Below are 72,089 nucleotides of genomic sequence, written 5' to 3' on the forward strand. Positions count from 1 at the left end.
TTCCTGTAGGAGATTTACAAAAAAGAATACTTGTGACTCTTTACAAAAAAACAAAAAAAGGAAGAAAGAAAGAAAAGGAAACAGCCTATTAAAGAGCCCCAGTGATTCTCAGTAACATGTCTGTATCAGTCAGGGTCCTTACAGTAAAGGGATAGCACACCCAGCTGGGATTTTTAAAAATGATGTGTTTATTAAAAGGATTATTTATAGAGTTGCAGGTGGATTAAGGGATTAAGAGACCCAACAAGGGATGTTGAGGCATCCAGGGATTAGTAACAGTGGGAAGCCATTAGTTTACACATCTAAAGGGCAGGAGAGGAAATGGTATTATCCAAGCCAGTGAGAGTGGTGACTTTGGAAGAGGCCTCCAACAAAAGCTGTGGCTGTCAGACGACCTAGCTACTGTCAGAACAGTCAGCTGGAGGAAGCCTCAGTGGGAGAAACAATGCTCCAACCAGAAGCCCAAGGGCAGTGTGAGTGAGGAGACTCCCACTCCAAGGGTCACCCCTACTAAGAGGCAGAGCAGGGTGGAGAATGGATCTGGGGGCAAACTGAGAAAAATAACCTATTATCTAGCAAGGTCAAATGTAAGGGTGATAATTTAAGAGCCAAGTAAGTCTCCATTACTTAATAGGAACAAAACTACATCTAATAAACAGCAATACCTTAGGAAACAACTGACATAAATATAGTACATTATGTTAGTTTTGAACTAAAACTAATGAAAGGCATTTTAATGTACGTCACTGATTTATAGCTCTCATTCTCTCCTTTTCTATAAAAAAGAGTTAAGAATTTGCTTTTTGTTGCTTCTTTTTCTTTTTTTTTTTTTTTTTAAGTTTTTTAATTTAAAAAACAATAGAGACATGGTCTCACTATGTTGCCCAGGCTGGTCTTGAATTCCTGGCCTCAAGTGATCCTCCTGCATGAGCCTCCCAAAGTGCTAGGATTACAGGTGTGAGCCACCACACTCAGTCTCTTTGATGATTCTTTTTAAACTTTTTGTTTAGAAATGATTTTAGACTTATTGAAAAGTTGCAAATCTAAAATAGAGAGTTCCTGCATACTGTTTACCTGGCTTCTCCTTATGTTAATAACTTCTATAAGCATAATACAATGATCAAAACCAGCAAGCTACCATTGCAACAACACTATTAACTAAACTTATCCATTTCCCAGTTTTCTCCCTAAAGTCATTTTTTTGTGTGTTTTCTGGCTCCAATATCCCACGCTGAATTTAGTTGTGTCTCGTTAGTCTTCTCCAACCTGTGACAGTTCCTCATTCTTTCCTTGTCTTCAATGAACTTGACACCTCTGATGAATCAGTTATTTTGTAGAAGGCCTCTCAATTTGGATTTGTCTGATGTTTTCTCAAGATTAGACAGAACTGCATTTTTAGCAAGAATATGCTGGAGTAATGTATCTTTCTCTGTATAAAATTTCAGGGGACCCATGATGGTAAGGTATCTTAGAAACAGAGTCTTACTCGGTTTCCCAGATTGGAGTGCAGTTGCACCATCGTAGCTCATTGTAGCGTCGAACTCCTGGGCTCAAGCGTTCCTCCTACCTCAGCCTCCCAACTAGCTAGGACTATAGGCGTGTACCACCATGCTCTGCTAATTTTCATTTTTATTTATTTATTTATTTTTTGGTAGAGGCAGGGGACTTGCAATGCTGTACGGGCTGGTCTTGAACTTCTGCACTCAAGCAATACTACTGCCTTGGCCTCCCAAAGTGCTGGTATTATAGGCATGAGCCACTGTGCCTGGCCTGTTATTCCTATTTTAAAGATAGCAAAACTACATTCCCCCTCCCCCCTTTTTTTTAAATTTGAAGAACTATTGGATTTTCAGAATACTTACAAATATAGTCATATGATTTTTGATAAAGGAATCAAAAATTTAAATTTGTTTAATACTAGAACATTAGATTGATTGTGTCTTTCATTAGTCTTCAAGTGCTGGCAATGTGCTGGAACAGTCTTTCAAAGCACTGTTAGCTTTTAAATGATAGCTCACTCTGAAGTACTAATTTAAGAGCATGGCACGTCTCCAAAACTCATTTAAGAAACCAAGTGGTTAATTAAACCTTCAATCAGATTATTTGAGTGTTTTTTAATAAGTGTGCTGTGGTGCAGGCAAAAATGATGGTGGAATATACTTTGAAAATATGTCATTATTTTGGGGACCAATCCAAAGATCATTTACTACAGATAAATAATGATAACATGAATAACTATAATGATGACAACAATTTTGAGCTAGTTAGGACAAGAATTTGTCAATTAAATTTGTTCTGAATACCTTCTGAATAGATGTTAAATTTGAGTGAACATGGAAAATGGCACATTATCTAAATTACATTTTTATTGGCATAGGTAATAGTGTAACATGGCCCCAAATGACTAAGGATCAGAAGGCTAAACAGACCCAAGCGTTAGATATGTGAATACTTAATAATTGCCTCCAATAAAAAGAGGGTTTAAAATAAGTTGTCTTTGAATTGTGACTTTTTATAATAAAAATAAGAATAAAAAAACTAAAGCTAAAGATTTAATAAGTGACAATCTTTTAAAAATAGATTTTAATTCTGTACCCTCTCCATATCTGATTCCAATTTTCCAGAGGCAAACATCTTCAGCTCTTTTTAGCTCTTATAATATTTACTTCCATATATCCAAATACCCTTACACTGTGATATGGTTTAGCTGTGTCCCCACCCAAATCTCATCTTGGATTGTAACTTCCACAATTCCCATGTGTCCTGGGAGGAACCCAGTGGGAGGTAATTGAATCATGGGGGCAGGTCTTTCCTGTGCTGTTCTCATGATAGTGAATAAGTCTCATGAGATCTGATGGTTTTAAAAATGGGAGTTTCCAAGCACAAGCTTTCTCTCTTTGCCTGCTGCCATCCACATAAGATATGACTTGCTCCTCCTTGTCTTCTGCCATGATTGTGAGGCCTCCCCAGCCATGTGGAACTGTAAGTCCAATTAAACCTCTTTCTTTTGTAAATTGCACAGTCTCATGTATCTCTTTATTAACAGCGTGAAAATGGACTAATCCAATAAATTGGTACCAGGAGAGTGGGGTGCTGCTGAAAAGATACCTGAAAATGTGGAAGTGACTTTGGAACTGGTTAACAGGCATAGATTGGAACAGTTTGGGGGACTCAGAAGAAGACAGGAAAATGTGGGAAAGTTTGGAACTTCCTAGAGTCTTGTTGAATGATTTTGAACACAATGCTGATAGTGATATGAAAAATGAAATTCAGGCTGAGTTGGTTTCAGATGGAGATGAGAAACTTGTTGGGAACTGGAGCAAAGGTGACTCTTGCTATGTTTTAGCAAAGAGACTGGTGGCATTTTGCCCCTGCCCTAGAGATTTGTGGAACTTTGAACTTCAGAGAGATGATTTAGGGTATCTGGCAGAAGAAATTTATAAGCAGCAAAGCTTTCAAGAGGTGACTTGGGTGCTGTTAAAAACATTCAGTTTTAAAAGGGAAACAGAGCATAAAAGTTCAGAAAATTTGCAGCCTGACGATGGGATAGAAAAGAAAAACCCATTTTCTGAGGAAAAATTCAATTTGGCTGCAGAAATTTGCATAAATAACAAGGAGCCAAATGTTCATCCCCAAGACAATGGGGAAAATATCTCCAGGGCATGTCAGAGAACTTTGTAGTGGCCCATCCCATTACAGACCCAGAGGCTGAGGAGGAAAAAGTGGTTTCATGGACTGGGCCCAGGGTCCCTCTGCTGTATGCAGTCTAGGGATTTGTTGCCCTGTTTCCCAGCTGCTCCAGTTGTGACTAAAAAAGTCCGACATACAGCTTGGGCCATGGCTTCACAGGGTGCAAGCCCCAAGCCATGGCTGCTTCCAGATGGTGTTGAGGCTGTGGGTGCACAGAAGTCAAAAACTGAGGTTTGGGAATCTCTGCCTAGATTTCAGAAGATGTGTGGAAACACCTGGATGTCCAGGCAGAAGCTTGCTGTAGGGGCAGGGCCCTCATGGAGAACCTCTGCTAGGGCAGTGCAGAAGGGAAATGTGGGGTTGGAGCCCCCACACAGAGTCACTACTGGGGCACTACCTAGTGCAGCTGTGAGAAGATGGCCACCATCCTTCACATCCCAGAATGGTAGATCCACTGATAGTTTGCACCATGCTCCTGGAAAAGCTGCAGACACTCAACGCCAGCCCATGAAAGCAGCTGGGAGGGAGGCTGTACCCTGCAAAGCCACAGGGGTGGAGCGGTCCAAGACCAGGGGAACCCACCTCTTGCATCAGCATGACCTGGATGTGAGACATGGAGTCCAAGGAGATCATTTTGGAACTTTAAGATTTGACCGCCCTGCTTGATTTCAGACTTGCATGGGGCCTGTAGACCCTTTGTTTTGGCCAGTTTCTCCCATTTGGAATGGCTGTATTTACCCAATGTCTGTACCCCCCATTGTGTCTGGGAAGTATCTACTTGCTTTTGATTTTACAGGCTCATAGGCATAAAGGGCTTGCCTTGTCTCAGATGAGATTTTGGACTGTGGACTTTTGAGTTAATGCTGAAATGAGTTAAGACTTTGGGGGACTATTGAGAAGGCATGATTGGTTTTGAAATGTAAAAAGCACATGAGATTTGTGGGGGGGCCTGGGGCAGAATAGTATGTTTGGTTGTGTACCCACCCAAGTCTCATCTTGAATTGTAACTCCCATAATTTCCACGTGTTGTGGGAGAAACCTGGTGGGAGGTAATTGAGTTATGGGGGTGGGTCTTTCCCATGCTGTTCTCCTGATAGTCAGTGGGTCTCACGAGATCTGATGGTTTTAAAAATGGGAGTTTCCCTGCACAAGCTCTCTCTTTGCCTGCCACCATCCACGTAAGATGTGACTTGCTCCTCCTTGCCTTCCTCCATGATTGTGAGGCCTCCCCAGCCATGTGGAACTGTATAAGTCCAATAAACCTCTTTCTTTTATAAATTCCCCCAGGTATTATATTTACATGAAAAATCTCATGTAAAGGTATTATATTTACATGAAAAATCTCAGACAACAGGAGGCAAAGATTCTTGTTCAGATTGTTTCATGCAACTGAAAATGTTTCTTATAGTCTCTCATAATCCACATTTAAAATATTACACATAAGCTTTGCACAGTGGCAGTATCATAGCCAATGAGGTTTATCCGAGGCACAATTATTGCTGATTGAAAACATTTCCCAATACCCTGCCATGAAGACTTGCAATATAGTTGGCATTAGCCATTTTTGACAGTCTCTACAGAGACTGAATATAATATTGTGATATATATATAAAAACATATAGCCTTGTAATAATTAAAGACATTTTTACATTTAAAGACATTATTAAAGATATAGTTTCTTTAAACCTGTATTCTCTCTTCTCTCTAAATCATACTCAAATAACAGTAAAGAGTTCAAAAAGTAAAATATTTCAAGGAAAAAATGGCTAACATGGTAAAACCCTGTCTCTACTAAAAATACAAAAAATTAGCCGGGCGTGGTGGCCGGCGCCTATAGTCCCAGCTACTTGGGAGGCTGAAGCAGGAGAATGGCATGAACCCGGGAGGTGGAGCTTGCAGTGAGCCGAGTTTCAGGTATGTCTTTATTAGCAGTGTGAAAAAGGACTAATATACACTGTTATTTCTTGATTTTTAAACAAAGGTGTTTAATATTAGCTCTTGACTTTTTACTATGGGAGGTGAGGATTTAGCTTACCTATCGTTACATACCATTTCCCCTTTTCTAACACATTATTATGATTTTACCATAATTCTTGGTAAGATAATATTCAGTGTTTATAATACTAGGAGTATGTGAAAATTACTTGTAATTAAGCCATGTAAAGTGATTATGATTCCATTTCCTGCTTTGAGCAACTTTTGGTTTTCTTTGGAATTCATAATTATCTCTGTTGTTTGCTTAGTTTTATATCATTACTCCTAAACCTCTCTGCTAGAAGTGTCACACCATAAAGTGATATAACAATTGCTATCTTTCCTTCTCTTTTCTCTCCTCCTTCCCTCTTTCCTTTTCTCCCTTTCTTTCTTTTCTCCCTTCCCTTCCCTTCCTTCTTTCTTCTCTCTTTTCTTCTTTTTTTCCTTCTCTTTCTCTCTCTGTCAGCACTCCTGGTGCTCTCTCTTACTTCAATCTGGACTGGTTGCTCTCTCAACCAGCCTGCTGTACAGTTCTTTTTCTTTTTACGAGACAGAGTCTTGCTCTGTCACCCAGGCTGGAGTGCAGTTGCACAATCTTGGCTCACTACAACCTCTGTCTCCTGGGTTCAAGCAAATCTCTTGCCTCCTCCTCCCGACTAGCTGGCATTACAGGTGTCCGCCACCACACCCGGTAAGTTTTGTATTTTTAGTAGAGATGGGCTTTCATCATGTTGGCCAGGCTGGTCTTGAACTCCTGACCTTGTGATCTGCTTGCCTCGGCTCCCCAAAGTGTTGAGATTACAGGTATGAGCTATTGCGCCCAGCCTTCCTGCTGTACAGTTCTTATCCTGGGATCTTCCTTCACTTTCATATTGAGTATTCTATTTGCTTTTCCTTACAATTTATTGGCTTGCTTGTATTGGCGGGACCACTTCCTCTATTATCTTCTTGGAAAAAGTAAATGAGAATTAAATCTTTTGAGACCTCACAAGTTTGAGAATTTCTTATTCTATCATTGCATTTACTTGATAATTTGGCGAAGTATAGAATGCTGGGTTTGAAATAATTTTTCCTTAGTACTGTGAAAGCTGCTATTATTATTATTTTATTTTATTTTATTTTTTGAGATGGAGTCTTGCTCTGTCGCCCAGGCTGGAGTGCAGTGGTGTGAACTCGGCTCACTGCAAGCTCCGCCTCCCGGGTTCATGCCATTCTCCTGCCTCAGCCTCCCAAGTAGCTGGGACTACAGGCGCCGGCCACCACGCCTGGCTAATTTTTTGTATTTTTAGTAGAGACAGGGTTTTACCATGTTAGCCATTTTTTCCTTGAAATATTTTACTTTTTGAACTCTTTACTATTATTTGAGTATGGTTTAGAGAGAAGAGAGAATACAGGTTTAAAGAAACTATATCTTTAATAATGTCTTTAAATGTAAAAATGTCTTTAATTATTACAAGGCTATATGTTTTTATATATATATCACAATATTATATTCAGTCTCTGTAGAGACTGTCAAAAATGGCTAATGCCAACTATATTGCAAGTCTTCATGGCAGGGTATTGGGAAATGTTTTCAATCAGCAATAATTGTGCCTCGGATAAACCTCATTGGCTATGATACTGCCACTGTGCAAAGCTTATGTGTAATATTTTAAATGTGGATTATGAGAGACTATAAGAAACATTTTCAGTTGCATGAAACAATCTGAACAAGAATCTTTGCCTCCTGCTCTCTGAGATTTTTCATGTAAATATGCATTTTATAGCTGGAAGACTGCATAGCTTTACCACGTAGATTCATTGTTTAGCATATTTGGCAGTAAAAAACACAAAAGGAAAACGTTAAAAGTTACCATTCACACTCCCACCATTTAAAAAGAATAATTTATTATACAAAGTAAAAAGTAAAATTACAATTCCCACTTCCAGGAAGATGGAGTAGATACACTTTTCCCCGTTCTTCCCACTAAGAACAACTAAAAACCCTGAACACTGTATACAAAACAAACGTAAGAGAAGACTCTGCCGGGCGCGGTGGCTCACGCCTGTAATCCCAGCACTTTGGGAGGCCGAGGCGGGCGGATCACGAGGTCAGGAGATTGAGACCACGGTGAAACCCCGTCTCTACTAAAAATACAAAAAATTAGCCGGGCGAGGTGGCGGGCGCCTGTAGTCCCAGCTACTCGGGAGGCTGAGCCAGGAGAATGGCGTAAACCCGGGAGGCGGAGCTTGCAGTGAACCGAGATCGCGCCACTGCACTCCAGCCTGGGGGACAGAGCGAGACTCCGTCTCAAAAAAAAAAAAAAAAAAAAAAAAAAAAAAAAAAGACTCTGAAGCTGGCAGAGAGGAAAGCAGACTGGCTAGTGACCTAGGAACCTGAGGATCAACATGCTGGTGAGTTTCCCAGGCTTTTCTTTTTGGCTTATATATTCCAGTCATGGAGCTTAAAAACCTGACTACCCGGAAACACTAACTGGCGTCGACAAAACAAACAACAACCCCAACAAAAGCCTGCTCTCTCCAGCCAAAGAAGTAGGAAAGAGGCAACCTACAAAACCAGAAATCTTTTAGACAATATGTACCCTACTATAGCCAAACACCACAGAAAACCTGTGGCCCCACCTTCACCTATGCCAGCGAAGGCCACGTGGCAGAGCCCAGCCTTCCCACCTCAAGAGGCTGTCACATTTATTCCTGCGGTAGGTAACAAGGCAGGCCCCCTGCCGTGTCACTGAAGACCACGTGAAGAGTCTGGACATCAACCTCCACCAGGCAGCAAAGGGGCTACCTACCCCTTCGCACTGGGTTGGTGTCAAAGCAGGCCTGTTGGAGTCAGGACTTCCACCGTCACCCGGTAGTAATGAGACCACCCCACCATGGAGAGCTGGAACTCCCACTGCTGCCACACTCTTGAAAGTACAACTTATCAAAATGTGTAGGACACAGCTAAAGAAGTGTTGGGGGAGAAATGTATAGCACGAAATGCTTACATTAGAAAAGATAAAAAGTTTCAAATTAGTGACCTACGTTCCCACTTCAAGAGCCTGGGGGGAAAAAAAAGAGCAAAATAAACCCAAAGCAAGCAGAAGGAAGGAAATAATAAAGAGCAGAAATCTGTGAAATTGAAAACAGAAAGCAATAGAGAAAATCAATGAAAGAAATAGCTTTTTTTTTTTTGTAAAGGTCAATAAATTCGACAAACCTAGCAAAACTAACAAAAAGAGAAGACACAAATTACCAATATCAGGAATAAAATGCGGGATATCACTATGGATTCTGCACCTGTCGAAAGGATGAGGAAATACCATAAACAGTTTTCACATGTATGTTTGAAAACTTAAGAAAAATAGAACAATTCCTCCAAAAACACAAATTACCATAACTCACCCCAAATAAAATAGATAATTTGAATATCTCTGACATTTTCAAGAAAATCAGACTCATAATTTTAAAACTACCAACAAAGAAATGTCCAGGCCCTGACTGCACTCCTGTCTCTAAAATGAAATAAAGAGAAAAATTGAGTTCTGAATAAATTAGGCAAATCCATAGATCTAGTCATGACTAGTTCACTTCTTCTTGGTTATATAAATATATTTCCTTATTTTAAAAACATTAGTGTGAAAAGAATTTCTGTCATTTGCAACCAAACGTCCAGATCAGTGCTGGGGATAAGAATAGATGCAGGGGGAACCGTTTGGTAGGTTATTAGAATGGCACAGGTGAGAGATGATGGCTTGAACTTGTGTGGTTATGATGGAAATGGAGAGAAGCCAACACATTTGAAGTCTATTTAGGAGATACAAAATAAGATGATTAGGGTGGGCCCTAATCCAATATGACTAATGAGCTGTAAGGACACAGAGGCAGACACGCACACAGGGAAGACTATGAAGACAAGGGATTGGAGTGATGCATCTACAAGCCAAGGAACACAAAGATTGATTGCTGGCAACCACAGAAGCTAGGAAGAGGCAATGAAGGATTCTCCTTCAGTTTTCAGAGGAAACATGGCCCTGTAGACACCTTGATTTTGGACATCTAGCTTCCAGAACTCTGAGACCATACATTTCTGGGGCTTAAAGTCACCCAATTTGTGGTACTTTGTTACAGAAGCATCTCCAGGAATTGAATACAATGATGTTTTTACTCTTATTAACTGCTGCAATGAAAAATTCTTACACACATAGCTTTACATGCTCATATTATTTCTGTAGGATGGGTGCAATTTTTATAAATCATACTGTATGTATATGATACATGTTAGTATACATATGATACATGATATACTCCCGAATTACCCTGTGAGCATTATTTTAATGTATGAGACCCAGAGAAATTTTATCTGTTATGGGGATTAGGGCTGGAGTTGCAGGTTCCATTGAAAGCCACTTCCCCATATGGTAGTTATTGTACTGCCTAGCTAGACATTGTAATCTCAGTTATGTGTAAATAGGTATTATTGCTTACTAGTTAACACTGACTTAATCTTAGAGAATAGTCATATTTTTGTACTAACCATGTTTGGATTCAATAGCAGTGACCAAAAAGGATTTAACAAATACTTCAGAACCAGCCTTAGGTCTAATTTCAGTCAAAAGTTGGGTTGGTCTTCTCCGCTCTTAGCCTGACTTTTCTAGGCTCTTTCTCTAGACGCTTCATCAATCTCCCTTCACTCCTTTTTCCTCTTTCCTCATAAATTTGCCAAACTTATATTCTGAAAAAAAAAAACTATAGGGACAATCATTTATAGAACTTTACGTATTTAGCCAAATATGCATTTTCTTTTACAAAATTGGCTTTATAAGCCTGGAATTTTATGCATTAATGAGCGGACTAGGGGAGTGTATAGAAAAATGAAGGACCAATCCTAATGCACTAAAAAATCAGATTGCAGGCTGGCATGGTGGCACAGATTGTAATCCCAGCACTTTGGGAGTCTGAGGCAGGCAGATCACTTGAGGCCAGGAGTTCAAGTCCAGCGTGGCCAACATGGCAAAACCCTGTCTCTACCAAAATACAAAAATTAGCCAGGCATTGTGGTGCACGCCTGTAATCCCAGCTACTTGTATGGCTGAGACATAGAGAATAGCATGAATCCAGGAGGCAGGGGTTGCAGTGAGCCAAGATTGCTCCACTGCATTCCAACCTGGGTGACAGAGTGAGACTCTGTCTCAAGAAGAAAAAAGAAAAAGAAAAAGAAAAAACAAATCATCAGACTGGATAGTCATTGTGGCTCATGCTTGTAATCCTAGCACTTTGGGAGGCCAAGACAGGCAGATCACGAGGTCAGGAGTTCGAGACTAGCCTGGCCAAAATAGTGAAACCCTGTCTCTACTAAAAATACAAAAAATTAGCCGGGTGTGGTGGTGGGTGCCTGTAATCCCAGCTACTTGGGAGGCTGAGGCAGGAGAATGGTTTGAACCCGGGAGGCGGAGGTTGCAGTGAGCCAAGATCACGCCACTGCACTCCAGCCTGGGCAACAGAGTGAGACTCCGTCAAAAAAAAAAAAAAAAATCATCTGACTGCAGAGAATCCCTTGACCCATATATGGGCCTGGTTAGCATGTGTTTCCTACCTTCCTTCTATTTCTAAACCTTTAGGCTGTACATATACATGATGTATTTAGGGTGATAGTCCCATCTTCAGCCACCTGTGAACTCTTCCCTTTCCGTGTCCAGCAAAAATGTCAGGAAAGGGGAAGAAACAAGGAGTTTCAACAAGTAGACAAGTGACGGAGCAACTCGCCTATTTCTTGGCTCAGTGAAGTCTTTATTCTCCTGCTGCCCCTTGAAATGCAGTAGGCAACACATGTAGTCTGTGAATGGAAAAAATTCTTGAAGAATAAGCTCTGAGACAATGTTGAAGTTCAAACTCATCTTCAAAGAAGGCCTCACATCGTCCCTTTCTTGCCCTCTCAGCGCGACTCCCCTCTTCTGGGCGTTTCTCACTTGCTTTTCTCTCCTTGTCCTGAGGTTTCTTCTTTTGCTGCTGACAATGTAAACTACTGATTTAGTAAGGGCTGGGTTGAACTTTGGAATAAAGCTCAAGCACAGCTTTTTCTTCCTTTCCATCATCTTTTCCTTTAAGTTGGAGCCTACGATATTTTTAAACATTAGCTAAATATTTATATTTTACAACAAACATTTTGAAAACAAGAGTCTCATTTATTTTTATTAAAGAACTGAAGTATCTGGAGTTTCTAGAACTTTAGCCACTCACGGTTCTTTTAAATATTGTTAAGAAGAAAAATACTAAGAAGAAAAATGATTCATGGACTAAGAAGAAAAATGATTTTGAATAGGAGGATAGCTGTGGTCGTTATTTTTTTCTTTCCTCCTGCACACACCTCAGGAAGGAGAATACAAAAACACCCTTTAGACTACTCTCTTGAGAAGTGCTCCTTAAGCTCAGAATAACCCCAAACAAGCAAAACCTTTATGTTGAGCAGAGAGTGGGTGTGGAGGAGAAAGAACGTTGAAAAAGACATGGAACACTGGGCTCTTCTTAGAAAGACATGCTGCTTTCACTGTCTCTAAATGCTGTTTACCAAGGAAAAGGATGGTAGAAAATCTACCCATTATACAAGTGGTTTGAATCTCTAAATTTGACTTCAGTTTCTAAGCTGAACAACCTGTGTAAATAAAACTAAAATTACTTCAGGCTTCTGTATGCAACATTCCCCGCCACCGCCTTTTTTTTGGCCCGTGGTTGGCACTCCAGTTTGGGTCAAGCTTGTTAGTAAAACACCAGGTGTGCAGACAGGAAAGAGTTTCTGAGTGGGCCCCATCACCTCTCAACCCCTAAGTGGAAATCACTTGTCATTTGGGGAAGTAAAATATTTTTGATATTTGGTCTTCTTTTTGAAAGACGATAGTCCCGTGGAATATTAGACTGTATTCACCTTGATGGCTCCGTATATCCAAATGTCTATTATAAATATTCTAACTTGCTGCCTTGTCATTATTTTAGATTCAACCTATCTAAAATCAGATTTATCATTCCTCTTTTCCTGGTCATTCACCAAATTTATTTATTTATTGGAGGAAAAATTGCATGTGTTATTTGTACCAGGGACAGGGCTAGGTGCCAGGCCTAGAGGCGAATGGGGCAGATATCGTCCCAGCCCTTATGGAGCTTACATTCTAACCAGTGGAATCAGATATTAAACCTTCATTACCTTAATGATCGTATACTTACAACTGAGAGAAATGTGATAGAAGAGATGTACATGGGGAATGAATGTGTTTACATGTGGGGGTGTGACCTAACCTGGAGATACATGAAAATTGCATTGAAGAAGTTGTGGCTGAGCTGTACCCTAAAACGACTAGGTATTTTCTGACGGAGGCACTGTGGAGTGTGTTCAGGGAAACAGCTTGTGAAAAGGAACCGAATTGTGAAGAAACATGACGTGAAAGAAATTGGAAAAGGCTGGGGTGGCTGAAATAGAGAATGAGGAGAGAGTGACAAAATTTAGTTGGGAATGTAGGCAAGTCTTAGAGCATAAAGGACTCTGAGCCATCTGAGAGAGTTTGAATATTATCCTAAAAGCAAGAGAAAGTCATTTAATGATTTGAAGCAGGAGAATGATGTACCATCAAATTTAACTTAAAAAGGATGAAATAAAATAATTCTGGTTTCTGTGAGTAGAATGGAAACAGACTCTGGTAGTTACAATTTTTGTTCATCTAGCCACTTTCCCTTTCTCCCCAGTGCTGGTGACAGAACCCCTCTGCTGTGGGGAGCCCTTGCCATAGGACTTGGGTGGAATTTACTCTCCCTCATTGCCCAGCACAGGAATGAGGATATAATCCAGTTCTAACCAACCACAGTTCCCTATTCTCCTGGCCTTAGTGTTTGGTTCAGGATTGGGCACATGACCCAGGTTAGACTAACCAATGCCCTCTCTAACTTTTGCTCAAACTCTAAGGGAAGAGGTAATCCTTGTTCCTCTGGATTGCTACCTGTAAGGACCAGGTCAGATCAGCAAGGAAAAGATCAACAATTTTTTACATCATTTGCAGAGAGCCATCTGAGAACAAAACCAACATGGGGGAAGTACAATTAAGAGTTAAAGAGAAAAACAGGCAAGGCTCAGTGGCTCACCCTGTAATCCCAGCACTTTGGGAGGCTGAGGCAGCAGATCACTTGAGTCCAGGGGTTTGAGACCAGCCTGGGTGACATGGCAAAACTCCGTCTCTACCCAAAAATAAAAAAAAAAATTAGCCAGGGTGGTGGTGCATGCCTGTAGTCTCAGCTACTCAGGAGTCTGAGGTGGGAGGATTGTTTGAGCCCAGGAGGCAGAGGTTGCAGTGAGCTGAGAATATATCACTGCACTCCTGTCTCTAAAATGAAATAAAGAGAAAAATTGAGTTCTGAATAAATTAGGCAAATCCATAGATCTAGTCATGACTAGTTCACTTCTTCTTGGTTATATAAATATATTTCCTTATTTTAAAAACATTAGTGTGAACAGAATTTCTGTCATTTGCAACCAAACGTCCAGATCAGTGCTGGGGATAAGAATAGATGCAGGGGGAACCGTTTGGTAGGTTATTAGAATGGCACAGGTGAGAGATGATGGCTTGAACTTGTGTGGTTATGATGGAAATGGAGAGAAGCCAACACATTTGAAGTCTATTTAGGAGATACACATCAGCAGGCCTGATTAGATTTGGGAGTGAAGAGGAATGAGAGTAATGGTGTCAAAAACATCTGCTACTTTTCTGGGTTGCATATCTAAGGAGGCCATTCACTGAGACAGAAAACACCCAAGAAAGAGTAGTTTTGGGGGTGGTGATGAAAGGAGATTTTTTTTTCCCTTTTTTTTTTTTTTTTTTTTTGAGATGGAGTCTCGCTCTGTCGCCCAGGCTGGAGTGCAATGGCATGATCTTGGCTCACTGCAACCTCCGCCTCCCGGGTTCAAGCGATTCTCCCACCCTTAGCCTGCTGTGTAACTGGGATTACAGGTGCCCACCATCACGCCCAGCTAATTTTTGTATTTTTAGTAGAGACGGGGTTTCGCCATGTTGGCCAGGCTGGTCTTGAACTCCTGACCTCAGGTGATCTGCCTGTCTTGGCCTCCTAAAGTGCTGGGATTACAGGTGTGAGCCAACACGCCCAGCTGAAAGGAGATCTTTAGTTCAGTTGTGACCATAATGAGTTTGGGATTAGTGAGAGACACATGTCCGTTAATGGCAGTATCATTCTACTAACCACGTAGAATTAAAACCATTATATTCTTTAACTTAACCTCTCTCTATCATCCCTACAAACCCAGAAAAATCTTAAGGTCTGTACTTTTAAAAATTCAACTTCATTGAAGCATAATTTAGAAAACTAAAATGCATGCACTTCGTATGTACAGTACAATGAGTTGTAAATATGCACATACCCAGGTAACCATCTACACAATCCAGATATAGAACAGATCCATCATCCGAGAAGTTCCTCTGTGCTTCTTCCCAATCTATCCGCTGCTCCCACAACCCCTGGTCCAAAGCAAACACAAATCTTCCTTTTATCACTGTAGATTGATTTTGCTTTTGCTAGTCTTTTGTATAGATGGAACTATAGAGTATGTACTTTTGTGTGTGTCTGGATTCTTTAGTTCAGTGTAATGTTTTTGAGATTGACCCATTTTATTGCAGAGTTATTCCATTGTATGGATATACCATAATTTGTTAGTTCACTCTACTGTTAATGGATTTTTAAGCTATTTCTAATTTTTGGCTTTTGGGAACAAAGCTGCAATGAACTTCTCACCTGCAAGTAAGTCTTTGTGTGGACGTATTTTTTTTTTTCTTGAGTAAATTCTTAGGAGTCGGATTGCTGAGTCACATGGTAAGAGTGGGTTTGCTTAACTTTATGGGAAATTGCCAGATTATTTTCCAAAGTGGCTGTACCTCCAGCAATGTGTGAGAGAGCCAAGTTGCTTCCACATTCTTGTCAATGCTTGGTCTTGTTATTTTGTAAAATTTTAGCCATCGTAGTGCAAGTATAGTGATATCGCATTGTGGCTTAATTTGCATTTTCCTGATAACTAATGATGTTGAGCATTTTGCAAGGTGCTTATTTGCTATTTGTAAGTATTATTTGGAGAAATGTCTGTTCAAATCCTTTGTTCATTTTTTCCTTTTTAGTTGACACATAATAATTGTACATATTTATCAGATGCAGAGTGATATTTCCATACATGTATGCAATATATAAGAATCAAATCAGGATAATTAGCATATCTATCACCTTAAGCATTTATCATTTCTTTGTGTTGTGAACATTCAAAATACTCTCTTCTAACTTTTTGAAATTGTACACGAAGTCGTTTTAAACTATATTTACTCTACAGTGCTGCAGAACATTAGGATTTACTTCTCCCATCTAGCTGTAACTTTGCATCCATTAATCAACCTCTTCCTGTCTTTCCCTTCCCATTATCCTTCCCAGCTGCTAATGTCCACGTCTATGAGCTCAATTTTTTTTTTAGCTCTTACATGTGACTGAGAATATGTGGTATTTATCTTTCTGTGACTGACTTATTTCACTTATTTTGTTAATTTTTTATAATAGCTTTTCATTTTGAAATAATTATAGGTTCACAGTAAATTACAAAAATAGTACAGAGTGCCACAAACCTGTCACCTTGCTTCCCAATGGTGACAGGTTAAATAGTTGTAGTACAGTATCAAAATCAGCAAATTTATATCAGTATTACTATCAACAAAGTTTATTCAGTTTCACCTTTGATTAAATCTGCATTCATTTGTGTGTGTGTTGTATATTTCCATGTAATTTTATCTCATATACAAATTTGTGTAACCACATCAAGACACAGAGCTGTTCTATCATCACAAAAGAACTCCTTCATTACTTTGTATTCACATACCTCACTCTATCCTTTTTCCTGTCCTCTAGCAAACTCTAATCTCTATCTCTAGAGTTTTGTCCTGTTGAGAATTGTATATATTAATAAATAGAATCATATAGTATGTAACCTTTTGAGACTGGCTTTTTCACTCAGCATAATTCCCTTGAGATTTACTCAAGTTGTGTCTATGAATAATCTATTCCTTTTTATTTCTGTGTAGTATTCTATAGTATGACAGATGTATCACAGTTTTCACATTCACCCATTAAAAGATATTTGAGTTGTTCCTACTTTTTGACTATTTATAAAGCTGCTATGAACATTCATATACAGGTTGTTGTGGGAACATAGGTTTTTATTTCTTTTGCATAAATGCCCAGCAATATTGGGTTATTTATTTTTTCATTATTGAGTTATAAGGGTTTTAAGAATATATTCTGAATAAACTCCCTGATGAAATATTAATTTGAAAGTATTTTCTTTAATTCTGCAGGTTTTAAAAACTTTCTTGATGGTATCATTTGCAGGACAAAAGTGTTTAGTTTTGATGAGGTTCAAATTATCTATTTTTTCTTTGGTTGTTTGTGCTTTGGGTATAATACCTAAGAAACCATTGCCTAATCCAAGGTCACAAACATGATTTACACTTAAATTTTCTTCTAGGAGTTTTAGTTTTAGGACTTGTAAAGTGCTAAACTAATTGTTTAGGTCTTTGATCCATTTTCAGTGAATTTTTGATAGAATGCAGAACAGGAGTGAAACTTCATTCTTCTAACTGTGAATATCTAGTTGTCCCAGATCATTTGAATTGTCTTGGCACCTGCTTCAAAAATTAATTGTCCATAAATGTATGGGTTTACTCTGGTAAAAGTCTGTTTCATTGATCTATATGTCTATTCTTATACTAGTACTGCACAGTCTTGCTTGATGCCTGTAGCTTTGTAGCAAGTTTTGAGAACAGGAAGTATGAATTCTTCAATTTTGCTCTTCTTTTTCAAGGCTGTTATGTTAATCAGAGTCCTTTGCATTTCCATATGAATTTTAGGATCAGCTGCTTAAATGCTACAAAAAAGCCAGCTGGAATTTTGATAGGAATTCTATTGAATTTGTAGATCAATTTGGGATGTATTGTCATTCTAACAATATTAAGTCTTCAAATACATGAGCATGAAATGTCTGCATTTACTTAGGTCTTCTTCAATGTCTGTTAACCATGCAGTGGTTTATATTTCTTCTATTAAAAAATCTTATATTTCTTTTGTTAAATTTATTTTATTTTATTTTGGAACAGTCTCACTTTGTGACCCAGGCTGGAGTGTAGTGGCGCAATCTCAGCTCACTGCAACCTCTACCTCTCAAGTTCAAGTGATTCTTGTGCCTCAGCCTCCTGAGTAGCTGGCATTATAGGCATGCGCCACCACACTTGGCAAATATTTGTATTTTGGGGTTTTGCTATGTTGGCCAGGCTGGTCTCAAACTCCTGGGCTCAAGCAATCCACCCACCTTGGCCTCCCAAAGTGCTGGGATTACAGGCGTAAGCCACCATGCCTCACTGTTAAATTTATTCCTCAGTATTTTGACACAATTTTAAATGGAATTTTTTGTTTAAATTTTATTATGACTGTTTATTCATATTGTACAGAAATTCATTGGTTTTTATATATTACTCTTGTATCCTGCAATTTTTTTGGATTTGCTTATTAGATTCCATAGCATTTTAATGCATTACTTAGGATTTTCTGTATACAGGATTATGTCATCTGCAAATGGAGATTGTTTTACTTCTTACCAATCTGGACATGCTTTATTTACTTTTCCTAACTAATTGTCCTTGTTAAAACCTCAGTGTAATGTTGAATAAAAGTAGGAAGAGCAGAAATTCTTTTCTCCTTCATTGTTCATCATTTTAGGGCTAAAGTTTCCAAACTTTCAACATTAAGTATGATATTGGCTGTGAGTTTTCCATTGATTCCTTCTATCATGTTAAGGGAATTCCCCCAAACTAGTCCTGGTTTGTTGAGTGCTTGCCTGCCTGCCTGCCTGCCTGCCTGCCTGCCTGCCTGCCCCTCCTGCCTCCCTCCCTCCCTCCCTCCCTCCCTCCCTCCCTCCCTTCCTTCCTTCCTTCCTTCCTTCCTTCCTTCCTTCCTTCCTTCCTTCCTTCCTCCTTCCTTCCTTCTCTCCTTTCCTCCTTTCCTCCTTCCCTCCTCCCAACCAAAGTGTTGATTTCTTTGTAAAGAATGCTGTGGAAAGTATTCTTGTACTGATAGATAGGCCCGAGACTTTATGATCTTAGGAATTTTACAGAATCATATTATCTCATTATATTCATGCAAAATAGGTTCTCTTGACAACAAGAACAACTCAGAGTCAGGGTCCAAAATATATTAATTCTTTAGTAAGTTAATCAAAAATCCTTTATGAGTCTATTCTTTCATCTTAGAGGGCATCTGTCTTTTGCAATTCAAATAATGTAAACTTTTTTTTTCCAAACAACCTATTTATCCCAATCAGATAATTTTTTTCCCAATCCTTTTGACAGAGATAATTAAAAAAAAGAAAATATTTTTTCTCTCCTTCATTCAGGTCCAAGTATTTGTTATCATAATCAATAAAGTCTTTAGAAATAATTTGGATTTACAGTGCTGATTTAGATGCTGTTGAGCAGAGATAATATAACAGACACACCCCGGGGTGACCGTATCTTTAGAATTATTCCTTATTCTCAGCTTTCAAAAATCAGATACCATGGTGGGACTATCGAGTCATATTTCTACCAAGAGACTCTACTTGATTAAAACAGGAATGGTCATCAAACTCAAGGGGGACCAGGCCATTGACTGGGCTAAACAAACTTAGTTCCCTCCCTCAATAATTTACACCCGAAGGCAGAGAAGTGTGATTAGATGCTGTAGGGAATTGGAAATTCGAGGAGATATAGAGCTAGGATTAGGGTTGACACAAGACAAGACAGATTTCTCTTATGGGCAAATGTAACTAAATAATTTGGCAAAGGAAGTCAGTCTTCAGAGAGAAAAATGTGGCAGTGGTGCAGGAAAAAACTGAGATGAGCATCAATGAGAGTTCAGAGAGGGAAGCAGAGGAGGAGCTTCAGAGCTTGTTTATCCAGCTCCAAGCCTCATGTGGAAGCCGAAAGTAATTCCTTCCTATGGATGTACGCATTATTCAGTACACTTGAGACTTACATTTGATTCGGTTTAAAAAAATAAACTTTTAATTTTGAAATAATTTTAACTTTGCAGAAAAGTTGTGACAGTAGTACAGAGAATTCCTGTATATTTCTCATCCAATTTTTCCATTGTTAACATACTACATTTCCATGGGATGTTCGTCAAAACTAGGAAACCAACATCGTGCCATTGCTATCGATAAAATTCCAGACTTTATTTGGATTTCACTAGTTTTTCCATTAACGTCTTCCTTCTGCTTCAGGAGCCATTCCAGACACCATATCTAGTTGCTATGTCTCCTTCATCTCTTTTAGTCAGTGACAGTCTCTCAGACTTTTCTTGTTTTTCATGACCTCGACAGTATTTTGTAGAATATCCCCAATCTAGATTTGTCTGTTGTTTCTCTCATGATTAGATGTGGCTTACGGGTTTTGGAAAAGAATGCCACAGAAGCAAAGTACCCTCCTCATTACATCACAACACATCATCAGGGGTACCTGATATCCACATGACATCACTGGTGAGGTTAACTTTCATCACTTGGAGTAAATGGTATTTGCCAGATTTTCTAATTCAGTGTTACTATTTTTCTCTTTTCCGGCTTTATTCTTTGGAAGTGAGTCATCAGTTCAATGTATTATTCATTGTTTTCCAGAGAAACCAAACCAATAGGTTTGTAAATATACACAAACCCTATATATGTGTGTGTATATATGTATATATATATATACACACATATATGTGTATATATACACACACACTATATATATTTATATGTGTGTATATATGTATATATATCTGTATATACACATACATATATACACACACTATATATGTATGTATACATATATATGTATATGTACATGTGTGTACTATATATATAGTACACCCATATATAGCTATGTAAAAGAGATTTATTGTACGTAATTGGCTCACATAATTATGGAGGCTGATGAGTCCCAATATCTGCAGAGTGAGTCATCAAGCAGGAGACGCTGGAGAGCCCATGGTGTAGTTCCAATCTGAAGGCTGGTAGGCTCAAGACCCAGGAAGAGCCAACATTTTATTTTGAGTCTGAAGGCAGGAAAAAACCAAAGTCCCAGCTCAAAGGCAGTCAGGCAGGAGGAGTTCCCTCTTATTCAAGGGAGGATCAGCCTTTTTATTCTATTCAGGCTCTCAACTGATTGAATGAGGCCCACCCACATTAAGGAAAACAATCTGCTTTACTCAGTCAACTGATTTAATGTTAATATCCTCCAAAAACATTTCACAGAAACACCCAACATAATGTTTGAGTAAATATCTGGGCACCCTGTGGCCCAGTCGACACATAAAATTAATCATCACACTCACCGTCAAAGTAGGGGCAGGAGGATTAAGCTCTATCTCTTGAAGAAGGAAGTATCTCTAGATATTACGTGGAATTCTTCTGTAAAGAAAATTTGTCTCTTTCCCTCACCAAGTAGGTTTTTATTCCTTGTACCCAATCAGGTGTGTCCTAAAATGCAATGCCTAAATGTGTTCAAAGGATAAATAACCGTGCAGTATGGTTTTTTATTTTAAATTTAAGTAGAAGTAGTATACATATTTTCTGTTGAGAACTTTTCCTCATATCCTATAAAATTTAATGTCTCTTCTCGTTGACTCTTGGTGAACCAGACTCTCACTATGCTACTTTGATTCTCCCCAGCTCGTCAGATATTTACTGAGTGCCTGTTATGCACAGGGCTGATGCTCAGCCTAGAGACTATGACGTTAAAAGGAAATCCCTGCAGTCAAAGCATTTACCACCCACTGGGGCAAGCAAAGGTATAGTTAGGAGATGTAATTTACCACTTTCTCTGATCTGAGGCAGGTTAATTTAAAATCCTTTGAGCCTCAGCTTCCTCATTTGTCAGGAGAATATAATAACTGTAATAATAATAATACTCAGTTCAACAGTAATAGTAAGTAAATAAAATACTGTTTATGAGGAAAAAGTTAGTTTTTACATTGCCACACAAATGCTAATTGTTGTTCTCAATAACAACTTATTGAGATAGATAAGAATAGATATGTCGTCCAGGCTGGATTGCAGTGGTGTGATCTTGGCTCACTGCAACCTCAGCCTCCTGGGTTCAAGCGATTCTGCTGTCTCAGCCTGCCAAGTAGCTGGGATCACAGGCGTCCACCACCATGCCCGGCTTATGTTTGTAGTTTTAGTAGAGACAGGGTTTCACCACTTTGGCCAGGCTGGTCCTGAACTCCTGACCTCAGGTGATCCACCCACCTTGGCCTCCCAAAGTGCTGGGATTACAGGAGTGAGCCACTGCGCCCAATCAGATAGTCTTATCTCTAAGGTTTATAGCTTCAGAAACCAAAGTCCAAAATGATTAAGTTCCTGGCACAGAATCATGCCAGCAGTTACGTGGCAGGGCTCAGTTCAGAGCACAGATCTTTGTATTCTCTTATTTCTGCACCACTGCACGGTGAGAATCTTACACACTCCTGTTTATAAGAGCAGCCTATTAAAAAATATTCTGGGACACATCTAAAAAGCCATAATATGAGATAAGAAAAAAATAAAAGCTCTGTTTTGGATGTATCCTGGAAGCTGGGAACGAACATGCTCTTTGGACATGTTTGGAAATGTGCCACAGTTTTCGATTCTTATCCTTGTGCTCCAGGCTTTCTTTGGGACACTCGAGAGATTATCTTCGGGATTCAGAAAAGCATCATGTCATTTTATTTTTCAAATCCTCAGAGTGCTAGAAGTTTTGGGTCTGATTTCCTAGTCTGACCTTTCGTTGTAGCTATTATTTTTTGATATATACTATTCATAATTCATTTTGTTGAAGAGGAGATTTTATTTAATGTCAATAAATATGTATGAGTGTTGGAAGGAACATACCTGAGCTGTGAGGGCTGGTGAAAATTGTAGAGGACAGTACAGTTAAATAGGATGTGGGGATAACGTCACTGACTGTAAACCTCATGATTGAGAAAAAGATGGGGATCATCTTCTGCTGAAATACATCGTGGAAAGATTCTCAAAAGCAGTTAGAAACGGATGACAACATTAAAAGGACGCAGTTTATTTTATTTGGAAACTAGTATTCCCTTGTCGGAGATTTGGGATAACAGACTTCAAAATTTTGGCTCTGTTCAAAATTCCCTGACTCGTTGGGTGGCTTGAAAAAATGATTTAAATCCACTATCCTGCAAGATAGAATAATGATAACTTATAACACTGTACTTGGCACTTGGATGTAATTATATTAGTGACTAGTGTGTATGTATGATTACTATGTGTCAAATCATATGCCAAGCACTTTACAAGCTGTAACTCTGCATCCTCTGGGAAGCATGTACCATTCTTGCTCTTCTTTCACATGCAAGAAAATTGTAGGGCTGGGCGCGGTGGCTCATGCCAGTAATTCCAGCACTTTGGGAGGCCAAGGCAGGCGGCGGATCACATGAGGTCAGGAGTTCAAGACCAGCCTGGCCAACATGGTGAAACCCTGCCTCTACTAAAAATAAAAAAATTAGTTGGGCGTGGGACGTGTGCCTGTAATCCCAGCTTCTAGGGAGGCTGAGGCAGGAGAATTGTTTGAATCTGGAAGGAGGAGCTTGCAGTGAGCTGAGATTGTGCCACTGCACTCCAGCCTAGGCGACAGAGTGAGACTCCTTCTCAAAAACAAAAACAAAGAAAGAAAATTGTAGTAGGAGTTTTTCAGTGTATTGTAACAATCTATTTGCATGTTGGTCTTTTCCTGTGGATCTGAATTGGTTACAGTAGGGATTGAATCATCATAGCAAATGTCTCTCATGCTTAGCATAGACTGGTTTGTAGCTACACCAGATCAATAAATCTGATCTATTCTATACTTTAGAAAATCACCATGTGTAGGATTAAAGTGTGGAAAGATGAGGCGAGGAAAGAGCTGAGACTATGTCAATTGTTTAGGCAACATAAAATATACACTTATATTTGGATAAAAGGTACAAAAGAAAGGAGAACATGAAAAGATAAATAATTAGTGATACAAGATTTTAACTAAAAGCAACAAGGTAAGCCATCTCTAATAAGGCTATTAATATTTAGAACTATGTTGATGAGATAAAGAACATGTATATTTTATTTTAAAAATACCTTCAAGAATATCATAAAATGTATGTTGTGTTAACATTTTGTTATTCTTCACACTCAGTTTGATCTCTGTCCTACGTCTGAGCTTGAGAAGTCCCACACTGCTTTACTGAGAAGTCCCCAATAAATACAAATTTCATTGACTGTTAGAGCTTGAAGCGGTGATTTGAAGAAGAAACAATGTAAACAGTAAGAGGATGATATAAGCTGCATTAGGATATTCCTGGCATACATCCTGCCAGAAACCTGGCCTGCACCTATGAGAAGCATCACTAGTCAGTAATAGAACTCTTCCTCAATAAGCCTGAACTTGGCCTGGGAGTCCTCCTCAACTCAGTACTCCTGGTTCCCACAAAGGATACATTGAGGACTACTGCTATTCCAGGGTTATTGTGTGGGACTTCTCAAGCTCAGACACAGGAGAGAGATCGCACTTAATGTGAAGAATAACAAAAAGGCTGACACAGCATATGTGTTATGATATTCTTGAAGATTTTTAAAAAACATATTTTATTGGAAAAGCACTTTTTTATTTTTTATTTTTTTGAGACAGAGTGTCCCTGTGTCACCCAGGCTGGAGTGCAGTGGCACGATCTCGGCTCACTGCAAGCTCCACCTCCCGGGTTCACGCCATTCTCCTGCCTCAGTCTCCGGAGTAGCTGGGACTACAGGGGCCCACTACAGCCCCGCTAATTTTTTGTGTTTTTAGTGGAGATGGGGTTTCACCATGTTAGCCAGGATGGTCTCGATCTCCTGACCTTGTGATCCACCCACCTAGGCCTCCCAAAGTGCTGGGATTACAGGCGTGAGCCACCGCACCCGGGCACTTTTATATTTTTATTTTTATTTTTGGAGACAGGGTCTTGCTCTGCTGCCCAGGCTGCAGTGTAGTGGTGCAATCACGGTTTGCTGCAGCCTCGACTTCCTGGGACCCAGTCCCAGGTGTGAGCTTCACCACACTTGGCTAATTTTTGTATTTATTTTGTAGAGCTGAGGTCTCATCATGTTGCCCAGGCTGGTTTGGAACTTCCAGGATCAAGTGATCCTCTCAAAGTGCTGGGATTACAGACTTGAGCCACCATGAAGTGCATTTCCAGCTGGGTGCCTGTAATGCCAGCACTTTGGCAGGCCAAGGCGGGTGGATCACCTGAGGTCGTGAGTTCGAGACCAGCCTGACCAACATGGAGAAACCCCGTCTCTACTAAAAATACAAAATGAGCGAGGCATGGTGGCACATGCCTGTAATCCCAGCTACTCGGGAGGCTGGGGCAGGAAAATCACTTGAACCCGGGAGGCGGAGGTTGCAGTGAGCCAAGATCACGCCATTGCACTCTAGCCTGGGCAACAAGAGTGAAACTCCACCTAAAAAAAATTTTTTTTTTTTTTAGATGGAAGCTAGCAGAAGGCAAGAAAACTAAGATCAGAGCAGAACTGAAGGAGATAGAGACACAAAAAACCCTTCAAAAAATCAATGAATCCAGGAGCCAGTTTGTTGAAAAGATCAGCAAAATTGATAGACCACTAGCAAGACTAATAAATAAGAAAAGAGAGAAGAATCAAATAGATGCAATAAAAAATGATAAAGGGGATATCACCACCCACCCCACAGAAATACAAGCTACCATCAGAGAATACTATAAACACCTCTATGCAAATAAACTAGAAAATCTAGAAGAAATGGATAAATTCCTGGACACATACACCCTCCCAAGACTAAACCAGGAAGAAGCTGAATCCCTGAATAGACCAATAACAGGCTCTGAAATTGAGGCAATAATTAATAGCCTACCAATCAAAAAAAGTCCAGGACCAGACGGATTCACAGCTGAAATCTACCAGAGATACAAGGAGGAGCTGGTACCATTCCTTCTGAAACAAAGAGGGAATCCTCCCTAATTCATTTTATGAGGTCAACGTCATCCTGATACCAAAGCCTGGCAGAGACACAATAAAAAAAGAGAATTTTAGACCAATATCCCTGATGAACATCAATGCAAAAATCCTCAGTAAAATAGTGGCAAACTGAATCCAGCAGCACATCAAAAAGCTTATCCACCATGATCAAGTGGGCTTCATCCCTGGGATGCAAGGCTGGTTCAATATATGCAAATCAATAAACATAATCCAGCATATAAACAGAACTAAAGACAAAAACCATGTGATTATCTCAATAGATGCAGAAAAGGCCTTTGACAAAATTCAACAGCCCTTCATGCTAAAAACTCTCAATAAATTCGGTATTGATGGAACGTATCTCAAAATAATAAGAGTTATTTATGACAAACCCACAGCCAATATCATACTGAATGGGCAAAAACTAGAAGCATTCCTTTTGAAAACTGGCACAAGACAGGGATGCCCTCTCTCACCGCTCCTATTCAACATAGTGTTGGAAGTTCTGGCCAGGGCAATCAGGCAGAAGAAAGAATAAAGGGTATTCAATTAGGAAAAGAGGAAGTAAAATATTTCCAGTTTGCAGATCACATGATTGTATATTTAGAAAACCCCATCGTCTCAGCCCAAAATCTCCTTAAGTTGATAAGCAACTTCAGCAAAGTCTCAGGATACAAAATCAATGTGCAAAAATCACAAGCATTCTTATACACCAGTAACAGACGAACAGACAGGCAAATCATGAGTGAACTCCCATTCACAACTGCTTCAAAGAGAATAAAATACCTAGGAATCCAACTTACCAGGGATGTGAAGGACCTCTTCAAGGAGAACTACAAACCACTGCTCGATGAAATAAAAGAGGACACAAACAAATGGAAGAATATTCCATGCTCATGGATAGGAAGAATCAATATCGTGAAAATGGCCATACTGCCCAAGGTAATTTATAGATTCAATGCCATCCCCATCAAGCTAGCAAGGACTTTCTTCACAGAATTGGAAAAAAACTACTTTAAAGTTCATATGGAACCAAAAAAAAGCCTGCATTGCCAAGACAATCCTAAGCCAAAAGAACAAAGCTGGAGGCATCACACTACCTGACTTCAAACTATACTACAAGGCTACAGTAACCAAAACAGCATGGTACTGATACCAAAACAGAGATATAGACCAATGGAACAGAACAGAGGTCTCAGAAATAATACCACACATGTACAACCATTTGATCTTTGACAAACCTGACAAAAACAAGAAATGGGGAAAGGATTCCCTATTTAATAACTGGTGCTGGGAAAACTGGCTAGCCATATGTAGAAAGCTGAAACTGGATCCTTTCCTCACACCTTATACAAAAATTAATTCAAGATGGATTAAAGACTTAAATGTTAGACCTAAAACCATAAAAACTCTAGAAGAAAACCTAGGCAATACCATTCAGGACATAGGCATGGGCAGGGACTTCATGACTAAAACACCAAAAGCAATGGCAACAAAAGCCAAAATTGACAAATGGGATCTAATTAAACTAAAGAGCTTCTGCACAGCAAAATAAACTCTCATCAGAGTGAACAGGCAACCTACAGAAGGGGAGAACATTTTTGCAATCTACTCATCTGACAAAGGACAAAGGACTAATATCCAAAATCTACAAAGAACTCAAACAAATTTACAAGAAAAAACAACCCCATCAAAAAGTGGGCAAAGGTTATGAACAAAAGAAGGTTACTTCTCAAAAGAAGACATTTATGTAGCCAACAGACACATGAAAAAATGCTCATCATCACTAGACATCAGAGAAATGCAAACCAAAACCACAATGAGATACCATCTCACACCAGTTAGAATGGCAATCATTAAAAAGTCAGGAAACAACAGGTGCTGGAGAGGATGTGGAGAAATAGGAACACTTTTACACTATTGGTGGGATTGTAAACTAGTTCAACCATTGTGGAAGACAGTATGGCGATTCCTCAAGGATCTACAACTAGAAATACCATTTGATCCAGCCATCCCTTTACTGGGTATATACCCAAAGGATTATAAATCATGCTGCTATAAAGACACATGCACACATATGTTTATTGCGGCACTGTTCACAATAGCAAAGACTTGGAATCAACCCAAATTCCATCAATGACAGACTGGATTAAGAAAATGTGGCACATATACACCATGGAATACTATGCAGCCATACAAAAGGATAAGTTCATGTCCTTTGTAGGGACATTGATGAAGCTGGAAACCATCATTCTCAGCAAAGGATCGCAAGGACAGAAAACCAAACACCGCATGTTCTCACTCATAGGTGGGAATTAAATAATGAGAACACTTGGACACAGGGTGGAGAACATCACACACTGGGGTCTGTCATGGGTTGGGGGGAGGGGGAGGGATAGCATTAGGAGATATACCTAATGTAAATGATGAGTTAATGGGTGCAGCACACCAACATGGCACATGTATACGTATGTAACAAACCTGCACATTGTGAACATGAACCCTAGAACTTAAAGTGTAATAATAAAAAATAAATAAAGAGGAAATAATAATTAAAAAGTGGAAAGCAAAAAAAAAAAAAAAAAAAAAAATGCACTTCTGGCTGGGCCTAGTGGCTTATGCTTGTAATCCTAGCACTTTGGGAGGCCGAGGAGGGTGGATCATTTGAAGTTAGGAGTTGGAGACCAGCCTGACCAACATGGTGAAACCCTGTTTCTACTAAAAATACAAAAATTAGCTGGGCATGGTGGCACGCGCCTGTAATCCTAGCTACTCCGAAGGCTGAGACAGGAGAATCCCTTGAACCCAGGAGGTGGAGGTTGCAGTGAGCCAAGATCGCGCCATTGCACTCTAGCCTGGGTGACAGAGTGAGACTCTGTCAAACAAACAAACAAACAAACAAACAAAAAATGCACTTCTGTGGTAACTTTTTGTTTTGATATAATTTCAAACTTTCAGAAAAGTTATAACAATGGTACAAGGAATTTCTTTACACCCTTTACCTAGGTTTACCAATTGTATACATTTTCTCCATTTGTGATTTCATTCTATCTATCCACTATATCCATCTACCTACCTACCTACCTACCTACCTACCTACCTACCTACCTACATACATATTTTTCTAAACCATTCAGGAAAAAATTGTAGTCATCACACTCCTTTACTCTTTTACTTAAAACATTATTGTTATTAAATTTTAAAAAATTTACTTAGTGTAAAATTGACTGTCTGTTTTTGGTGTATTTTTAGCACACAGATAGAGCCATGTAACCATCACCATAGCCAGGATACCAAACAGTTCCATTACCATAAAACCCTTCCTCATGCTGCCCTTCTATAGTCAAACCCTACCCCTGCTCTTAAACCCTGGTCATCACTGATCTCTTATCCTTCTCCATAGTTTTGTCTTTTCCAGAATATCATAGAAATACAATCATGCAGAATGTAAACTTTTAAGATTGTCTTCTTTCACTCAGTATCACGCTTTTGAGATTTATTCATGTTCTGTGTATAAATCATTCATTGTTTATAATGCTGCTGAGCAATATTGCATTATATAGATGTGTCATAGGTTTGCTTATTCACTCATTGATAAACATTAAAATTACCATTTCAATTTTCAAGCAATTATGAATAGAGTTGCTATAAACATTCATGTACAGGTTTTTATGTGAACATAAATTTGCATTTTTCTAGTGTAAATACCTATGAGTGGGGTTACTGGGTCATATGGTAAGTGTATATTTAAATTTATAAATTTATAAATATTAAATTTTTCTAGTGTAAATACCTATGAATGGGGTTGCTGGGTCATATGGTAAGTGTATATTTAAATTTATTTCAACCCTTTTCCTTATTTTTAAATTGGGTTGTTCATTTTCTCATTGTTGATTATCAAGAGTTTTTTTTTCAGTATTGAGGTCCTTTGTTAGATGTGTGATTTACAAATACTGTATCATAGTTAAAGTTATTAATGATATCCACTTTATTGATTTTTTCTTTTATGTATTGTTCTTACGGTGTCATATTTAAGAAAGCTTTGCTTTATGCAAGTTTATGAAGGTTTTATTTGTCTTCTAAAAATTTGATAATTTTACGTTTCAACTTTGGGCCTGTGAGCTGCTTTGAGTAATTTTTATATAAAGTGCAAGGTTTAGGTTGAGATACTTTTTTTTTTTTTTTTGCATCTGAATGTTCAATTGTTTTAAAACCGCTTGCTAAAAAAGCTATCCTTTCTCCATTGAATTGCTGTTCTACTTTTGTTCAAAATCAGTTGGCCATATTTGCATGAATCTATTTTTGGATTTTAAAATTCTCTTCCATTGATCTGTGTGTCTACCACTTTGGCAATACCATACTGCATTTACTATTGTAGCTTTATAATAAGTGTTAAAATTGTCTACTGTGAATCCTCTAACTTTATTCTTACTTAAAAAAATTTTCTGACTATTCCAGCTCCTTTACTTTTCTATGTAAATTTTAGAATCAGCTCGTTTACATCTACAAAAAAAAAATTATTCTGGGATTTAACTGGAATTGCATTGCATCTACAGATGAATTTGAAGAGAAATGACAAGGTAATTATACAGAATCTTCTAGTCCATGAACATAGTTTGCCACTCCATTTATTTAGGTCTTCTTTGATTTATTCATAAGCTTTTCCACTCTTATTATTTCTCTTCTATCTGAAAAACTTTATCTGGCATTTTTTTTGGGGGGGGGCAGATCTGCTAATGATGTATTCTCTCAGTCTTCCTTTTTCTGAGAATGTCTTCATTTTGCCTGCATTCCTGAAGGATATTTTAACTGGATATAGAATTCTCAGTTAAAAGCTATTTTATTTCAGCATTTAAAAAATGTTTCACTGCTTACTGGTTTTCATGGTTTCTGATGAGAAATATGAAGTCATGTAAAAATCATCATTGCCACTCAGGGGTGTTGGCTCACACCTGTAATCTCAGCACTTTGGGAGGCTGAGGAGGGCAGATCACAGGGTCAAGAGATCGAGGCCATCATGGCCAACATGGTGAAACCCCGTCTCTACTAAAAATACAAAAAAATTAGCTGGGTGTGGTGGTGCGCCCATAGTCCCAGCTACCAGGGAGGCTGAGGCAGGAGAATCACTTGAACCCGGGAGGCAGAGGTTGCAGTGAGCCAAGATTGCACCACTGCACTCCAGCCTGGTCACAGAGACTCTGTCTCGAAAAAACAAAAACAAAAACAAAAACATCATATCATTTTTCTCTGGCTGTTTTCAAGGTATTTTCTTTTGTCTTTAGTTTTCAGTAGTTTGATTATATTATCTGGGTGTGTATTTCTTCAAATTTGTTCTGTTTGGGGTTTACTAAACCTTTTTAATCTGCAAGTTTATATCTTTTGCAATATTGGGGAATATTTTAGTCCTTTATTTCTTCAAGTATCTTTCTGCATGAATCTCTTTTTCTTTTGAAATTCCAGTAACACAAATGTTAAATCTTTTGGTATTGTCACACAGATGTATTAGGCTCTGCTCATGTTTTAAAAATCTTTTTTATCTCTATAGTACAGATTGGGTAATTTTACTGATCTATCTTCAAGTTCATTTAGTCACCCAATCCAGTAAATTTTCAATTTCAGCTATTATATTTTTTTCAGTTCTAAAATTTTCTTTTGCTTCTTTTTTATATTTCCTATTTCTCTTCTGAGAATTTCTGTCTTTACATTTGTTTCAAGAGTGTTCACACTTATTGGAGAATGATTTTAATAACCGGGAAGCCTTTGTCTAATTTTAACATCTATGTTCAAGGCTGTTGATTATCTTTTTCCCTAAGAGATGTGAAGATTTTCCTGGTTCTTCATATGTTGAATAATTATGGATTTGATTCTGGACATTTTGAATATGATATTTTGGGACTCTGGGTTTTGTTAAATCCTATAGGGCATTTTGCTTGTTTTACCAGGAAACTGACAAATTTAAGTTTAGGTTGTAAATTCCTATCCCACCTTCTGTTGGCTCTGGTTCCAATGTCAGTTCAAGGTTCAAAGGCTTTGCAGTGCTACTTATATCCGTCCTGTGTGTGTGTGTGTGTGTGACATTCAGTGGCTATTCTGGGACTTGGGCAGTGGTCCACCCTGTAGATCAGTTCTCATTGTCTTTTGCCTGCTATTTAGGGTCAGATCTAAAGGCACAGCTAAAACATGGGTCCAGTGATTCATGCATCTTGGATCCCATATCACTTTCTAGAGCTTCTTTCTTTCCAAGATTTCCCCAGGGAGATCTTTCCTGCTTCCAGGTAACATCTTCCTGGTATTCCGTATTAGCCACTGCCTTAGTTTCCCTGGTCTGTTATACACTTTCCACAACTGTGTCTGCCTCAGGGACCAAGTGGTGAGAGGACAGACCGAAATAAGTAACAGGACTGATGTGTCTCACACCCTTGGATCCATGCTTCCTCTGGTCAGACAGAAGGATACCCCTCTCTCATTTTTAAGCATTGGTCCAGCTATTGCTGCTTCTATGCCAGAGTGGGATTGCCTAGGAGCTGGGACAAGAGAGGAAATAAAACCCCAGAACATTTCTTCTACTACCTCTAACCCATAGGAGACCCTTTTCCTGCTCCTCAGACAAGAAAGAGAGAATGCCTCTTAGAACAATTTTTGTCTGCACCTTGTACGTACTTTTGGGTTTCAGGTTGCCTTTGAGTCCAGGCTGGGAGAAATCAGATTTAAAAAAGGAGGACTCACCCCTTACTTTAGTAGCTCTTAGAGCTCAGTTTGCCTTTCCTAACCTGCTTTCTACCATTCTCTTTTTCAAAGTCCTCAGATGGTTTACATGATACATCCTTTCCAAGGTTTCCCATTACATTCAGGAGGAGAGACAGGGTGGGGTATGCTATCTCCATCTTAATTGGAACCCAGAGAGTGCTCCTTTATTTTTAAATACTTCAGTGTATATTTCCTAAGATGAAGGACTTTCTCTTACATGACCACACCACAATGATCAAAATCAAGAAAATGAACATTTTAATAATACTATTATATAACCCACAGTCCATTTGATCAATCGTTCCAGTGCTTTCTTTTACGGTTATTCTTTCCCTGGTCAAGATCTAATTAAGGATCATGAATTACATTGAGTTACCATGTCTCTTTAGTCTCCTTTAATCTGGTACAGTTTCTTAGCCTTTCTTTGTCTTTTATGATCTTGACGTTTTATTTTCTTTTAATTAATTAATTTATTTATTTTGAGACAGAGTCTTGCTCTGTTGCCCAGGCTGGAGTGCAGTGGCACCATCTCGGCTCACTGCAACCTCTGCCTCCTGGGTTCCAGCGATTCCCCTGTCTCACCCTCCAAAGTAGCTGGGATTACAGGCACACATCACTACGTCCAGCTAATTTTTGTATTTTTAGTAGAGACGGGGTTTCACCATGTTGTCCAGGCTGGTCTCAAACTCCTGAGCTCAGGCAATCTGCCAGCCTCGGCCTCCCAAAGTGGTGGGATTACAGGCATGAGCCACTGCGCCCGGCGATCTTGACATTATAAAGAGTACAGGCCAGTTATTTTGTAGAATATCCTTCCACTTGTGTTTGATGTTTTCTAATGATTAGATTCAGGTTATGTGTTTTTGGCAGAAATATCACACATGAGATGTTGTGTTCTTCCTAGGATGGCATAACAGGAGGTACATAATGTCTGTTTGTCCTATTACCAGAAATGTTATCTTTGATACTTGGCTAAGCTGCTGCTTTGCGGTTTTCTCTACTCTAAAGTTACTATTTTTGTGAGTTTCTTAAGGGCTAGAGTTTGAATATAATTACATTGTTATGAGGAGAACTCTAGACTAGTGCTGTCCAATAGACGACCTCTCTGCTTTGATGGGATGTTCAATTCAGCGCTGTCCAATATGGTAGCCATTGCCACGTGTGGCTACTGAGCATTTGAAATGAGGCTAGTGTATCTGAGTGTGGTGGTTCATGCCTGTAACCCCAGCACTTTGGGAAGCCAAGGTAGGAGGATCGCTTGAGGCCAGGAGTTCAAGACCAGTCTGGGCAATATAGCAAGACCCTATCTCTACAAAAAAATAATAAAAAATGAACCAAGCATAGTGGCCTGCATCTGTAGTCCCAGCTGCTCAGGAGGCTGAGGTGGGAGGATCACTTCAGCCTGGGAGGTCGAGGTTACAGTGAACTGTGATTGTGCCACTGCACTTCAGCCTAGGCAACACGATGAGATCCTATCTCAAAATAAAATAAAATATAAATGAGGCTAGTGGGACTGAAGAAATGTAAGGGATATAATTTCAATTTGAAAACTTCCAGAGAACATCCTGTATTAGCATTTTCTAAAGAGTATTTTTTTTACCCTGCTCTGAGACAAAAGGGCTCCAGGATCAAATAAGTTAGGGATCATTCTATATAGTATACTTGGGAAACACAGTAGTATTTCCTGCCGTCTTGGCACCTACACATCTTTGTGTTTTCACTTGGCCTAGTGCTAGGTGTAGGTAAAATTGTCAGATAATTGCTCTGTGAGTCTCCAAACAGCTCCTTAATTAGCTTGTGTAAATGACTTGCTCAACAGTGCAGCTAAGTCTGGCAATGGTGGGATTTACACCTAGGCCAGCCACCTAACTCCAAAGACTGTTTCCGGTACAGCAGAAATGGCAATGGAGAAAATGATATTGAAGTTCAGGTTGCCTCATGAGTCTTTGTTTAAGGTTGATACAGGCAAGAGTTATTATTTAGTCTATGAATTCCTTTTCACCAATGCAAAACTAGGAAACATTTCGCATTCACAGAATGTGGTCATTCTGTCTTCCTAAAGGAATTAATATTAATATTAACAGTCCTTGTCAACTTACAGCATAGTTCTCTGAGGATGTGTTTCTTTCTGTTTAAATAAAAGAATTCCTGGAACAGGCTAGTAAGTTAATACTTTACACAAAGTCATCCAGAGCAAATATTCTCATACATATACAGTTGTCATAAGAGGTTCTAAGTGCCTCTCCATACCACACACATATTCAGTCAGTTACTGAAGGCAAGAGAGAACGATTAGAAAGTATGAAGGAAGGAGGCTTGGAGGGGAGAGAAAGGAGAACAATTTGCAAAGACAAAGACATCTTAAGCCAGATTTACATAAGAGCACTAGAGCCAGTTTGAATTAGAGGGGAATAAGCTGTGTAAGTTGCCTCCTTTCTTTTACTTCACCTGCAGTTCCTCTGGGAAGCTCTTTGCTGAGCCACGCTTAGAGAAATGTTATTCCTATAACTGTAACTTGTTTTGGCCGGCTTGCCCCACCAGTTGAGAGCTGCGGTTTGAAGAATTCTGAAGCAAAGGGATTTTATCTGGTTGATGAGTTCAGAATTCAGATCAAATCTTGAAAGTGGGAACAAGACGTTGTTGGTGCCTGATGCTATAATTCTTGAAGGTAATCGAGTTTAAAAGCAGTTTTTTTTGGTGAATGATGTCATCCTCCATAAAAGCAGATTTTAATTAATTTTAAGATACCAGTGGAAGTTGTGACCCCAAAATGCCCCAAAGAGACCTTACAGATGGCTCTTCTCCTGTGCTGTTTGGCATACGTTCAGGAAAACCGCAGGGAAAATTGGCTTTGACGTGCTTGTGCTTTAAGGTATATGCTGCAGTACCTTGTAAAGGTTCATTTTATTGCCAAATATAACATTCAGTTGCCAACTGGAAGTGTAAAAGTTCATATTTTCTTTTTTCTGTTTGGTTTTTCACTTTTAAGACAGTATATTTGCTAAGATTCTGGCGATAGCTTTATGTAACAAGACACAGCATACCACGCTTGCTACTCAACTTGTTTGTGGTAAGTCTCAGCCTCAATATGAAGCTGTGTTTTTTTTTTTAAATCAAAACCCTGCTTTTTATAGGCTCAATATCTTGGTAAGTGTGCCATTAAACACAGTAGTGAACTTAAGACAGCAAGAGAAAGGAGTTAACAAAAGCTAGACATTGCAGCCTAAACAAAGTTCATACAAAAAACAAAGGAACTATCACTGGTTAATGGAATTTTCCTGACGAATTAAAACTTTACAGTATAAAACGTGCATTTTAGAATATTTAGTTTTCAAGTTCAAAAAGTACCAGTGTACCAGTGTCTATTTGAAACGATTTCTCTCCAAAGCCAAAGTGTCATCAAAATTAATTCATATGACGTAGCATATTCTAATGCCAAAAAATATTCAGTATTATTGAAGTGGAGGTAAATCCCAGGGGTTTTGGGACTTTCTCATGCTGCAAAGGGCTGTTTCTCTGGTTCATTCAAAGAAGAGTATGACAGAATCCGATTATGTCCCTAAGCTCAGTAAAGGGCAGGACTCCTGGCACCCAGCTCTGACCTCTCCATAAAGCCTGGTTACTCTTTCCTCAGATACAGGATGTGTGAGGATCAAGGGCATGTAGTTCTGCTAGCTAAAGAGATAGCAAACCACCTCCTCCCTCCATCCTAAAAAGCACCTTTTCCAGGTAAATAAAAGTCTACATGGGGAAAAATTTAAAACATACTTATCTACAGGGTATGGATTTTGAAATATCAATGTAATCCTTACTTCAAAAATGTTAACCACTTTAAAATTTTTAACATCTGGCCATTTCTGATTCCCTCTTAAAGATGTATTCAGGTTGGATTTCTGTTGATTTATCATTGTACATTTCTAGCCAAAAATATTAATTTTATTCCCAAATATCATAACCACTAGTGCTACTGCAATGTATTATCTCCCAGAGTTATCAAGCACTGGAAGAGAAAATAATAGATGCTCAAGCAGCAGGCAACATTTATGGCCCTTGCACACAGCAGCATCTGAATGGCTGCTGAGCAGTCCAGGGATAATTCTTTTTTTTTTTTTTTTGAGATGGAGTCTCACTCTGCTGTCCAGTCTGGAGTGCAGTGGCACCATCTCGGCTCACTGCCTCCCGGGTTCAAGTGATTTTTCTGCCTCAGCCTCCCGAGTAGCTGGGATTACAGGCACAAGCCACCACGCCCAGCTAATTTTTGTATTTTTAGTGGCGACGGGGTTTCACCATGTTAGCCAGGCTGGTCTCAAACTTCTGACCTCAGGTGATCCACCTGCCTTGGCCTCCCAAAGTGCTGGGATTACAGGTGTGAGCCACTGCGCCCCCGGCCAGTCAAAGGATAATTCTAAAAACAAGAAAATTCATGCATTATAGTAAATATGTTGTAATTTTCACAGTTGAAATTTCCTTAGATGTTGTACTTTCTCTATAAGGGAATCCTGGATTTTCTTAATGTTATGATGAGTCAGGACTTGAACTAGCAGCCGTCTTTCTCTTCTTACTGTGCTTCTTATGCTCCTTTTTCCTTGTTTGTGTTGTTTTTTCTTATTCTTCACTGCTTTTCTTCTTTTTTGCTCGTATCTCCTCAATATACTCTGATCCTGACAAGGACTCATGTGATAAAGATTTATCTTCAGAATATGGGTTTCTTTTTGCTGAGTCCTTTCATAGCCTTTTTCTTTCTCAGTTGGGTCCTTCTTTTTCTTTAAAAAGAAGTCTTTTATCCTTATTGTCTTTCTATCCTTACTGTCTGATTCAGTTTCTGACATGGAGCTTTCAGAAGATTTATGTGAATGGTTCTTTTTCTTTCTCCCTTTTCCTTGTTTCTTATCCTCATCCTCAGAATCAGAAGAACTGCTGGAAGAATCAGAGCATGATGAAGACGATGAATACCTACCAGATTTCTTCTTCTTTTTCTTTTCTTTCTCTTTTTTTTGGATAAGCTCTCACTTCCACTTAATTTCTTCCTGTGTTTTTCTAGTTTTTTCTTCAAATATACCCAAAGCCTTGACGCCTTTTTCTTTTCTAGTTGCTCTTGCACTTCTTCCCAGATAGGCCTTGGATGACTGAGATAATCCTGGATTGCTGGCCCTTAAGACTGGATTGGACCCCTTGATCTGGCCATTGCTGTTGGATTCACGTAGGCTACCCGATGGTCCTGCTTCCCCTTGGTGCCTCAGTGAGCATACAGTCACTCATCAAGGGACACAGTCACCCACCAAGGGAAACCTGGCTGGGGAGGCAGCTGAAGTGGGCCTGCCGCAGGTCCTTCTGCACTAAAAGTTCATATTTTCATGAGAATGTTACCAATGTGGTTAGCAGGCTTGTTTCATTTTTTCCTACATTATTCAGTGCCTACTTGGTTTACCACTAGAGGGCATTGTTGGCAGTGATATCAAGAGAAAGCATACTAGAGCATTTTGCTAAACAATTTTGTGCGATCTTTTTCAATTTTCATTTCAGCCAGTAAATAAAAACATACATTTAAAAGCCACTTCATTTATTATTTTATTTTTATATTTTATGCATCCCAAATACTGAGCTTCTAGGCTTTTTGTGTGTGTTAATTTAATAAAAGAGAAAACATTGTAAACTTTGGTTCCAGTTTTCTAAAAAAATGCTAAATCTAGAATCTGTCAGTTTTCCCCCTGCAATGTAATACATTCGCACACATCCTCTCTTGGAATGTTATCGAGCACTTGGAGACTCATTATTTTTTATTTCCCAAAAGAGTGAAACTATTCTATTTTCCATATCATGCCTTTCCTGATATTTGTCAGAGGATCTCAAACTGGCAAGAGACCTTCAGTTTATGTAGTTCAACTATTTATAATAGACAGATTTTCTTCTACACAGTGATGAAGGGCTGTCTAAACTTCAAAATGATAAGAGAAGCATTTTCCATTTTGGGACAACTGTATTATTTATTGGAAAGTTCACCAGGTGAAGGCAGAAGTTTGCCTCTTTGAAATTGATTGTATTAGATAAGATCTTTTAGTTGCAGATAATAGGAACCAAATCAAGCTTGCTTATGAAAGAGAGGGGTAGATTAATTGTTAGAAAACAGAGGTGTCTGGGGCCTTTTGGGGGGTGGGGGGCAAGGGGAGGGAGAGCATTAGGACAACTACCTAATGCATGTGGGGCTTAAAACCTAGATGACAGGTTGATGGGTATAGCAAACCACCATGGCACATTATGCCTATGTAACAAACCTGCACGTTCTGCACATGTATCCCAGAACTTAAAGAAAGAAAAAAAAGAAAGAAAAAGAAAACGGAGGTGTCTCGTGGGCTGTGGCTACCTGGACATCTGAGATCTGTGGGTACTCAGTCTCACTCAGTCTCTCTCAGTCTGTTGTTTCTGCTTCCCTCTATGTAATTGCTTCATTCACTTCTCTCTGCACATCAGGATTTCCCACTTCTTGCATCCCCATGGTGAAATATGGCATTTGAATGATAAAAATGACAAAGAACTTTTGTTACCTAGCTGGAGTAGGCTGTTCCAGCATTCTATGAAGCTGGCCACCTCGGGATGGTGCAGTATGTGATCTGTCTTTCCCAGGGTCACGGGCCCACTTTCACACTGCCTTCACGGTGAAGTAGGTCTCCTGGTTGGATGCTTTGTTGTGTGGGTTTCCAGGTCTGTGGATGAGGTACTTCATAAGCCCTTGGTAAAGTTGCCCGCTAAGGGCAGGCAGGAAAGGAAAACACGTGCCTAGGACAGGTACCTGTCCCTGTGAGGATGAATGGCTGTCTGGTCTTTCCAGGATGGAAGGGTTCCATGTGGTCAACTTGCTACTAAGTGGCTGGTTGATTCCCTCAAGGAATATGCCATATTGAAGATTCAATGTTTATCTCTGTTGGATGTTCAGAGGTAATAGTAGGTAGACAGGCATTGGTAAGTGAGGTTCATGCTGTCAGGCTCACACATAGCCTCCATTTCTGCCACCATGTCCACCCTGTTCATATGTCCATCGTGCCTGCTCCGGTTAACCAATAACAGAGACTAGCTAATGTCAAAAGGCTGAGTCATTTCATTTTACTTGGTTGTTCAGGGCTTTTTCCATGGTAGATACTTTCTGTGGGTATCCACATGTAAGACACAAGTCTTGACACTTTATACGTTTACTCATTTGTCTACCTACATGCCTTTTCCTTAGACTCCTTGTCTCTGATCTTCCAGTCCTTTTCTTTCCAGTTCCCTGCCTGCACAACTAGGCCATTGGCCATTTCCTCGGAATTTATATATATTTTTGCCTTGGGTCATTTCTCCTTCGATCCAAAGTGGATGACCAGTTATACTGCTCATAGGTCTACTAGTGGGAAGATTTCTTCTTTACTCTCATTCCCTGAATGTGGTTGTAATGAAGCCACTTTCTATTTTTTGGTATTCATCCACATACTGAGCCAATCCATCCATAAACCAAGCTTTGGCTTCTTTCTTTCTTTCATCTGGTCATACAGGACCCCTCTGGCCCACACTCCCTCATTCCTGCCCAAATATGTTCATAAGTGCAAGGGTTGGGGGCACTGATTGGTACAGCTGTGCTTGGTGATATGGGGTCTTGGTTCCCTAGTCATGAAACTTACTCATGCCTTCCAGCCCTGTTCAGGTTTAATCCCACATATATCAGCACTCCCTTACAATGGACTGCTACAAGCAGGACTGGAAGGCATGAGTAAGCATCATGTGGTTTTATGGTTTAGTGGATCCTACAGAATTCAGTGCATAAGCATTTCCAGATGGTCACTTGGTCTCTCATGGTCAATTGTTCCATCACTTCTGGACCCAAACACACCAAAAATAAGAGCTGTTTTTAAGGGCACATACTTTGCTGTTGATGGCATGGTTTTACTCCACAATCTCAGGGATCTGAGTTGTGATTCTTTCACTTGAGCTTGCCAAACACTCTTTACTACATGTTTTCCCACCACATGACACCTCTTAGCATGGGGTCTGTTGAATTATATAGACCAAGTGACAGGGCTGATTGCACAGTGGCCTGGTCCTGCTTTGATACCTTTTTCTGCTCAAGGCCTCACTCAAAGCTGGAAGCTTCCCATGTCACCTGATATGTGGGCTGTAGAAATATTACCACGCATGAAATGTGTTACCACCAGAGCTTAAGGAAGCTGACAAGTGGTGTCCCTTCCTTCTTTGTGGTAGGAGATGGAGATGCAAGATACAGCAATTTGTCTTTAGTTTGGAAGAGCTAACCCTACACACCACTCACCTACTGGACTCCCCAAAACTTCACTGAAGTAGCTAGTCATGAATCTTCACAGGTTTTATCTCCCATCTCTTGGAAGACATGTTGGTGATAATAAAATATATAGATTTGACCCTTGTCCCTGGTTTCTGACAGATCTTCTAAAATTCTTGGAATTTCCTGAGTGATAGGGATAATAGAATCATCTTTTGGTATTTGTAACAAATATCTTTCAAACATACCTGAGTTTATGCTAGCAAAGTGACTCTTGGTAGGCTCCTGAATAGCTTCAGGAGGGGAGCTAGTTGCCAGAGGAGTCAACCATTGTAGTTAGTAGGTTGAAATTTTCAGCTTCACCTCTGAACTTCCAGGGAGGAGAAAGACACTAGAGATGGAGTTTAATCACCAATGACCAATGGTTTAATCAATCATGCCTACATAATTGAACCTCCATAATAACCCCTAAATGATGGGATTCAGAGAGCTTCCGGGTTGATGAACACATCGAGGTGCTGGGATAGTGGTCCTCCCAGAGAGGGCATGGAAGCTCTACATTCCTTCTCTCATACCTTGCCCTTTACATCTCTTCCATTTGGCTGTTGCTAAATTGTATCCTTAATAGTAAAGCAGTAAGTAAACTGGTTTCCTAAGTTCTCTGAGGCCTTGTAGCAAATTATCAAACCTGAGGTGGGGATTGTGGGAGCCCCATTTTGTAGCCACGTCAGACAGAAGTATGTGTTCACTGGAGACCCAATACTTACAACTGGAGTCTAAAGTAAGAGCAGCCTTGTGGGACTGAGTCCTTAAATCTGTGGAGCCCAACTCTAATCCCAGATACTTAGTGCCAGAATTGAATTGAATCATAGGACACTCAATTGGTGTCAGAGGATTGGAGAGTGGCAGAATTTTTTGGTTAAGGGAAAGACCCTACACACTGATATCATAAATGTTGTAAGTAAAAACAACACAGAATGTCTTACCAAGGCCACCAGTATACTAGCTACCTCCTGCTTGACCTGTCCAAAGCATACGATGTCATGATGTAGTGGATGAGTGTGATATTCTATGGGATGCCCAGGTGGTCCAGACCTTTTTGGACCATATAGTAGTCCCTTATTATCCATGGGAAATATGTTCCAAGATTCTCAGTGTGTACCTGAAACTGTGGATTGTACTGAACCGCATACATACTATGCATGAGTTTCTTTTTGCTTCTCAATTTAACAGATAGAAGATTCATTCTAACCATAGATCTTTTTTTTTTTTTTGAGACGGAGTCTTGCTCTGTCACCCAGGCTGGAGTGCGGTGGCGCTATCTCGGCTCACTGCAAGCTCTGCCTCCCGGGTTCTCGCGATTCTCCTGCCTCAGCCTCCAGAGTAGCTGGGACTATGGGCGCCCACCACCATGCCCAGCTAATTTTTTGTATTTTTAGTAGAGATGGGGTTTCACCGTGTTATCCAGGATGGTCTCGATCTCCTGACCTTGTTATCCGCCCGCCTCGGCCTCCCAAAGTGCTGGGATTACAGGCGTGAGCCACCGCACCCGGTCTCTAACCATAGATCTTAACAACCACAGCATATGAGAACTTTTAGTTTCAACTTAAAGGAAGTAATTTACAGCTTTTCTTTGGCATATCGAATTGCCAGCATCACTACTCTTGCATTATGAGGCCATTGTTAAGTGAAATAAGGGTTATTTGAGGAAGCACTGTGATACTGTAACAGTCGGTCTGATAACAGAGATGGTTGCTAAGTGACTAATGGGTGGGTAGTGTACACAGCAGAGAGATGCTGGGCAAAGGGAGGAGTCATGTCCAGGGTGGGTTAGAGCAGAACAGCTTGAGATTTCATTCCGCTACTCAGAATGGCATGCAGTTTAAAACGCTGGGTGAGGGCACCACACTAAACGTGCTCTTGATCCTGTCTGGGCACTCTTCCTGTATCTTGCTGATGAGGAAAGTATCCATCCCAGACCCAGTCCCCCAACCCAAAGAGTGAGCCATCTGGAAACCCTGTCGGCAGTCACAGCTCCCAGCTTGGATTGTTTATTTCCTGAATTTTCCATGTAATACATTCATAGCATGGTTGATCATGGATAACCGAAATTGTGGAAAGTAAAACCGCAGATAAGGTGGGACTACCGTATTGTGAACAAGGGCAGGAGAATTCGCGTAACATAAAGGCAAACATATAGGAGAATATTACTGTCTCTCCCATGTGAATGTGAAAGATTTCTCATCTTGTTTTCTATTAGAGATGAAAAACAGTGCATGTGCCAAGTCAATGAGCACATACCATGTACCTGAGGTTTAATTAATCTAGTAATGATACATCTTCCAGCACCACAGCTATGATTCAAGTACTTCTTGGCTAAATCTACAGTAGTCTATAGTCAGTCTCAAGGATCTATCTGGCTTCTGAAGGAGTAAGATTGCTTGCTTTCGTGGAGATATAAGAGGGGTCATTATCCTTGCATTCATTAGGTCTTTAATAGTATCCTAATCTCTGTCATTGCTCCTAGGACACAATATTATTTTTGATTCACTGTCTTGGCCAGGGGTATAGAGGGAATTTTCAGAGGTTTCCATATCAACTACCCCACTGTGATTGCTCTTGCTCCACAGAGCAACGACTCTTCAATATAAGGCTTTTTCTAACTGTGAAATCTATTGTTTCCAATTATACACTTGTAGACTGGGGAAATGACCACTGTGTGAGTGGGCAGACTCAGTGGCTCCACTGAGAATCTGATTTTAGATAGGACTCCATTTGCTACCTGTTCCCTGTAGGCCCTCATTCTAACAGGGAAGAGCTGTGATGACATCTCCAGGTATTAACATCATCATCTCAGGTCCTGTGTCTAATAGTCCTTTCCCCATTGTACAGTCCATTGAGTAAGTGGTTGTATATCCCTTTGAAGAAAGGCCAGAGGAATCATATGGCATATATCTTTCATGGTGTTGTAGGATCCTTTCTCCTAGGAACCTGGATACATCTTTAATCAATGGGTCTAAATATGCAAGTTTGACTCAGCTCTGGGAACTGAGCAAACAATTGTGATTTATATTGGGATGATTGCCCTCATACTCCTGCTCCTTCATTATTGCTTTTTTTAAAAAATTATTTATCTTGAGCAACATCCTTGCTGACTGCCCATCTGTTTTCCCTGAGAGACAGTGTGTACTATTAAGCATCTTCACAACTCCTTGAGCATAAAGTCTCCTTGACTGCTCCCATGGTCTTGTTAGTTCTTATATTAATTGTGGTCTCTTGGCTTCTGGGGGTTAAGTAGAGCCACTGGCCTCTATTACTTCAGAGACTCATCGTCTCCCTGGATATTAATGCACCACACTCCTAGAGTTAGTGTGTGCATGTTACAATTTTACCCATACTTTTACTTTATTTTATTTTATATCAGTTTTATTGATGTACATTATAAATAAAAATTGTATGTGTTTATGGGTTCAACATGATGTCTTGACATATGTATAAATTGTGAAATGATTATCACAACCAAGCTACTTAACATACCCATCAGCTCACATAATTATAATTTTGTGTATGTGTGAGAATGTTTAAGACCTACTCTCTTGACAATGTTCAAATACAGAATATATTATTATTGACTATAGTCACCATGCTGTTACAATAGATCTCTAGAACTTATTCCATCCTTTTACTTTCAACATTTCGGTGACCTTATATTTAAAGATTGGTCTCTTATAAATAGCACTTACAAATCTCCTTGATGGGGTTACACCATGATAAACACATCATAAGTTAAAAATATCATAAGTTGAAAGTACATATTTGATTTACAATATTGTCAGTTTACAGTGGGTTTATCTGAAAGGAAGCCCATTGTAAGTCTAAGGAATGAATGCATGTTGCTTTTGCACCATTGTAAAGTCAAAAAATTGTAAGTCAAAGGAATGTAAGTGAGGGACCATCTATATTGGGTCTTTTTTAAAAAGTCCAGTCTTATAATATCTGACTTTCTAATTGAAGCATTTAGTATGTTTACATTTAAAGCAATTACTGATATGTTTGGGTATAAATCTACAAACTTATTAAACTGTTTTTGATCTATTTCTATTTTTATTTCTTCTTTCCTGCTGTCTTTGGGATCAATCAAAATTTTCTATTACTTTAGTTTTAAAAGGAATGTTTAAAAAGAATTAGTGTTTTAGATTTGCCCATGTATTTATTGTTCCTGGAGCTTATCATTCTTTTTAAAAAGTTCCACATTTCCCTTTAGCCCAGGAAACTTCTTTTAGAATTTTTATAGAGCATATCTACTGGTGATAAATTTCTTCAATTTCAGTTTGTTTGAAAATGTCTTTATTTCACTGTTGCTGAAAAAAAATTTCATTAGCTCAAAAGTCCTAGGTTGGCAGTTTTCTTTTATATTTTTTTCAGCACTTTAAATATGTCATTTAATTATCTTTTGACTGCCACCATTCTTAGAATCATTTCTTTGAGTATATCTTTTTTTCCCCATCACTTTAAAGATTTTATTTTATTTTTAGTTTGAAGTAGATAACTATGATGTTCTTAGGAATTTTTCCTTGTATTGTCCTATTTGGGGTTCACTGAGCTTCTTAAATATGTGAGTGACGTCTTTCATCAGTTTTGGAAAATTCACAGACATTGTCTTTTCAAATACTGCGTTTTCCTTTTTTATTATCAAAAAAGATTTATTGAAACAATGCCCTACTAAAGGAAGATGAATGTTATTTTTTATTATTTTTAATTTTTTTAATTTTAGTAGCTTTGGGGGTACAAGTGTTTTTGGCTACATGAATGAATTATATAGTGATGAAGCCTGGGATTTTAGTGTACTCATCACCTGAGGTAGGGTACATTGTATCCCAATAAGTAGTTTTTCATCCATCACCCCCCTCCCATCCTTCCTCCTTCTGAGTCTCCAGTGTCCATTATATCACTTTGCATGCCGTTGTGTACCCATAGCTTAGCTCCCACTTATATGTGAGAACATGCGGTATGTGCTTTTCCATTTCTGAGTTGCTTCCCTTAGGATAATGGCCTCCATTTCCATACAAGTTTCTGCAAAAAACATTATTTTATTCTTTCATATGGCTGAGTAGTATTCCATGGTATATATATCTTATTTTCTTTATCCATTCATTGGTTGATGGGCACTTCGGTTGGTTCCATATCTTTGCAACTGTGAATTGTGCTGTGATAAACATACATGTGCAGATGTCTTTTTGATACAGTGATATTTTTTCCTTTGGGTAGATATCCAGTTGTGGTAGATCTACTTTTAGTTCTTTCAGAAATCTCCATACTGTTTTCCAAAGAGGCTGTACTCATTTACATTTCCACCAGCAACATATAAGTGCTCACTTTTCACCACATCTATGCCAACATATATTGTTTTTGACTTTTTAATAATGGCTGCCCTGGCTGGGGTAAGGTGGTATCTCCTTGTGGTTTTAATTTGCATCTTTCTGGTGACTTATGATGTTGGGTTTTTTTCTTTTTTTCTTTTTTTGGCCTTTTGTATATCTTTTCTTGAGAAATGTTTATTCATGTCATTTGCCCACTTTCAAAATGGGATGATTTGTTTTTTTCTTGCTGATTTGTTTGAGTTCCTTGTAGATTCTGGATATTAGTTCCTTGTTGGATGCATGGTTTACAAATATTTTCTCCCATTCTATACGTTATCTGTTTACTCTGATGATTATTTCTTTTGGAGTGCAGAAGCTTTTTAGTTTAATTAGGTCCCATTTATTTATTTTTGTTTTTGTTGCATTTGCTTTTGGGTTCTTTGTCATAAATTATTTGTGTACATCAATGTCCAGAACAGTTTTTCCTAGATTTTCTTCCAGAATTTTTATGGTTTAAGTTCTTAGATTGAAATATTTAATACATCTTAGGTTAATTTCTGTATATGGTAAAACAGGAATCCAGTTTCATTCTTCTACATGTGGCTGTCCAATTTTCCCAGCACCATTTATTGAATAGGGTGTCCTTTCCCCTATTTATGTTTTTGTTTGTTTTATTGAAGGTCAGTTGGTTGTAAGTATTTGGCTTTATTTCTGGGTTCTCTATTCTGTATCATTAGTCTATGTGTCTACTTTTATACCAGTATCATGCTGTTTAGGTTCCTATACCTTGCAGTAATATTCAAAGTTGGGTAATGTGATGCCTCCAGGTTTGTTCCTTTTTCTTAGCATTGCTTTGGCTATTTGGGCTCTTTCTTGGGTTCCATCTGAATTTTAGGGTTGTCTTTTTCTAATTCTGTGAAGAACGACATTGGTATTTTGACAAAAAATTGCATTGAGTCTGTAGATTGCTTTGGACAGTATGGTCATTTTCACGGTATTGATTATTCTAATCCGTGAACATGGAATATATTTTCATTTGTTTGTGTCATCTGTGATTTCTTTCAGCAGTGTTTTATAGTTCTCTTTGTAGAGATCTTTCACCTCCTTAGGTTAAGTATTACCATTGTGTTCAATAGCAAAAACCGCAATTACTTTCGGACCAATCTAATATATTCTTGATTTTCTTTTTTCTGTAGTTGTTGTCAAAGGGATTGAGTTCTTAATTTGATTCTCAGCTTGATCATCGCTGGTGTATAGCAGTGATACTGATTTTTGTTCATTGATTTTGTAACCTGAGACTTTACTGAATTCATTTATCAAATCTCAGAATCTTTTGAAGGAGTCATTAGGGATTTTTACATATAAGGCCATATTGTTGGCAAACAGAGATAGTTTGACTTCCTCTTTTCCAATTTGAATGCCCTTTATTATTGTTATTATTATTTTGCCTGATTGCTCTGCCAGGACTTTCTTTCTCATTATTTTTCTTCTCTTTTTCTAGAACTCGAATTACACATATATTAATATTAGATCATTTGACAGTGTCTTCCATGTCTTGTTCTCTTCTTTTTTAAAAAAATTCTCTATGTGCTTCAGTTTAAATCATTTATTTTGAGCTGTCTTTAAATTCACTGACTCATTCCATGACATCTTAATTTCATATACTGTAGAGTTTTAGAAAGTTAATTTGCTTCTTTTAGGAAATTCCACTTATCTGCTTAAATTCTTCATAGTTTTATCCATTTTGTTCATCTTTTCCTCTATTTTACTTACCATATTTATGATAGTAATCTTAGTATGTCTGTGAATTCCAACCTCTAGGTCATCTATAGGTCTGCTTCTATTATTTTCTTGATTACAAGTCACATTTACTGTCTTCTTTGCATAAATTATTTTTTACTTTTTAACTTTATGCTGGGCATTACGTAAAAAGATGTGTAGATACTGAAATACATGTATTTCCCTCTAGGTGGGGCACACTTTTGCCTCTACCAGGCAGTATATTTGAAGGCCAATTGCTTAAGTCTCATCAGAAATTGAGTTGGGATGAGGATGGGTTGCAGTTTTAGGTGGTTTCAGTTCTCGTCTGTTTTCCAATATATTGATAATAAAATATGTTTGCTTTTTATTACAGCTGTTCGCTCCATTTGACTTTGGGATATAATTCTTATGAGACTATGGAGATTCTCCTTTTCCAAGAGTACACCAACTTTACCTACAGCCCAGCATTCATCAAAAGTCTTCTGGGTAAAGGCTGATTGGTGCGGAGGACTGGATATGCTTTTGGGAGATCCTCTGGATTCCAATGTATCGCTCACGCTATTAGAAACTGCTGGATTTTCCTTTCTCTTGGAAGAAGAAACCCTCTTCTTATGACACAATCATTTACCCATCCCACACTCGGCAAATGTCACCGGAGAGGAAAAAGGTCTTCCCTATCTGGAATTTAATTCTTCCAGACTTTCAGACTTCTTCACACCATTACACTTTTTCTTTTTTTCTTTCTTTTTTTTTTTTTTTTTTTTTTTTTTTTTGAGACGGAGTCTAGCTCTGTCGCCCAGGCTGGAGTGCAGTGGCCGGATCTCAGCTCACTGCAAGCTCCGCCTCCCGGGTTCACGCCATTCTCCTGCCTCAGCCTCCCGAGTAGTTGGGACTACAGGCGCCCGCCACCTCGCCCGGCTACATTTTTTTTGTATTTTCAGTAGAGACGGGGTTTCACCATGTTAGCCAGGATGGTCTCGATCTCCTGACCTCGTGATCCGCCCGTCTCGGCCTCCCAAAGTGCTGGGATTACAGGCTTGAGCCACCGCGCCCGACCACCCCTACAACTTGTTACAGTGAGAGCTATGGCCTACCATACTCTTTTATATCATAATCTATAACATAACTCATCTAAATTATTTGTAATCCTTATGAAAACAAGGTAAATTAGATGTTACCATCTTTACTTACAGATTAAAATTAATCTTAACAGAGGGCCACTTGCCTAACAACATCCTACTTGTTAGCCACAGAGTGAGAATTTCAGTGCAAGTTGAACTCTCTATGCCTCTAAAATGTATGCACACCTCTTTTCCCCAACCTGCCCCCTTTACTCTTTCTATTGTAAGTGTGGTGCTACAAGGTGATTCAGAAAATAGGAGGTATTTTGTGGTCAAATCAATCTAAGAAATGTTGTAGGCTATTTCCCCTCCTTAAGATTCACAATAACCATCAGCATGTTAAAAGTCCTACGGTAAACAACTTTAATAGCATGCTTTCCAAACTTATTTGACCTCAGGACTTCCCCAACCTCAGCAAATAAAACCTATTAACAGTACACAGAACTAGAGTTATGTGGAGTACATTTTATAAAAAAGCAGCACTACATTATTCTGTCCCCCAGATACTACTGGTTATAATATTCTAAAAGGTCATCATTGCATTATTTAATAATAATTCACCAAGGCATTTGACAAAAACTTCAGTGCTAAATTTTATTAATTTTATCATTCCCTATGGAAGAAACACATATTTAACTGCATATTTAAAATAAATATATGTTGTCATGACTTAAAAAAAAAAGATAACAGTAAATGTAAGAGAGAATAAACAGTTAGCATAATAAGGTTCATCCTTTTTTCAAATATATTCTCTTACCTAAATTATGAAATGAGTTGCTCTACCCATATCAGTAATGAATCATTTTGCTGCACATACAAATGCTATTTTAAAAGTATTTTCATATCAAAATGGCAAGGAAGTTCAGGAATGGAGAAATTTATAACTGTTCATACAGAATTCATCAAAACAGAAGTATTTTCACCATAGGGTAGATGCATTAGATATCACTACCTTGCACTGAAGTTTTTACCTGGATTTGACTCTCAAGGTTAAAGTAAAACCTGTAAAATATGTATTTTGCAGGAAATGTGTTAGAATATGTTCATTTGGTTGAGACTCATGGAGTGAAGTTTCCTATGAACTAACAATTAAGCTGGCCTCCTCTAGAATTTCTACTTTTTTTTTTTTTTTTTAAGATGGAGTCTCACTCTGTTGCCCAGGCTGGAGTGCAAGTGGCACCATCTCGCCTCACTGCAAGTTCCACCTCCCGGATTCATGCCATTCTCCTGCCTCAGCCTCCTGAGTAGCTGGGACTACAGGTGCCCGCCACCACGCCTGGCTGCTTTTGTATTTTTGGTAGAGATGGGGTTTCACCCTGTTAGCCAGGATGGTCTTAATCTCCTGACTTCGTGATCCGCCCGCCTTGGCCTCCCAAAGTGCCGGGATTACAGGCGTGAGCCACTGCACCCGGCATTTCGACTAAATTTTAAAGTAAATGAAGATCCATGATCTTCTTTGAGGCAGAAGGAGTCTTTTGTGTGGTTTGAAGTCATCATGGCTATAATCTGCTTAGTGGTAAAGTTCAGTGTATTGAACACAGATGTACCCAGCAATTGCTATGTCCCATAACATGGTGATATACTTCCTGATTCCAAATACCAGATGTTTTCTGAGGAAAGCGTGACTATCCTTGACTAAGAAGCCTCATTACATTTATCTCCCCTGTGTCAGATCAACAAATGCTGATAAATGGTGCTCGTTATAGGGAATATAAAAACACAACTTCTACCTTAGAAAAATATAGTCATCTCTCACATACCCATAATCTCAATTTAATCATTCATCAAGTCCTGGTCAATCTTGTTTCATCCATACCTCTTCCCACTTTCCATCAGCCCTAGCCCTTCCACCCCAGATGGATTCAGAACAATTCCCTAAAAACTTTTTGTTGCCTATACATCGCTTCTTTTTAATAAACCTTTTATTTTGGAAGCATTTTAGGTTTACAGAAAAATCACAAAGAGCATATAGAGAGTTCCCATATACCCCACAGCCAGTTTCCCCTGTGATTAACATTTTATATTAGTATGGTATATGTGCCACAATTGATGAATGTTAATGTTAATACATTGTTATAATCAGAGTGTATAATTTATACAGATTTTCTTAGTTTAAAAAAAATCTAATATCCATGTTTTGTCCTGGGAACAGATCCAGGATACCACATTCTATCTAGTTGTCAGCTATCCTTAAACTCAACATAGATGTGTGTTTTCTCAGACTTTCCCTGTTTTTTATAATCTTGACAGTTTTGAGGAATACTGGTCAGGTATTTTTGTAAAATATCCCTTAACTGGAACTTTTCTGATGTTTTTCTCATGTTCAGGTTGAGGTTTGGGGGTTTGGAAAGGAAGATTACAGAGGTAAAGTGCCATTCCCCTCACATCATATCAATGGTACATACTATCAGCATGACTTGTCACTGTTGATGTTAACCTTGATCACTTGTCAGTTTCTTCACTGCAAAGCTGTCGTTTCCCCGCTATTTCTATACTGTACTCTTTGGAAGGAAATCATTATGTGCAGTCCACACTAAAAGAGTGAGAAATAAAGCCCCACTTTCTTTAAGGTGAACTCTCAACATAAATTATTTAGAATTCTTCTGCCAGGAAATTTGTCTATTCTCCTGCATTTATCTACTTATTTATTGAATCATTTATTTATATCAGTATGTACTCATGGATAGTTATCTCATATATTGGATTATAAATACTTATTTATTTTGTTGCCTAAATTGTTACTTCTTTGGCCACTGGGAGCACTTGCAGTTGATTTCTGTGTCCCTTTGACATACTGCCATCATTGGGAGTTTTTGTTTGTTTATCTTTTGAACATTTCCTTAACTGTGATTCAGGCTCATCTTATATATTACCTCTCATGCAGTTCTGGAATCAGTCATTTCTGGATCCTTTTATTGGAAAATGAAACTGGAAACTATGATCTGGACTCCTCTAGGTATGCTCATTGCTGCTGGGATATCACTACTTCAAGGACCTCTCAGCTGGCAGAGCGAGGAAACATATGCTTATATCCACATATCTGTAAGGATTTCTGCCCTGCTGGATTTTGGACTTGCATGGGCCTGTAACCCCTTTGTTTTGGCCAATTTCTCCCATTTGGAATGGCTATATTTACCTAATACCTGTGCCCGCATTGTATCTAGAAAGTAACTAGCTTGCTTTTGTTTTTACGGTCTCACAGGTGGAAGGGACTTCCCTTGTCTCAGATGAGACTTTGGACTGTGGACTTTTGGGTTAATGTTGAAATGAGTTAAGACTCTGGGGGACTGTTGGGAAGGCATGATTGGTTTTGAAATGTGAGGACATAAGACTTGGAGGGGCTAGGGGCAGAATGATATGGTTTGGTTCTGTGTCCCCACCCAAATCTTATCTTAAATTGTATGCCCACAATTCCTATATATTGTGTGAGGGACCTGGTGGGAGATAATTTGAATCATGGGGTGGTTTCCCCCATACTGTTCTCACCGGAGTGAATAAGTCTCATGAGATCTAATGGTTTTATCAGGAGTTTCTGTTTTTGCCTTTTCCTCATTTTTCTCGTTTTCCTCATTTTTCTCTTGCTGCTGCCATGTAAGAAGTGCATTTCACCTCCCATCATGATTCTGAGGCCTCCCCAGCCATGTGAAACTTGAAGTCCAATTAAACCTCTTTTCCTTCCCAGTCTCAGGTATGTCTTTATCAGCAGCATGAAAACGGACTAATATACCATGCATCTGAAAAAGGTCTAATATATCCAGCATCTATAAAGAACTTAAATTAACAAGAAAAAAACAAACAACCCCATTAAAAAGTGGGAAAAGGACATAATCAGACACTTTTCAAAAGAAGACATACATGTGGCCAACCAGCATATGAAAAAAGCTCAACATGACTGATCATTAAAGAAATGCAAATCAAAACCATAATGACATATCGTTTCACACCAGTCAGAATGGCTACTATTAAAAAGTCAAAAAATAATAGATGCTGGCGAGGTTGCAGAGAAAAAGAAACACTTATACACTGCTTGTGGGAGTGTAAATTAGTTCAACCATTGTGGAAGACAGTGTGGCAATTCCACAAAGACCTAAAAACAGAAATACCATTTAACCCAGCAATCATGTTACTGGGTATATACCCAAAGGAATATAAATCATTCTATTATAAAGACACAAACTCACATATGTTCATTGCAGCACTATTCACAATAGTAAAACATGGAATCAACCTAAATGCTCACCAATGGTAGACTGGATAAAGAAAATATGGTACATATACAGCATAGAATACTATGCAGCCATAAAAAGAACGGCATGGATAGAGCTGCAGGCTGTTATCCTTAGCAAACTAATGCAGGAAGAGGAAACCAAATATGTGGGTGAAGGATCACCCAGGTGCCGAGGCGAGAGACTGAAGGCACGAACTGTTTCAGCATAATAAAAAAATAGTTAGAATAAGGATAGTTATAATACAAATTAGACATAGAGATGATCATGGACATTACCAATCATTAGTATAAACATTATTAATCATTAGCTTTTAACATTACTCTTTGTTGTATTACTAACATGATCAAGGAATAACCGGCGGGTATAGGGTCAGGTGCTGAAGGGACATTGTGAGAAGTCACGTAGAAGGCAAGAGGTGAGCCCTCTGTCATGCCCGCATAAGGGCCGCTTGAGGGCTCCTTGGTCAAGTGGTAATGCCAGTGCCTGGGAAGGCACCCGTTACTTAGCAGACCGTGAAAGGGAGTCTCCCTTTCCTTGGAGGAGTCAGGGAACACTCTGCTCCACCAGCTTCTTGCGGGAGGCTGGATATTATCCAGGCCTGCCTGCAGTCATCCAGAGGCTTAAACCCCTCCCTATGGTGCTGTGCTTCAGGGGTCATGCTCCTTGTCCACTTTCATGTTCCTCCTGTACTCCTGGTTCCTCTTTGAAGTTCTTAGAAGATAGTGGTAGAAGAAATAGTGAAAGTCTTAAAGTCTTTGATTTTTATCACAAGTGCATAGAAGAAAATGCTGATGTATGCTGCCTTCCCTCTCTGCTTCCGCTACCTATAAGGGAAGGGCCCCTTGTCCTATGATCACATGACTTGCTTGATCTTATCGATCACTTGGACGACTCGCCCTCCTTACCCTACCCCATTGTCTTATATACAATAAATATCAGCACGCCCAGTCATTCGGGGCCACTACCGGTCTCCGTGTGTCTGTGGTAGTGGTCCCCTGGGCCCAGCTGTTTTCTCTTTATCTCTTTGTTTTGTGTTTTTATTTCTTATGATCTCTCGTCTCCGCACACGGGGAGAACACCGTAGGGCAGTACCCTTCATCGTAGGGTACCGTGAAAAGACCCTCTTCCTGTAGTCCACCGCAGGCTGGACTACACAAATACTGCAGTTCTCACTTGTACGGGAGCTAAATGATGAGAACATATGAACACGTAGAGGGAACAACAAACACTGGGGCCTATCAGAGGGTGGAGATTGGAGGAGGGAGAGGATCAGGAAAAATAAATAATGGGTGCTAGGCTTAATACCTGGGTGATGAAATAATCTGTACGACAATCCCCCATGACAAAAGCTTACCTATATAACGAACTTGCACATATGCCTCTGAACTTAAAATAAAAGTTAAATTTAAAAAATGGTGATATTTTAATTTTATTGTTTTTAGGCATTTATGACTTGCAATTCTTTTATAAAGAACTTTACCTATTCAACTATTTGGTTTCCATGAAAAACAATTTGTACAGTTTGTACAGGATTAATGTTTATTAATAATAAACATTATTAATCATTAGCTTTTAATATTACTCTTTGCTGTATTACTAATATAACCAAGGAATAACCCCCTGTGTGCGAGGCACTGGTCTAGGCACAGGGAGTATAGAGATGAGTAAGTTAGGATGTTGCCTGTGAGAAGAGGTCAGTGGAGCTTTAGATGGTAATTCTCGTCTAAATTAACCCATACAATGTGGATTGAGGATGCTATGACACATGGTTTTAGAGAATAAAGTGGGGGAAATGAGTAATAATTCAGTGAAACATAACAAACACTCTAGCTTTGTTTTGTTTTTTAAATCAGAAGACGATATTATGCCAGAAATGAAGAGTTCAGAAAAATCTTTGCTGATTTTTAAAGGAAGAGCTGACATTTAAAACCTGTTCCCTACTTTGAACCCTTAAAAAATAAAAAATAGTTAGGATCTGAAGTTCTAGAAAATGAAGAAATACTGTTTGCATATATAGTTCAGTACAGTGTGGAAGGTTCTCTGTGGAGGAAGGCACAATGTGATGTATTCAGTTTACAAGTGCCCAGAATAACTAATATTTAATTATTCATTCTGCATAAGAAAATCTGAATTGAATTTGATCAGTTGAGAATAATGGCTGATAAGAGTGACATTTCGTCTTACTACGATGCTCTCACAGTACAACTTAAATTTGAGAGCTGGGTGGGAATCATGACTTACTTCAACTTTCCAGACAGATTAAGTGATTTTGATTTTCCTGAAGTCCTACAGCTAGGGAACAATAAGGCCAGAGATAGGATCTATGTCTCTATGCCACTCTGATTGGGCCATGGCTCTGCATTTCTCTGCAGTGGAGCTCCCAGAGGCAACTAACAGGCCCTCTGCCACTGGCTGCCACTGCAGTGCCCTTCCGCTGCTGCCCCCAGGCTGGGGAGGGAACAAAAAGCCTGAGTGCTTTGAGGGAGCCTCCAGCAAGCCAGCAGCTTCCCTGCAGAGAGGCCATGACCCCACTGCGCCCTCCCAACAGGGCTTGCTGCTTTCTGAATTTCAGTGCACCAACACTGCCCATGTATGAACATTGCAGCTGTGAAAACCTTACCTTCACAGGCCTGTGATCTTCCTTCGGGATCCCACCACCTGACCCTATGTGAGAGTTCAGCTGGTGACTCAGGGACCAGCCTGCCCCTTCCTATCACAACCAGCAACTCAGGCCCCATGCAATCCAGCCCCATCAAGACTCATACATGCTGTCCAGCTGGCCATTTAGGGGCCGGGGAGTTGGAGGACCCCATTCCAATTCTGCTGACACCTGACCATTTCTCCCAGGGCCTGAGATTGGACCCACCGAACCAGCCAATGTCACCACAACCAAGATACCCCTGCGCAAGCCCAAAGGCGGAGGCCCCCTAACCTCTTTTACACGAAGATGTAGTGCTATTACATTGGAGAATGGTGAGCCACAATGCCAGCTGTATGGAGAGTCGCAAATTAAGCAACCGCTGAGGCTTTCAACTACATTGTGGTTCAGAAAAAGGCTACAGTGTACATCTGATCTAGGAGTCAAAAACTCTGGAACAGATATGTGATAGGGTGACAGTTCAAATTCCTGTCTATCTAGGATGAGGTGGTGCACCCTGTATGTCTGGTAGGTAGAATTCATCAGTGAATCTGCCTGGTCCCAGCCTTTTTTTTTTTTTTTTTTTTTTTTTGGTTGGTAGGTTTTTTAATTACTGATTCAATTTCAGAACTCGATTTTGGTCTGTTAAGGGTTTCAATTTCTTCCTGGTTCAATCTTGGGAGGTTGCAAGTGTCAAGATATGTATCCATTTCCTCTAGATTTTCTAGTTTGTGTGCACAGAGAAGAGTTGGTACTGAAACTGTTCCAAAAGGTTGAGGAAGAGGAACTTCTCCCTAACTTATTCTACAAAGCCAGTTATCACCCTGATACTAAAATCTGGCAAAGATACAACAAAAAAGAAAACTATAGGCCAATTGTATTTATTTATTTTTTTGAGACAGAGTCTCACTCTGTTGCCCAGGCTGGAGTGCAGTGGCATGATCTCGGCTCACTGTGACTTCTGCCTCCCAGGTTCAAGCAATCTCCTGTCTCAGCCTCCTGAGTTGCTGGGACTACAGGCACCCAACACCAGGCCTGGCTAATATTTGTAGTTTTAGTAGAGAGAGGGTTTCACCATATTGGTCAGGCTGGTCTCGAACTCCTGACCTCAGGTGATCTGCCTACCCTCCCAAAGTGCTAGAATTACAGGCATGAGCTACCACGCCCAGCCAGGCCAATATTTTTGATGAAAATAGATGTAAAAATCCTTGAAAAATACTAGCAAACTGAATTTAGCAGCATATCAAAAAGTTAATTCACTATGATCAAGTAGGCTTTATTCCTGGGATGCAAGGTTGGTTCAACATACCTAAGTCAATAAATGCGATTCACCACATAAACAGAACTAAAAACAAAAACCATATGATTATCTCAATAGATACAGAAAAAGTTTTCAATAAAATCCAACACCCCTTCATAATAAAAACGCTCAACAAACTCAGCATATAAGGAACATACCTGAAAATAATAAAAGCCATCTATGATAAACCCACAGCCAACATCATTCTGAACAGGAAAAAGCTGGAATCATTCCCCTTAAGACCTGAAACAAGACAAGGATGCCCACTTTCACCACTCCTATTCAACACTGTTCTGGAAGTTCTAGCCAGGGCAATCAGGCAAGAGAAAGAAAGAAAAGGCATCCAAAATTAGAAAAGAAGAAGTCAAATTATCTCTTTTCACTGATGATATGATTCTATACCTAGAAAACCCTAAAGACTTCACCAAAAGCCTAAAACTGATAAATGACTTCAGTAAAGTTTCAGGATACAAAATCAATGTGCAAAATCAATAGCATTTCTATACAGCAATAATGTTCAAGCTGAGGGCCAAATCAAGAACACAATCTTATTTACAATAGCCACGAAAATAAAATAAAATATTTGGGAATACATTGAACCAAGGAGATGAAAGATCTCTGCAAGGGAACTTACAAAACATTGCTGAAAGAAATCATAGATGACACAAACAAATGGAAAAACATTGCATGCTCATGGATTAGAAGAATCAATATTGTTAAAATGGTCATATTGCTCAAAGCAATCTACAGATTCAATGCTATTCTTATCAGACTACAAATGACATTTTTCACAGAATTAGAAGAACGATTTTAAAATTCGTATGCCTAAAAAGCCTAAATAGTGAAGGCAATCTCAAGCAAACGGAAGAAAGCTGGAGGTATCAGATTACTGGATTTCAAACTATACCATAAGGCTACAGTAACAAAAACAGCACAGTACTAGTACAAAAACAGACACATAGATCAATGGAATGGAATAGAGAACCCAGAAATAAAACCACACACCTACAACCATTTAATCTTTGACAAAATTGACACAACTAAGCAATGGGGAAAGGACTCCTGGTTCAATAAATGATGCTGGGATAACTGGCTTAGCCATATGCAGAAGAATGAAAGTAGACCCCTACCTTTAACCATACACAAAAATTAATTCAAGATGAATCAAGGTTTTAAATGTAAGACCTCAAACTATAAAAATCCTGGAAGAAAACATAGGAAATGCCATTCTGGACATCTGCCTAGGCAAAGAATTTATGACTAAGACCTTAAAAGCAATCATGCCAAAAACAAAAATTGACAAGTCAGACCTAATTAAACTAAAGAGCTTCTGCACAGCGAAAGAAACTATCACAGAGTAAAAAAGATACCCTACAGAATAGGAGAAAATATTCAGAAACTATACATGCAACAAAGGGCTAATATCCAGAATCTATAAGGAACTTAAACAAATCAACAAATAAAAACCACCCAATTAAAAAGTGGGCAAATGACATGAGCAGACACTTCTCAAAAGAAGACACACAAGCAGCCAACAAACATGAAATAATGCAATGTCACTAATCATCAGAGAAATGCAAATTAAAACTGCAGTGAAATACCATCTCACACCTCTCAGAATGTCTGTTATTAAAAAGTCAAAAAAGAGTAGATGCCGGTGAGGCTGTGGAGAAAAGGGAATGCTTATACTCTGTTGGTGGAAATGTAAATTAGTTCAGCCACTGTGGATATCAGTTTGGAAATATCTCAAATAACTTAATACAGAACTAATCATTCAATCCAGCAATCCCATTACTGGGTTTATACCCAAAGGAAAAGAAATAATTCTACCAAATACACACATATACACATATATTCATCACAGGACTATTCACAATACCAAAAACATTAAATCAACCTTGGTGCCCATCCACCATGGATTGGACAAAGAAAATGTGGTGCATAAACATCATGGAATACTACACAGCCCCAAAAAAGAATGAAATCATGTTCTTTGCAGCAACATGTATGTAGCTGGAAGTCATCCTCCTAAGTGAACTAATGTGGGAACAGAAAACCAAATACTGCATATTCTCAGCTATAAGTGGGAACTAAACTTTGTGTACACGTGGACACAAAGATGGGAATAATAGACACTGGGGACTACAAAAGTGGGGAGGAAGGGAAGAGAGCAAGGGCTGAAAAACTACCTATTGGTTACTATGCTCACAACCTGGGTGATGGGATCTGTCATACCTCAAACCTCAGCATCATGCAACATGTAATAAACCTGCACATGTATGCCCTGAATCTAAAATAAAAGTTGAAATTAAACAAAACAGAACAAAAAAAATTGTAAATAGAGTGTCTCTGTCTTAAGTTGAAATGGGAAGACCACTTTAAATCTCTGATGATAAAGAAAATGGGAAGACACAAAACAGTTAGGAAGCAGAAAAAAGAATCCCATTTTTACTTTAAATGCAAAAAGAACAGCAAAATCATAACTCAATATTTTGCTTTGTCTTTTTCTAACCATAAAGATAAAGCTAAGTCTACTTCAATCTTCACCACACCCCCTACACTGTCATCTCTCATTCCCTTCTCCCTTCCCCAGAGTAATCACTAAGATGAATTCGTTTATATTCTTCCAATCCATTTTTTACGTATAAGTAATATGGAGTAATATTTTATATTTTAAAAAATAATATGTGCACATATTTTCTATCTTGCATTTTCCCTTCAACATCAAATTTTGGATCCACGTTAATATACGTGGATTTGGTTTTGTTTCAACTGCTTCACTGTGTTTCCTGATGACTATTCCACATTTCATTAATGTGATCCCCTATTGATGGCATTTAGGTAGTTTACAAATTTTGTGCTGTCATTAAAACAACGGTATAATGAGCTTTTGTTGTCTTCAATGCTGTTTGAGACTTACATTTTAGGGAAGCTAAACATATATTTTAGGGGAGCTTTAGGGAAGATAAACATATATTTTTAAAAGTATCTTCTCACCCCTTGTTTTTTTCTTATAAGACTTTTGCTTAACAATGACATGGTCTTTTACCTAAAAACTAAAAATAGTTTTTTAAATGATCAAACAAAAGAGACAGTTTAGAGAAACAGACCTTTTTTCTCCCCAAACTCTCCATTCCTTTTGATTCTATGAAGTCATGAAGACAGAAAGGAATTATCAGTGTTGCCAATTAATTGCTGACCCTTAGCTTTTAAATTGCATCTTTGTGTATTTGCTTTAATAGTACCTTCTTGGGTCTATATCAAAAAGCAGCTGCATGAAGCTCTTTGCCTCATTTGAATTTTGTTCATCTACACTTTTTGTTTATGCTCAATCCCAGTTTATTACTCCCTGATAATTTCCCTGGCAGTACAGAAATCAATGTTGGAGCACAGTATCTAAAATGTGACAATTATCCTTAGTGACTGTCTGGTATTGTCCTTAACAAGAATATTTAGTCAATCCACTCGATGGTGTGCTTTGTACAGAGACATGAGTTTATGCGGAGATACAATTCCAATAGGGATGAAAATGAGTCATGGTAATCAATTAGCTTTTGGTGATGATGAGTCACAGGAACCAAAACATTTTGCAAAGTGCTTGGCAGATGACCAAATGCTCTAGCTTGAGCTACCGAGATGTGACATTTTAGAAAATGGGAAGAAAATCATCATATCTTAGTATCTCTTCATGGAAGATGTTTGTCAGTTGCCTAGAGGAATATTTTCATTCTTGCACATACTGCTCCCTAGACTTGAAACACCCACTCTAATGCCACCACCTCTGACTGGCAAATTCCTATTATTCAGGATCCATCTCAGATCTGAAGCATTTCCTGAGGCACAATTACTCATTCCCATCACTGAGCCCATTGCTGCTGGTTTCTCATGTTATTAAACCATCTGTCAAGTGATACTGCAATTTACCTGTTCCTATGTTTATCTTTTCTCCCCTTCTCTGGAATAAAAACCTTGTCTTAGTTGTCCCTATGTACTTAGTAAATGATACATAACAGGGCTCAATTCATTTTTGTTTCTTTGTTAAATGGATGTGTTTCTATTTATGTGGGCATTATGAGATACTAACAAGTATAAGAACAGTAATAGTTAACGTTTACTCAGTGCTTCTTACATACTAGGCACTGTCTGACGTGCCTTCAGTGTATTAACTCACTTAACTCTCCCAACATCATCCAGGAGGTAAGTACTACAATCCTCTTCAGAGATAAGAAAACTGAAGCACAGAGAGTTTGAGTAACTTGTCCTAAGTCACACAAGTACTTGGTGATGGAGTTAGGAATTGTACTCAAGCAGTCTGACATCTGAAGCTACATACTTAAGCAATGTGCTATATGGCATCTATTTTTTTCCTTAAGAAAAGAATCTAAAGACAATTTTAATGGGACAGGATAAATAATTTTACATAGAAAAATAAAAATTGCCATCACCAAAAGGCAGTGTCTCAGGATTAACTTGAAGGCTATTTTTGAATGAGGTGGAGCTATACCTTTTTGCCTGAAGGGAAGTCTACGATGTATAGTTAAGAAAACCAAGCTGTAGAGTAATTTTGTAGTGATTCCTTGTGAATAAGAAGAAAATAGTAGAAGGCTTACACAGCTTACACTTTTTCCTTTCACATCTTTCTCCTTGCTTACAAAATATACACCTGTTGATCAGGCTGTAAATATCAGTTACGGTGTGGAAGGGTACTGTGGGTGGGAGGTGTTATTAATTATTTTTTTGCATTATTTCGTTGGTTTCAGTGGCAACATGTCACTCTGAGTATTTGAAGAGGAATTTAATAAAGAAAAATTTATTGAAGACTAATAAACCAGAATTCTAGGGAGAAATCCCAGAGAAGGTGACTCTCCAAGTCACACCTGGAGCAAGCAGGCAAAGTCTGCTTCGTTCAAAGCAGTTTCCTTGACACCCTCATACAAGAAGCAGTAGTTTCATTCTTAACAGGAAGCACTGTAGGAAACGAGAAAGTTGCAGTGAAGCCAGAGGACTAGGCCTAGCGGTGTGTTCCATACTCATTTATGCGTCTCCCAGGCTTTCTTTGCCCCACTTGACCCTCAGGCCCAGGCGACTTGCTCACTGCCCCCACATGCCATCTCAACCTGTCCTGGGTGAGGACCTCCTCAGTCATCCACATCTGATGGAGCTTTTCACGAAGGCTTTGGCTCCTGCTGCCATGTCTGGGTTCAGAGGAAGGACTTGCTGTGGGACAGGTGATCTGGCTTCCCCAGCAGCAGCCCCAAGGGACTGGGAACACAATCTGGAAGCACCAGGGAGGTCATGCTCTGTGCCACAGGCTTGGCAGGAAATGGAAAAGAGCCAGAGCAACAACCTCTCTCTCATCCTCCCTCAAACACGTTTTCTGAGGCCCACTGCTTCCACATGGCCTTTGTAGAGATGTCCATTGACCGGGCAGCAGACTAGGTCTTCTCATGAAGCTATAGCTGCTCTGTAATGTACTTCCTTGTCTTTGCTTTCTATCCTTCACTGCTCCCTTTCCATTTTGCTCTCATCTTACGGTCATGGGAGCCAAGAGTTAGCTGTAGCAGGTTAACTTTCTTTAGGCTTAGTCTTCTAGGGGACCAGGGTGAAGGCATGGTGAGCGATCCAGGTTTTAGAAATCTTAATATCTGATGTTATAAATGGTGCTTTAGGTTGAAAATTGGGAAGCACTGTATGAAGTTCAAGCACATGACTGATAGGCTTTGGAAAGGATACTATGCTCACTATCTGGGTGATGGGATCTGTACCCCAAACCTCAACATCATGCAATATGCTCATGTAACAAACCTGTACATATACCCTCAAATCTAACATAAAAGTTGAAATTTAAAAAATTTTCTTTGTTTGATATCGGGGGAACCCACCCCAATAATTCAATGTAGGTTCTTTTCTATTTCCCTAAGTGTCGGCTGGTCTGAGAACTAAAGAAAAAGAGTACAAAAGAGAGAAATTTTAAAGCTGGGTGTCCGGGGGAGACATCACATGTCGGCAGGTTCCGCGACGCCCCTCCAGCCACAAAACCAGCAAGTTTTTATTAGTGATTTTCAAAGGGGAGGGAGTGTATAAATAGGGTGTGGGTCACAGAGATCACAGGCTTCACAAGGCAATAAAATACCACAAGGCAAATGGGCACAGAGCAAGATCACAGGACTGGGGAGAGATTAAAATTGCTAATGAAGTTTTGGGCACGCATTGTCATTGATAACATCTTATCAGGAGACAGGGTTTGAGAGCAGACAAACCCTAAAATTTACGAGGCAGGAATTTCCTCGTCCTAATAGGTCTGGGAGCTCTACGGGAGACTGGGGCTTATTTCATCCCTTATCTGCAACCGTATAAGACAGACATTCCCAGAGCGGCCATTTTAGAGACCTCCCCCTAGGAATGCATTCTATTTCTCAGGGCTGTTCCTTGCTGAGAAAAATAATTCAGCGATATTTCTCCTATTTGCTTTTGTAAGAAGAGAAATATGGCTCTGTTCCACCTGACTCTCAGGCAGTCAGTCCTGATGGTTATCTCCCTTGTTCCCTGAACATTGCTGTTATCCTGTTCTTTTTTCAAGGAGCCCAGATTTCATATTGTTTAAACACACGTGCTTTATGAACAATTTGTGCAGTTAATGCAATCGTCACAGGGTCCTGAGGTGACATACATCCTCAGCTTACGAAGATGAAGGGATTAAGAGGTTAAAGTAAAAACAGGCATAGGAGATCACAAGAGTATTGATTGGGGAAATGATAAATGTCCATGAAATCTTCACAATTTATGTTCAGAGACTGCAGTAAAGACAGACATGAGAAATTATAAAAGCGTTAATTTGGGAAACTAATAAATATCCATGAAATCTTCACAATTTATGTTCTTCTGCCATGGCTTCAGCTGGTCCCTCCGTTCGGGGTCCCTGACTTCCCGCAACAGTTTGATACAAGAAAATGTAGGCTAGATGTAATTATTCTGGAAAATAAATTTTATTTAAATGACATAGAAAAGAATTAACTTGGGATATTTTGCAGAGCAGGATGTTGTGAATGTTTAAATACCTTGTTTTTGAAAATTGTATTTTGTGTCTTCACTAATAGTGTTATATCTTTTGAATTAACAACCTATTATGTCCAAGTAAAAAATGGTAGCTTTATCCGACAAATATTTTGTATTTTGACCACTAAATATACAGTTAAAATAAATCCAAATAAAAGTATATATGCTTATTTAGAAGTTTGATAAATAAATGAATGAAAATTAACAACACCTATAATCTTACCATCCAAATACAGCCACATTAACATTTTGGTATATGTTTGCCCATGTTTCCTATAAATGGAATGTATATATTTTATATATCTACAGATTTATTTATATATTTTACATTAATGGACATAATATGGTAATATATATACCACGTGTATATGTAGAATATTTTTCACATGTGATATGTTAATATTTATATGTAATTTATAAAACCTGAATATATTGTATATATGATTTAAAGTTTTATTGTTTAACTTAATATATTATGAGATACTTCCTAAGTTACCAAGTGTTCTAAGACATGCATTTCAATGGGGATATTCAGTATTTCACGGTGTGGGTAGGTCAGAATTTATACTTAACCAAATACTGTTGTTGGACATTTGAGATGTTTGGTTAAGGGTCCCTATATACCTTTACTGTTTTCTTTTCAGAAATGTAGAATTCAGAGGGACAAAAGAAATCTTCTAAAAATGGTCTAGTTTACTCCTCCAGTACTATCCTTTAATCATGTCTATAAGCAGGACATTTCATTCCATTTTCTTTTGTTCTTTCTGTTTAGGTACCCAATACCTTCAGCTTCCTATCTCTTTGCTTCTTGCAAAAAATGATTGTCAAAACTTCATCTGTATGATTTTAGCAATAGTAATAACAATCATAACAGCTAGGCATATAATGCTTACCATGTTCTGGGTTCTAGTCTAAGTATTAAGTATATTTCAACTCATTTAATTCTTGCAAAACCTTCTGAAGTAGATACCCATAACTATCCCCAAATTAGAGCTAAAAACACAGAGAGATTAAGTTACTTATTTAAATTCACATAGTTAGTAAGTGGTGGAACTAGAATTTGAGCCTAGACAATCAAGTTCCAGAATCTGAATTCTAATTACTATGCTGTAATGGATGACTCCTAAAATAAAGATGCAAAGAGGTTTCATTCTGAATTCTAATTTCAATCACTGGAAATGGCTGCCTGGAACAATATGTTCAGAAGGATTCTGATGCTATGTCTGAGCTTAGAGGGTAAAAAGGGCCATAATATATGAATAATATTTCCCTTGTTTGAAAGAGGAGAGTGATTGTATGTTACCCTAGAATTATTTAAGTTCAAAAGGATAAAACTCTAGAGATTAAAAAAAGTGTAGGCAGAATAGAGTTTATTTGTTTATTATTTTTGCAGGAGGGAGATGAGGGGGCAGAAGTTTGGGCTATTTTAGCCTGTGCTATCTCTGTCAGTGCAAATGACTCCAAATGCATTTCAGGACCTCCACTTTCATAGATGTTTTTAAAAAGAGCCTGTTTAATTCTGTCTGTCCTTGGTAGATATAAAGGCAAAGAATAATGAAAACACAAAGAGTTTGGAGACATAGACATATGGGTTTCCTTTTTCTGATTCCATCAAATTAACTGTGTGTTCTTCTAGGGTAGTTACTTGACCTTTCTTACCCTCAATGTTCTCATCTGTAAAATGAGAAAATAATTCTTACTTCTTAAATGGTTGTGAAATGAAGTCAGGTAATTGTGTATGAAGTCCTTTGCATACAAAAGACAAATGTTCTCTCGTTTACTGTCTCATATTCACCAACAGACTGTATCCTTGCATATTATTTTTCCTTTGATTACTTCTCATAGACTCCATTTACTAAAATCTTTAATAGCTTAAAAGTTTTTTGTTTCTTGGTTATATGGAAATATTATCAAGCTTTAGTTATAGGTATTTCAGAAATTAACATACAAATGAAGTCCTTGCTAGTCTTTGGTAACCATACAAAACTGTACAATGGGTCAATTTAGTGCTTGCTTGCTCAATAATTATGTTTTAAAAAGTTTTAATAGAACGTCTGTTCTTTTTATGTTCATAATTTAACACCACTATCCAAGGCAGAAACTTGAGGCTTTATATCAGTTTTCTTTCGTTTTAGATTACTTCTATTACTATTTCTTCATGTTCACTAATCTTTTCTTTGGCAGTATCTAATCTGCTGTTAATTCTATCTGTACAGAAAAGACATAATATAGCAGGCTCGATGTTGCTACCTTTAGAAGGATCTGCTTGTGGGGCTGGCCCTAGGCTACCATCTGGGAACTTGGCTTTGGGATGTTCCCTACACTGATAAGGATGATTTGCTCACCTGAGACATTGAAACCTTATATACCAGCTTGCCTAGATTATTTGTGCAAACAATGTAATTAATGGTGAATGCCAGCTTTTCTACCAGATGTCTAAAATTTTGGTAGCTGTGGCTTATTGGAGGCAGAGACTGCCAAAATAATCAACCCCCAGTGAAAACTCTGAACTTTGATGCTTAAACAGAAACACTGCATTTTGTTGGATAAAAGAGTATGTTCTATGTGGCCACCTCATCCCTCTTCAGTCCCAGACAGAGAACTTTGGAAGCCAGTCCCTAAATTCCTCCAGGCTTCACCTGGTTTGTCTTTTTCCCTTGGGAGGCTGGCTGGGTATCTTATGCTTGATAAGCCATAGCTGGGATCACCTTGCCTCTGAGCCCTGTGAGCCCTTCTTGTGAGTCCTAAATGTGTGGATGGTAGTTGTTAGACATCCAAAACACCATCTGCTGAATTTTTAATGCCTAGGAATTTAATTTGAATGTTTTAAAATATCATCCAGCTGGGTGTGATGGCTCAGGCCTGTAATCCCAGCATATTGGGAGGCTGAGGCAGGCAGATCACTTGAGATCAGGAGTTCGAGAACAGCCTGGCCAACATGCTGAAACCCCATCTGTACTAAAAATAAAAAAATTAGCCATGTGATGGTGCGGGCCTGTAATCCCAGCTACTCGGGAGGTTGAGGCAGGAGAATAGCTTGAGTCCGAGAGGTGGAGGTTGCAGTGAGGCAAGATCACACTGCTGCATTCCAGCTTGAGTGACAGAGTGAGACTCTGTCTCAAAACAAACACACACACAAACAAACAAACACAGAAACAACCAACCAACCAAATACTATCCATATCTCTTTTTTAACAAGCTCAAGCTATTCTCCACTTTCTTGGGCATATAGAATATATTTATTAGAATTGTTTTAATGTCCATGTCTACCAATTCTACACTGTGTGTCATTTCTGGGATTGTTTCTCTTGAACAATTTATTTTACTCCTCATAAAAGGTTGTATTTTCCTGCCTTTTGGCATACCTAGTAATTTTTGATTGGATGCCAGACATGGCAAATTTTACTTTGTTACATATTGGAAGAATATTCCTTTAGATATTCTTAGACCTTTTTTTTTCCTTTCTTTTTTTTTTTTTTTTGATGGCAATTAAGTTACTTGGAAATAGTCTGACCCTCTTGAGTCTTGCTTTTAAGCCTCGTAAGGCACAACTAGAGCAGACTGGTTCCAGTACTGAGGCAATCCTCTTCTGTGTTTTCCATCTGATGCCCTGTGTATTATGAGGTTTTCCCATTTTGACTAGTGGGAACACATCCTGCTTCCAGCCCTTTGTAAGTCCAAGGGATTGTCCTGCTTGTTTCAGGTGGTTCTTTCCTTAGTCTCAGGTATCAATACTCAAGGGGAACTCAGGAAATCTCCAGAAATTTCTCTCTGTGCAGCTTCTTTCTCTCTTGTCTGGTACTCTCTTCTTCCAACTTCTAGATGGATTGACCTCCCCAGATGCTCAACTCTAGCTCCTCGAATCAGGGAGACTGCTGGGCTTTGTGTGTGTTCTCCTTCCTTATGCTGAGGCTTGGAAACCAGACAGTAAGGCACCCCCAGGGCTCGCCTTGTCTGTTTCTTTTCTCTAAGGGATCACTGTTCTCTACCACCTGTTGTCCAATGTCTAGAACTCATTGTTTTATGAACATGTTAATGAACATGCATTTTGTTTATTTCTTTTTTGTTATTTAAGCTGGGAGGGTAAACCCAGTCATGTTTCTCTGTCATGGTCAGAAGTCAATGTCTATACTTTCATACTATTCTTTGAAACATTAAGGGTCTGGATTTCCCGTCACTAGGGTCAACGCTTGGCACATAGCAGGTAGTCAAATATTATCTGTTGAATAACAAAATAAATGAATAGCTGGTCTCCTTAACTTTACTGTAAAGTTAAAGATATGATGTTAATTTTTATTCACCAGACTAGACACTATTAAAGCTTCAAAAAACTGTATTGAGATCTATGTAGGCTTGGGTTAAAAATTCCTACCCTGCCACAGCATCTGTCTGATCCTGCATCTTTTCCCTTCATAGAATGACACGTACCTTGTAAGGTAAGCATGAGAGTTAAATGAGAGGGGTTGTATGCAAAGCACACGGCAAGTTCTCAGTGAAAATGGGAGCTCTTGTTGTTCTTGGTGTGCTGAAATAATGACCATACATTGATACAGAGGTTTTATCATTCATGTGCTTTTTATGTTTGTATCTTATATAATCCTAACAATTTATTTCCCCCAAATAATTAATCAGCATTGTCATAAAGCAAATGGAAGTCCACAGAATCTTCCAGAATAATAAATTTAAAAAACTGGTGAAAATTGGAATATTTGGAGACTTGAGAGCAGAGCTTTGCTTGTATGGAGGTCTCTTAAACACCACCTCTATTTCTGGCTTTCAAGAACATCCGAGCTTGCACGATAGCCCTTGTCTCTCAAGTTTTGTACCTGTTCTTTCTCATCTAGTTGTGTGTGCCAAAAACCATTTCTCACACACTCTCCTTTGTACCCACCTTTTATAATGAGAGACCTAAAGTTAATAGTATGTGCTATCTTGACTTCTGATAAAATTGGGAAGGCCTTGAATGGCCTAACTGCAAATTCTCCTCCCTACTGTCCTCTCACAGATGATGTCCCCCAAGCCAAACAACCCTCCTTTTTGAGGGGACCAGGTGCAGTTCCTGTTTATCCCTGAATAGTGGGTTTTAATTTCCTCCTAAGCAGTTTTTCAAACAAGCCAGTTACATCCTCCTGTGGGAACCAGGAGGCACCACACCCTCTTGACACTACAAAGCCTGCCTCCCCTCCCACAGTCCCTGGTTATTCATTCTGTTTCTGATTGCAACTCCTGTGTGGCCCTGAATGGTGCTGTGTCCTCCTCCCCTAGGCTGGGGTATATGTGACTAATGAACGGCTGTTGGTCTCATCTCTTCAATGCTTAGTGTCATGTGTTTGGCCATCTTCCTAACCCTACATGGGAATCTCTCTGTCACTGATAGGATGAATAGGAACCCATTCAAACCCACTATGCCTCCTACTTGCATTGCACTCCCTGCCTTTCAGTTCTTCTAGTGTAATGTCAAGGCAGTGCCTTCAGATTCACTCCATTGAACACAAAATTTAGGTTAAAGAGTGTGAAGGGGAGGAATGGGTAGGAAGAAATACGGCATTTAAAATGTGCTAGCTAATACTTTGAAAACTCTGGAGGTTTAAAGACAGGTTACTATAAGAGATCAGGGAGGAGGGAATAAGAAGTGAGACCTGGCTTCTCTTGCTCTGGCTTTGCCACACGTTGGGAGAGGATAACCTGAAGTGTGGCAGACAGGATGCTCTTCCTCTTCACTCTATTATTTCTTCCCCCCATCAGGGGGAAGGAATCTGTAAACCCCATTATATATCCAAGTTATGCTGTGAGATGTGGTCTGTAATTAAGAAGAAGAAACCTTGCTTGTTTAATGACCTCTTTGGTCAAGGCTCCCAATAGGAATATTGGATTCCACTATTGCATCCCAAAATAGAACCAGAAGCAATGGTCTGGTTGTCTTGAAGAGGTAGTAGGTAGGAAGGATGGAGCCAGAGTCTTTGGGTGAGAAAAGGGAGAGAAAAAAAAGAAGTATCAGTACAGCATCTGTCCTATTGGAACTGATATATTTAGGGATATAAAATATAATTTTTACCAAATATATAAATAATAAGAATATAATTAAATTTAAAAATATGATGTTTCTGTCTATAGTTTATTTCCTCAGAAAATTCCTAGTTTTAGACACATTTGATTGAATACTTTCAGTTAAGAGGAGAATTTTAGATGAATCTGTGAATTTTTCATAGGCAGCTGAATTTATAGTTTTCCTGCTAGCTGGTAAGATGTGTAATTGTCTCAACTGGCAAAGATCTTCTTTCACCTTGACTAAGAATGGTCTTTCCCAAGATAATGACAGAAAATTCTACTAATATTCATTGAACAGTCTGGGAACCATACAAATAATACACCGGGCTCTATGCTAAGCACTTGCTTACATGTGTTAACCCATTTAGTCCCCATAAAACCCTACAAGATAGGTGGTGTCACTGGTTGTTACATAACTTCTCTGGGCCCCATCTATAAAATGGATGGAGTCACAGTACCTATCTCATTGAAGTTCTTGTGAAAACGAAGTGACAGAATCAATGTAAAGCACGTTGCCCAATTCCTAGTATGCATTAATTGCTAAAAACATTAGCAATAAAAAGCTACACTAATTTTATTCCTGACTATTCATGGGAAGTGTCTACAGATGTTAAAAATATTTGAAATTTTTAAAGCCCTCAAAATGTTAAACATTTCATCACTGGGCCATGATTTGAGCGCAAGCTTGGATCCATACCTGTTACAGCTAGGCCATTTCTTAGAGCACAAAGGTGTGTTGTGTTTTCTGGCCCATGGCCCAGGGTAGGCATTGCAGTATATGGGCTAGCACGGTGGCTAAAACAAGGACGGTGGAGCCAGATTGCCCGTCATTTAGTAGCTGTGTAACCTTCGGCATTTACTTAAACTTTCTGTGCCTCAGTTGTTGTAAAATGGAGAGAACAAGTACAGACTTCAGAGGATGGGTCATGAGGATGAAAACAAACGTGCATGTAACGTGTGCCTGGCATGTAATGAGCACTTATAAATGGTAGTCATGACACCTCGATGAACAACATATGAGTAGATCCTAATACAAATACTAACAAGGCGTGAGACCTGGAGTTCTCACCACTATCATGTAGAGAAGTCTTTGATAAGAATGGGTTTGGGTGTTTAAACAGCCAGCATGTATTATTTGCAAGGCATCGTGTTAGCACTTTACCTACTTTGTTTAATCTTCATACTAATGCTGTATGATAGGCACTATTGTTCTTCCTATTTTACAGATGAGGAAACTGAGGCACAGAGAGGTTAAGCACCCATTACTCCAAGCAGTCAGCATAACTCATTACACTGAAGGGCCATACAAATGTGGCTTAGGGTACAGGGTACAGAGCTCACTCAGCGATAGTGTTCACATGCTCAACGCTGGGCTGTTGATCAGGAGGCGGCAGCCTAGTGTCGGAGGGGAGAGGACATGCTAAGCCCTTGCACATGCATTTATTTGTTAGCAGAGGGGGCCAGATGTGGTGGTGAGAGTCTGCAGGCACATTTCTTACCCGTTCGATGAGAAGCCACTGTCTCAAGAGGCCACCTCACTGAGCCTGTTAGCTAAGGAGATGCCAGAGGAAGTCTTTCCCAAACTGTGGGTATCTGGCCTTAGGGTGGACTGAAAAAAATCAAGGGAGAAAGGGATGTATCATGTTTCCCAGCGTAACATGCCTCTCAGTACAACACTGAGATGAGTCAGTGACGGCTTGTTTCTGCCCAGAAATATCCATCTTACCACCTGTCTAAAAACCTTTCCAGAATAGCCTGTTACAAAGGGAAGGACACAGGGGCCATGTTTAATTATCTTCATTTAATCCCTCAGAGTAGCTGCTTT

General features: G+C 39.0%; 2 non-coding genes and 1 pseudogene across 2 annotated transcripts; 1 reads left to right on the top strand and 2 right to left on the bottom strand.

Annotated features, from left to right (window-relative positions):
• The first annotated feature begins 5,132 nt into the window (after window positions 1–5,132).
• On the top strand, window positions 5,133–5,273 carry LOC126931950 (U4 spliceosomal RNA). The gene has a single exon (XR_007718047.1). It is a non-coding gene; the product is annotated as a U4 spliceosomal RNA (small nuclear RNA).
• A 1,888-nt stretch (window positions 5,274–7,161) lies between these two features.
• Window positions 7,162–7,302, bottom strand: LOC126931951 (U4 spliceosomal RNA). Its single transcript, XR_007718048.1, has one exon. It is a non-coding gene; the product is annotated as a U4 spliceosomal RNA (small nuclear RNA).
• Window positions 7,303–37,003: 29,701 nt separating this feature from the next.
• Window positions 37,004–39,777, bottom strand: LOC126931573 (protein FAM133B-like; annotated as a pseudogene).
• Window positions 39,778–72,089: the final 32,312 nt, after the last annotated feature.

The sequence above is a fragment of the Macaca thibetana genome, chromosome 11 (assembly GCF_024542745.1).
Source record: "Macaca thibetana thibetana isolate TM-01 chromosome 11, ASM2454274v1, whole genome shotgun sequence".
NCBI classification, from domain to species: Eukaryota; Metazoa; Chordata; class Mammalia; order Primates; family Cercopithecidae; genus Macaca; species Macaca thibetana.